Source organism: Mya arenaria, chromosome 9, assembly GCF_026914265.1.
Source record: "Mya arenaria isolate MELC-2E11 chromosome 9, ASM2691426v1".
NCBI lineage: Eukaryota > Metazoa > Mollusca > Bivalvia > Myida > Myidae > Mya > Mya arenaria.
Window position 1 is genome coordinate 37,975,949 of NC_069130.1, and position 60,948 is coordinate 38,036,896.

General features: G+C 35.6%; 2 protein-coding genes across 2 annotated transcripts; one reads left to right on the top strand and one right to left on the bottom strand.

Annotated features, from left to right (window-relative positions):
- Positions 1-966: 966 nt before the first annotated feature.
- On the top strand, positions 967-30,794 carry LOC128203627 (fibroblast growth factor receptor-like). Its single transcript, XM_052905123.1, has 14 exons — positions 967-1,689; positions 3,399-3,519; positions 4,477-4,613; positions 8,252-8,375; positions 9,468-9,555; positions 21,173-21,337; positions 23,098-23,317; positions 24,211-24,357; positions 24,882-25,035; positions 25,381-25,491; positions 26,396-26,465; positions 28,049-28,236; positions 28,536-28,661; positions 28,986-30,794. Exons 1-14 carry the CDS (start codon positions 1,544-1,546, stop codon positions 29,112-29,114), a joined length of 1,926 nt encoding a protein of 641 aa, XP_052761083.1. The 5' UTR covers positions 967-1,543; the 3' UTR covers positions 29,115-30,794.
- A 126-nt stretch (positions 30,795-30,920) lies between these two features.
- On the bottom strand, positions 30,921-47,990 carry LOC128203628 (uncharacterized). Its single transcript, XM_052905124.1, has 4 exons — positions 47,867-47,990; positions 45,341-45,426; positions 33,709-33,815; positions 30,921-31,225 (listed from the first exon to the last, which is right to left on the bottom strand). The coding sequence occupies exons 1-4, from the start codon at positions 47,953-47,955 to the stop codon at positions 31,124-31,126; spliced, it is 384 nt and encodes a 127-aa protein (XP_052761084.1). The 5' UTR covers positions 47,956-47,990; the 3' UTR covers positions 30,921-31,123.
- Positions 47,991-60,948: the final 12,958 nt, after the last annotated feature.

Sequence of the window (60,948 nt, forward strand, 5' to 3'; positions counted from 1 at the left end):
AGTATTAATACTCACCGAATCGAGGACGTTTTTCAGCCAAAACAATGAACCTGGAAACATGGACTCACCTGACATTACTGCCCTTGAAAATTAAATAAACATTGTTTGCATTGTATCTTCGGCACCATCTTGGATTTTCCTGATGTACGAGACGTTTCGATTTGTTTTGATGTCTTAAGTACACACACCGGGTACTTTTTTGGTAAAAAAGGCCATGGCTCTCTGTCCTTATCGTAAAGCAAACTAAAAAAAGAAAAAAAAGAGATTGTCTATTAATATAAAAAAAAATCCTTAAAGCTGCACTCTCACAGATTTACTTTTTGACAACTTTTTGTCTTGGAACTAGCCAATTTATGCGAAAATGCATGTAAACCAGTAATATAAGACTTCTGACAAAAATTAGATCGCAGATTTTTATAATTAAGTTCAAAAATTGATGTTTTATGCATTTTTCTTAAACTGTTAGTAACGCTATCTGCGGTCTGATCTTTTGTCAGCAGTCTTTTATCACTGGTTTGCAGATATTTACGCAAGGATTTGCTCATTCCAACACCATTTTTGATGAACCATTATTAATGAAGTGAACCTGTGTAATTTCTATGTTTTTAGAATGCTACCAAATGATAACAAACGGACTAGGATTATATTAGTTTCGTATATTTTAAAGCTTAGTTCCGCCCTGATCCCCTCCCCCCCCCCCCCCCCCCCCCCCCACACACACACAACCCACTCCTCCCGGCCTTAAGTTTTTATATCAGAAAGGCAGAAACAAATATGCATATGATACACCAAAATTCAACATTTTAGACTAGGTTAGCCTTTGTTTACCAAACCTCCAATATCAATTGTAACGAATACCAATCTTCCTTCTACCTATCTTAGTTGAGCCGGTGTGTTTAAGTGATCCACGTACTCAAAGGTGACCTAAATTGTTTACTTGCACAGTCAGTTAATACATTATAATGTTTATCAGCTGTCAGTCTACGTATAAATCTTCATACTGCAAACACAATCTAGGACATATTTTATACCCATGAATCACTTGAGATTTATAAAATGTGCATTTGTCTGTAAACACGATCAATATGTTTCGTATAGCTGTTTTTGCAATCGGCAGTGGATATTAAAGTATTTTCACTCTATTTATTGAACTTATTACGCGGAAGGATTATTGTGACATAGGTTTGTAAGCTAGTCATGGACAATCACGCAGTGTGTGCACGGAATCGTTGGTATATCGGGAGTCACGCAATACAATGGTGATATAATATATATTATTGTCATAATAGTTTGCAATGATTTAAAGTTTTAAATCATTATATAACTTCAACGCATGATCTGAAGATGTAGATCTCTGTATATATGAAACAAGCTAATAATAATCAAATACAAAAGATGTGCCACATGACATTACCTGAAAATCACGGTGCTGATGGAACTGAGTATCACTATTTTGAGAGCATCTGATAGCATGCCAAGCGGGATTACCAACAGTGTAAGAAATTCTCACAAGTAAAACAAAGGGCACGGACTGACGTTTAAGATGTTCGCAAAACTGAGCCTCGTGTATTTATCAGTGTGCATGCACTCATTAGTGCTCGTGATTTCTGCGAACAATGTTGAACAAATGAGCGAGTGCTCCGTTAAGATTAAGGAAGGCACTATCGACTTGTCAGTGTTAGATATAAAGTGAGTATAACTTATACACTTTGAATAATATTTATTGAAGGGATTCGTACACAGATTTATAGGGCTAGACATCGTATGTTTTAATATCGTCCAAAATGTGAATCAATGATAAAACTCGAGTCATCAAAAGTTCAAAATAGAGCTCAAATTAATGTTATTCATGTGAGTTTTTTTAAAAACCTGACAGAAAATGCTGTATTTAGCCGAAAAGCGTTATTAACGTTATTGAAATTTAAATAACTTTTGAATACTGATAGAATATTGTATGGCTCTACATGTAAAGTAAATCCTTAAAACCCCTCTTTATGAAAAAAGGTATGGCAGAAATTTATCTTGCAGTTTTTATGTTTTATGGAAATAGTTAACATATAAAGAACCTACATGCGTTCTAGTTACAGAATAAAATCAATTAGCATCGTTATCTTTAAAATGTTTCACTTTTTTCTTCAAAAAGGAATATGACATTTTATATTACAGATATGGTGATAATTTTACAATGATAGTTTTATTAACCCTTACTGAATTTCCAATTCGAAAGTAGGTGTAGAAGGCTAAGGATTTTTAAGCACATTTGTGTTTTTAATGCAAATGTGTTTTTTTAACTCTTCTCTCGTTAAATTTGCTCAGCGCTAAAACATAGTCAAAGTTATGTGAACTAGTATATGTTTTTGCTTGTAAATTAAGGATTGAAGATAAATAATAAACTTAATGCTTCCATTAGAACATATCACCTATGTGACGCACATCGCAACCAACCACAATAGTCCCAACATTCTCCGAAAACCGCTGTGGATCCTTAACCTAGATCTAATTGGCACACGTGGTACAATTGCTCTCCATGTGTTATTGTTTACAGAGAATTTCTGTGCCAAGTCACTATTTCACTACTTTTTAACCCTCACCTTGAAATGTTCTACCACTTGCATTTTTCCTTCAAAAATCAGAATATGAATTTCGCAAGATGAAATAAAGCTTAAAACTACTGTTGGCAGTTTTTCCTAATGAAAAGTGCACATCAATCGGTTAAATAAAGAACGGCTACACTGCCACCAGTCAATATATACTGCCTCAACGGCGGTTTTCCATCAGTCAGTTTTAACAATTCAAAGAGTTTCGTTTGTCACTGTGCGGTAATTTGAAATCGGATGAAGTGAAACCAATGCAAACGGTACATGCAAGGATACGTTGTGGGTACAAACCCGCCTTCGCCGTACTGAGTACCACGTGATACCAAATGTCCACAACTAGACGAGTTGCACTTAAATTGAAATCCACTTCAGTAAAGTCACGATCAAACAGTGCCTCAAAACCTTGCAAGTTCATTTGCAAACAGAAGAAAATTGCTCCAACTATGATGAAAACACAAACAAAAACTTTAAACGTTGCCATGGCACTTTCTGAAAACTATCATATATTTACAGGTGTCGTTAACGGCCTTGAAACCGATTTCAAGGGCAATCGATGCATGTAGAATTATTTGGCTTGTCGTTAAGCATAAACCATAACATTGGCCCAAACTCAAAAACTGCTAATTATATTAAATTGTAACTTCGTATAAATGTTGCCAGAGACAAAAAGTCCATGTATGGTGTGGCGCATAACACTGACTTTAATCATATTTAAGTTCGGCTTGGGGGCTGGGCAATGAACATTGAATTTTGCTCCGGGGGGCTCTTGTTTCATCATTTATTTTACTCGTATATTATCAGTTTGGAGGCCCAGTTAGGGGACGGAAGGGACGTTTGGAACTACACGTTCAACCCGTGCTTCCCCTTTACCCGACCAGAGAATATCGACGAGGGCTTTGGCGATAAATGTATTGGAGTTGCGGTGAGTAATGAATCATTTTACTTCAGAAACATTAAATTTGACCTTTATAATTCCTGGCAACAGACTAATGTAAGTTATCAGTGCTGCACTTACTGCTGTTCTTTCAATGATACAATGATAATTACAGGGACAAGCCCATAAATCAAAACATACTGTGTTGAGAGCAAAAATCGTGTTGAGAGCAAACCTAAAAGGTTATTTTGGCTATATGTAATGCTTCCGAAGAATCTTTCTTTAATAATGTGGCCATGCCGTTTATAAGTAAGGGATTTTAAATGCATTATTATAGGGTTTATACACATTTTTAGGTCGTTGCCATCTGCAAAGGTCCGTAAAATGGTTTACAGCCCGAGTAGATTGACTTTATAAAATATTTGGGGACGGGCCATTCTTGAACAATATCAAGAACCTGACCTGATACATTATTCCGTCATTTTTGTTCAAAAGTTTGCATCGTTGATCGCTAAAATATCAGGTCGCTCAGCGTCCATTGTTATGATATGGGCCCTAATAGCGCGTATGTAAAACAAAAAACCGGTCGGTAATGGCACGTGATTTTACTGAAAAAGGCACTTTTTCTTCCGATAACGGCTGGTTTTTGCTCGTTAACACACCTCCATATCGGACCGAAAATACAGATTGTATGCATTATTAATCATGACTTAAGTAAATACGTAAGAACTTGTTTTCTTGAATTCATTGAAACTCAAACTTATGTTATATATCATTGGGAAGTAAGATGCCGACATTTTGTAAAGAGCACAAAAATAACATCCGTTGCATCCACTTTCTTAGTGATGATGTCATGTTAAAATTAAGAGGTACTGGCAATAATTTCAGATAATAATTTTAATGCACCTCCTACTTTTAAAAATATACCATTCAAGTCCCAGTATATCAGAATGCTTGTATTTGTTTATCAGTTGAAAAAAGAGGCTGCAAATATTTCTATTACAGTTGTGTAAGCACAAGATAGACAAGAAGTCAGACCGCGGGTATTATTACAACCTCGGCTACAAGGACCAGGCTTCATTCGATATCAAAACACCGTCCCCAAACACCACATACGTAAACATAATCTACAAAGGCTTCTGGTAAGTTGACCCTTAGATCAAAGACTGAAGCCTTGATTCTTTTACAAAATATGCAAATTAACTGATATCAGAAAACCATTATTAAAGTCAGATATGATTACTGCGAGGGTCATCAAAACTACGTAAATACTGTATATAAAACTTTAAATGTAGGTATTTATTATATTTCTTCATATCACAGAAATCGTCGAAATATTTTCCCTTTTTGAGAACCGTTTCAGCTTTTTGCCAATTATGCAGTTCTTTTAGTTGCATGTTTCCAAATTAAGCACAACCGATTTCGATTATCTAATGACTGTCCCCAAACCTCACATACGTAACCATAATCTACAAAGGGTACTTGTAAGCTGACCCTCAGATTTAAGACTTAAGCGTTCATTTTGGTCACAAAATATGCAAATTAAATGATATAAGAAAAACAATATTAAAGTTAGGAATTATTCATTTTGAACTTATTAAGTTTTTACCATTGGAGTTTAGCTAGATTGTGTAGAAAGTAAACATCATATTTTAAAAACTTTCGAGTCGCTTCCTGTGTCAAACTCATCAATACTGAATGTCAATGTGAGATGCCACAAAAACGTTTCGCAACCGGGGATCGAGTCCGGGACTCATTGGTCTAAAGTCTGACTCGCCACCTCTGAGCCGTCCAGAGCTTATTAGTTAAACATGTAAAATAGTATGCCCCTATCACGTTGGTAATAATCTTTTGCTGATTTGTAAACTTCAGAAAGAAGAAAATTCAATGAAATATATTCAAATAGCGTTTATTAAACATAAAGATTATACGTTTACTTCGTGTTTAAATTAATGTCTTGATATAAAATAATCAAGCATGATAAATGGGAAAATGAAATACACTACTTGTTTTCAATGACTGCCGTGAGAATATGGTTGCTGAGGCGGCTTACCTTGTTATGCTTAATTTAAAATAAGAATCTTGTCGACCCGTATGATTCTTTTTGCGTCGTTCTTTATGTGGTATTTTAAAACTGAGCCTCAGTAGTTTTGGTACCACAAAAGGCGGTTATCATATCTTTAGCTGCATCTGTTATGTGATACTTTATTGCAACCAAATAAGTTTTGATGTTAAAATTGTGTATACTCTGATATGTTTTGTTATGGCTTAAAAAGCGTTGCTCAGGGTAAAATTAAGCAAACCTGTTTTAATAAAAAAAATATTGAATGTCATTTAAAACATTTGCACTTTAAAGGGACTCGCTCATGTTTTTGTAAAATGCACTTTTTGTGTGACGAAAATAAGTGTGGCAAATCATTGTGAGTGTTAAAACTAAAAAACTGACGGCTGGAACTCTTCAACAAATCGGCTGGAACTCTTCAACAAGTCGGCTGGAACTCTTCAACAAGTCGGCTGGAACTCTTTAACAAGTCGGCTGGAACTCTTCAACAAGACGGCTGGAACTCTTCAACAAGTCGGCTGGAACTCTTCAACAAGACGGCTGGAACTCTTCAACAAGACGGCTGGAACTCTTCAACAAGACGGCTGGAACTCTTCAACACATCGGCTGGAACTCTTCAACAAGACGGCTGGAACTCTTCAACAAGTCGGCTGGAACTCTTCAACACGTCGGCTGGAACTCTTCAACAAGTCGGCTGGAACTCTTCAACAAGTCGGCTGGAACTCTTCAACAAGTCGGCTGGAACTCTTCAACAAGTCGACTGGAACTCTTCAACAAGTCGGCTGGAACTCTTCAACACGAACCCCGTTGGCTCGAACTCCCAGCGACCGGCGAAAATACCTCGAGCCTCGGACAATTCGAGCCAAGCGGTAATGCTTACATTCAATTTAAATAAATTGGTCCTTTACATCAAGTTCGAGCAATCGAGGAGTTCGAGCCAAGCAATTTCGAGCCAACGGGGTTTGATTGTAGTTATTATGTAAGTTTCTTCAAATGCATAACCGGGAAAAAACAAATTTGGTGCCATATCATGAGCGAGTCCCTTTCAACACGCCTTAGCCTGAGCCTTCTTTCGGAAGAATCTGTGCAATATGCAGGCTGACCAAAGAAACGTGCACGGAGGTCGGCCTTTTCTTCCGACTGTGCAGCGTTGTAGGTGTCAGTCATTACAAATGTCCTCTAAGGCTTCATACCTCACCCACTCGAATGCTCATATTTTGACATCATTTGTTCTTTAGCACAGCAGATGCGGTGTGGTCAAGTCTTAAAGTGATCTAGACACCAGGTGGTCCAACAAATCGTAAAATACATTATTTCCTCAAACTAAGCCTAGAACTGTCAATACGAGCTAGTATGAGTATGATAATACATCTCTTTACATGATTAAAATAATATTTTGAAGCTGTCTCAGCTGAGTTGACCCGTTTAAAATCATCGCATAATGGTTTCCCGGTTCATAGTGTGTATATTAAAGCTGCACTCTCACAGATTGAACGTATTGACAACTTTTTTATTTTTTGTCTTGGAACGAGCCAATTTTTGCGAACATGCATGGACTCCAGTGATATACGACTGCTGACAAAAAATTAGATCGCAGATTTTTAAGTTAAGTTCAAAAATTGATGTTTTATGCAGTTTTCCTAAACCGTTAGCAACGGTTTAAGCCATTAAACATTAATTTTCGAACGGAAATATGAATTTTGTCAGCAATCTTTTATCGTTGGTTTGCAGATATCTACGAAAAAAATTGCTCTTTCCAAGACAAAAAATAAAAAAAATGTAAAAACGGAACATCTGTGAGAGTGCAGCTTTAAGCATGTGAAAGTCATGTGGCTAGTACAGGTAAATATACCGACGCTTAATTCAAATTTACTGGAAAATACGTGGTAGAAAACCCTGCTAAATTTCAAATGTGAAAAAAAACACATAAAAGCTGCGAAAGATACATGTATTGTAAGCGATGTGATACATCAGTAAAGTAAGATACATGTGTTGTAAGCGATGTGATACATCAGTAAAGTAAGATACATGTATTGTAAGCGATGTGATACATCAGTAAAGTAAGATACATGTGTTGTAAGCGATGTGATACATCAGTAAAGTAAGATACATGTGTTGTAAGCGATGTGATACATCAGTAAAGTAAGATATATGTGTTGTAAGCGATGTGATACATCAGTAAAGTAAGATCCAATGCATTGTAAGCGATGTGATACATCAGTAAAGTAAGATACATGTGTTGTAAGCGATGTGATATATCAGTAAAGAAAGATCCAATGCGTTGTAAGCGATGTGATACATCAGTTAAGTAAGATACATGCGTTGTAAGCGATGTGACACATCAGTAAAGTAAGATACATGCGTTGTAAGCGATGTGATACATCAGTAAAGTAAGATACATGTGTCGTAAGCGATGTGATACATCAGTAAAATAAGATACATGTGTCGTAAGCGATGTGATACATCAGTAAAGTAAGATACATGTGTCGTAAGCGATGTGATACATCAGTAAAGTAAGATCCAATGTGTTGTACCCAACGATATTAATTTAATGTAAATGTTTGACAATGTTCTTGGTTTTTTTATTGCAATGGAATCGTCTTGTATCTAGTCCTGTTAATGCTTTCAGTGGTTGCGGATAGATCCAGAAGACCTTCACCAACATTTTTAAACCTTTATATATAAAAACTGATCACTATACATTATTACAATGCGTAGGTCCCGGAAGGGGAAGGTGTCTACTATTAGGCTGGTGTGCGACGAGGAGCGGACGGACATACAGGATGCCTTGTTTGTCGTGCTCAAGGACCGGAAGTACAATGATCGAACCCTGGGGCTTTTGGTGAGTGAATCCATTTAGACCTTTTGTTTACAATGACCTGACCGACAAAAATGGGGAGGAAGGTTTGAATATTTTTTTATCTTAAAACGGTATTCACACATTTTATAGGGCTGCGTGCTAGTTTTATTAACGCAAAGATATGTATTCTACTTTTTTCTAAAACGTAAAAAAAGAAGAAAAAAATCAACTGTCTGTTTCGTAATTTTCGTTCTCGATCATCAACTATTAATTGATGAATATGTATGTACAGTGAATGAAAAGACCAACAAAACAAGAGCTACGGCAATGGCTTTTGGCTTAATGCATCATTCCCATGGCAATGCTTAGTAAATGTCATGTCTTCTTTCACATTTTACAATTTTCTTATTGGATATACAAGCCGAGATACACCGATCAAGGTTAAATAGCAAACGCGCATAAGGCCGAAAAAATATGTCTGTTTCGGGTAACCCGACCCTACCTATAAAAATGCACCGACCCTAACTTTTTTTCCGTGTCTGAGCAAAAAAATATTCGTTAGCGAATAGAGAGTTACGAAGGGCGGATAAATGCAGATTTTAATCAGAATGATTGTTTATATGATAAAACGAAGTCAGGCAATGACAGTAATGTAGGAAAGACTGCCATGTGCAAGGAAACACTCTGAACTTACGACAGATTTTGAAGAAAAATAAAATAAAATAAAAAAAAATCCCTACCTACCCTACCTAGAAATTTTGGGAAGGTTACCCTAAACAAACAATTTTTTTTTTTGGGGGGGGGGGGGGCCTAAGAATAGTAATGTTTTATTTAAGGCGCAAAAACTGTTCGTTCCCACTTACCAGACTGACCCTAATTTTTTATTCCTGACCCGATAAGTTTTCGTTTGTTCCTAATAAAATATGCATTTTTTAGAGAACATTGTAAAAATGTCACCATTTTATGTTTAACATATTGTACAATAGTGGTATACCCTGGTATAGGTCGGTTTGGTACAGAATCCCGGTTCTCAGAAAAAAGTCATGCCATCCTATGTGTCCCTTTTTATTTGGAAATGTTTGTGGAAACAAAGAACTTTTCGTTTGGCCTTAATGATCTTTTTTTCTTTTATAGTATGCAGAGCTACACCACGTGGCTTGTTGTCCGGACGGATACCGCCTGACTGACGGTGTTAGCCAAGGGAACAATACTGGACACCTAGGTTAGTTCATAGCCGATAGAAAGTGGGGGGGGGGGGGCTTAAAACATAAATTGGACTGAGCCTTACGAAACTTGGTCTATGTCCGGGTTAGATAATTAATACTTTCGGTTTGCTTTATGGATGCGTTAAACTGATTTATTAAGATGTATTGGCATCATATGAATTGAATAATAATGCACCTGAGTCAATTCTAACCACGCCCCCCCAGGTCCGGTGAATAGCGGGGACTTTGACTTTCGGTCCAGCCAACACCCCGTAAAATCTCCGCCCTGCGGGGACATACTGCTGGTTAAATCCCTGCCAAAAGCCCCCGCACTCCAGGGGCATCCTAGGTTAGGCCCATTCCCCGTTATTTTTGGTGCGAAAATAAAACCACCTCAGTCACTCGGCACTGCGGGGCCATCTGGAAGGTAAAAACATCCGCTTTCCACGGTATACCTGGACCGGGGGGACCGTGGTTACAATTGACTGGTGCATAAGTTCGACTATTTTGTAATAAGGTCGTATTATTTTAAAAATCTGGACCATCAATCTTTAAACACACGAGTATAAGGTATAAATACATGATATATCAGGATAAAACGACGAAGGGCGATAACTAGAAACTCCAACATCCTAATTTAGGCAAACTTCAAAATTAATTCTACCAAAAACAAAGGTCCTTCTACCTAGATGATTATCTGGTATTACCTGACTCAGAAAAAGCAAGACTAGCTTTATTGTAGAATTTCTGGATTTGATTCCGTACAAACACGCTTTATATGTGTATTTCATTGCGAAAATAATCAACCGTTTGTAGGATGCAGAGTTAGACTAATTTTTTGACAAAGTCTGAAGTTGTATCTAATAAATTTAAGTGCAATATAATGTGCCGAACATTCAAATGCTTTGGTGAATATTTGTCATATAAAACCCAAAGGTAGTTATTTTCACTTTCCATTTTACTTTAGTGTAGCGTTCATTTAAACTTTTCAATCATGAATGATGTTAATGGGAAATGCAACAATTCAGCCCTCATATTCAGTGTGATCACCTTTAAAAGCGGTATTGTATTTAAATGAAACAATTCAAGGAAACATCGTCATTAAATGATCGCTCAGAAACCAATTATGTGCACCGTGATTGAAGCGGCAGTGTATTTATTTTATTATTATATTTGTATTTATTACAGTACGTGCAACTCTCTTTAAAACGACCAGAACAAATTTAACTGGGATTTATTATTTTATTCTCCCGATATTGACAAAGAATGTAAACTTGGATGATTTTAGAGGATACAAAATATCTTGACTGATTTTTAGGTAATGCTTAAGTTACTTTATACGATAAAGTGCATTACTCAATTATTATCTAAGAAATAGTTATCAGACAACTTTTCTTGACATGTACGTATTGTCTTTGGTAACATCTCTACCAAGTTTCAGTTTAATATCCTGAATTTTTGTTTTGAGTTATGACCAAGGTTGAATTATCTGCACTATGACGCCTCCACCATGTGCCGACAACGACACCATGTCTACCACAGTACCTCCACTCATGTATTCGAAAAAAAAACGAGCTAAGAAATATATTATCAAATTTGCAAATTTATATTTGAAGAGTATAATTATTATATAAAATATTTGCTTGTTGTTAATGCATTTTTAAGTAATAGCTAGATGACATGAATAAAAATCTTAATGGTTAAGACGGGCCGGAGTGAGCGTAGCGGATTTTGTATCGGATTAGTGGCAGTGGGCGGACCTTTGATAAAGCTAAGTACTTTATGATTGCCTATCTGCAATTACATTGGCTGTCAATTGGCGGTAAATTGTATTTTAGTAAAGCATATTGTACGTCCCATGTTTATACATAACAGATGGTTTTAATATTAATGCATTGAATATTCAAACGCGCAAGGCGTTCATGAATGGAAACTTAAATAACATTATAATTGTAAAGCTAGGCTTGTTCGTTACGATTTTTTCAAATATTCAATTTCCAAGGCCATCATGCGCATGTTATCTGATACAATAAGCGGACAAACGAATATCGTGCGTTTACTAAAAGACATACTTGAATGTCTTTAAAGCTGCACTCACACAGATATACCATGTTTTATGGCTTAAACCATTTTAAGAAAAATGCATAAATATCATTGTTTTAACTCTAATATAAAAATCTGCGATCCAATGTTTTTGGCAGCAGTCTTATATAACTGGTTTCCATGGATTTTCGCAAAAATCGGCTCGTTCCAAGACTAAAAATAAAAAAAATTGTCAAAACGTTCAATCTGTAAGAGTGAAGCTTTAAATAACATTGTGATTGTAAAGCTTGGCCTGTCCGTTTGGATTTCAAACATTCAATTCCCATGCCAAAATGGGCACGTTATTTGATACAATAAGCGTACAAACGAGTTCCACGCGTTTTCTGAAGGACATGCTCATTGAAATAAAAACTTGAACATCTTTAAACAATGGAATGTTTCTTCACCGTAGAAATATCAAGTGAAAATGTGATTCAAACTTGACATTTAGTGCCAATTGTTCAGAACTTTGTTTAAGTTAACAACGTTGTTAACGTCGTGTTTGTTAACTTTCAAATCGATACTACTTTATGGCCCGATCGTTCAGAACTTTGTTTAAGTTAACAACGTTGTTAACGTCGTGATTGTTAACTTACAAGTCGATACTACTTTATGGCCCGATTGTTGAGAACTTTGTTAAAGTTAACAACGTGATTATTGTCGTCGTTGAAAACTTTCAAATTGTTACTGCTCTGAAATTTTAATGTATACACTTATGATCTACAGTGTTTCTAACAAGATTTAAAATGAATCTATCAGTAGTACATGTTTTACTTGATTATATTAACACATCATCAAATATTTCATATTTCAAAGTTAACAACAGTGAAGTTAATTATGTTGTTAACATTAACATTGTTCTTAACAATCGGCCATATACGTTTAATGAATACACTTGTTAAAAACTTATCTGCTGTATTTCTAACATCATTTGAGACAACTGTTTCAGCTGTGTGTAAATAAATTTAAAAATGTGAGTACATCGTCTAATATTTTAAGTTTAAAAGTAGATTATAAGTATCTTCCATGGCCGAGAGTGTAAGATAGGTTCATTCCGACCCGAGCGTAGGGTGTTTTGCGGAAACGAGGTTTACCGAGTTTCTGCAAAACACCCTGCGCGAGGGTCGGGATGAACCTATATTATACGAGCGTCTATGGTAGATGCTTTTTCTCCCACCTCAGTTAAACAAAATTTAGTTAAAATGTATTTTTTTGCTGGAACTCCTTTGTGCTTAGTGAAAATAATTGCGTACGGATAAGCGATAATTCGTGGTTGTCATGAATATTGGCGCAGTGATTCAGAGTGTGTTAATGGTCTGATCGGTCTCTAAATAGTTCTAGAGTGAAGCATTATTTTTTGAAAGGTGCGTGAAAACTGTTTTCTGGTGATATTTAAAGCGAGAAATAATAAACTAGCGTTCTAAATATTGCCACAAGACAAGGTTTCTATGATGCGCTACAGACGACAGTCTTCAACAAGGGAGGTAATTGCAATGTGGTGACCACTACAAGAAGTTCCATACGGGCATTTTATCTTCGTCCGTGGGCAAGATAAGAATTTCTAGCATGATTAAATTAATGGATCTACTTATCTGAGGTGGGAGAAAAAGTTGTCGTTAATTACGTTGTTTAACAACTTGAACAAAGGTCTGAACAATCGGCCCAATATCGAAACTAGAACCTGGTATCTCACTGAACAATCGGCCCAATATCGAAACTAGAACCTGGTATCTCACTAAACAATCGGCCCAATATCGAAACTAGAACCTGGTATCTCACTGAACAATCGGCTCAATATCGAAACTAGAACCTGGTATCTCACTGAACAATCGGCCCAATATCGAAACTAGAACCTGGTATCTCAATGAACAATCGGCCCAATATCAAAACTAGAACCTGGTATCTCACTGAACAATCGGCCCAATATCGAAACTAGAACCTGGTATCTCACTAAACAATCGGCCCAATATCGAAACTAGAACCTGGTATCTCACTGAACAATCGGCCAAAGGGAGGTAATTACAATGTGGTGACCACTACAAGAAGTTCCATACGGGCATTTTATCTTCGTCCGTGGGCAAGATAAGAATTTCTAGCATGATTAAATTAATGGATCTACTTATCTGAGGTGGGAGAAAAAGTTGTCGTTAATTACGTTGTTTAACAACTTGAACAAAGGTCTGAACAATCGGCCCAATATCGAAACTAGAACCTGGTATCTCACTGAACAATCGGCCCAATATCGAAACTAGAACCTGGTATCTCACTGAACAATCGGCCCAATATCGAAACTAGAACCTGGTATCTCACTGAACAATCGGCCCAATATCGAAACTAGAACCTGGTATCTCACTGAACAATCGGCCCAATATCGAAACTAGAACCTGGTATCTCACTGAACAATCGGCCCAATATCGAAACTAGAACCTGGTATCTCACTGAACAATCGGCCCAATATCAAAACTAGAACCTGGTATCTCACTGAACAATCGGCCCAATATCAAAACTAGAACCTGGTATCCCACTGAACAATCGGCCCAATATCAAAACTAGAACCTGGTATCTCACTGGACAATCGGCCCAATATCGAAACTAGAACCTGATATCTCACTGAACAATCGGCCCAATATCGAAACTAGAACCTGATATCTCACTGAACAATCGGCCCAATATCAAAACTAGAACCTGGTATCTCAATCGGCCCAATATCAAAACTAGAATCTGGTATCTCAGTATGGACCAAAATAAGCTTTCTAAAGAGATTGATTCATCAAATTTATTCTTAACTACATACAGACAAATGACATGACATGATTTGCATGCAGAAATGACAAAGAGATAGCGTTGACAGTTGGACAACGTGCATCTGCATTCTCTATCAATTGTTATTTTTTTTGGTTAAGATATTAGTCCCGAATTGAAAACAGAACACAACGCTCTGGCTCGCATTAACTTAATTCTAGTAGTCACGTATTACAAAAATGACTATCTGTAGCAAAATGGGAAAAATACGTTTATTCCTGTTTCCCTATTTACGCTATTGTTTGAACACCACTATTTCATTATCAGTATTTCCTGTTTTCCTTCTTACCCTATTGTTTGCACACCTCTGTTTTATTGCCAGTGTTTCCTGTTTCCCTATTTACCCTATTGTTTGCACACCTTTGTTATATTGCCAGTGTTTCTTGTTTCCCTATTTACCCTATTGTTTGCACACCTCTGTTTTATTGCCAGTGTTTCCTGTTTCCCTATTTACCATATCGTTTGCACATCTCTGTTTTATTGCCAGTGTTTCCTGTTTCCCTATTTACCATATTGCTCGCACATCTCTGTTTTATTGCCAGTGTTCCTTGTTTCCCTATTTACCCTATTGTCTGCACACCTCTGTTTTATTGCCAGTGTTTCCTGTTTCCCTATTTACCATATCGTTTGCACACCTTTGTTTTATTGCCAAAGTTTCCTGTTTCCCTATTTACCATATCGTTTACACATCTCTGTTTTATTGCCAGTGTTTCATGTTTCCCTATTTACCCTATTATTTGCACACCTCTGTTTTATTGCCAAAATTTCCTGTTTCCCTATTTACCATATCGTTTGCACACCTCTGTTTTATTGCCAATGTTTCCTGTTTCCCTATTTACCATATCGTTTGCACATCTCTGTTTTATTGCCAGTGTTTCCTGTTTCCCTATTTACCCTATTATTTGCACACCTCTGTTTTATTGCCAGTGTTACCTTTTCCCTATTTACCATATCGTTTACACATCTCTGTTTTATTGCCAGTGTTTCCTGTTTCCCTATTTACCCTATTGTCTGCACACCTCTGTTTTATTGCCAGTGTTTCCTGTTTCCCTATTTACCCTATTGTTTGCACACCTCTGTTTTATTGCCAGTGTTCCTTGTTTCACTATTTACCCTATTGTCTGCACACCTCTGTTTTATTGCCAGTGTTTCTTGTTTCCCTATTTACCATATTGTTTGCACACCTCTGTTGTATTGCCAGTGATTCCTGTTTCCCTATTTACCATATTGTTTGCACACCTCTGTTTTATTGCCAGTGTTTCCTGTTTCCCTATTTACCCTATTGTTTGCACACCTCTGTTTTATTGCCAGTGTTTCCTGTTTCCCTATTTACCCTATTGTTTGCACACCTCTGTTTTATTGCCAGTGTTCCTTGTTTCCCTATTTACCCTATTGTTTGCACACCTCTGTTTTATTGCCAGTGTTTCTTGTTTCCCTATTTACCCTATTGTTTGCACACCTCTGTTTTATTGCCAGTGTTCCTTGTTTCCCTATTTACCCTATTGTTTGCACACCTCTGTTTTATTGCCAGTGTTCCTTGTTTCCCTATTTACCCTATTGTCTGCACACCTCTGTTTTATTGCCAGTGTTTCCTGTTTCCCTATTTACCCTATTGTCTGCACACCACTATTCTTTTGCCAGTTGACACTTTTTTCTTATTTACTTTTTTCTCCGAAGGGATACATTTTTTTTATCAGAAAGACGCCCAATTGTATGCTTCTATCCAGCCAAAATGTTTGTTTGACAATGATAATCAAACAAAACTTGACCCATTTAACGAAAATACAGGTTTATTTTATTTATTTATTTTTTTCGGGGGGTGGGGAGGGCGGAGGGGAGGGAAGTTGATCGGAAACAAACATTAATTTTCGGGGGGCTTATGTTGTTGTTAGACTGACTCAGCTTAAAACTTTTAAATAATTTTTTTCCGATAGTGTTCAGTATGTGACGGACAGACTGTCCGTATAGACGGTCATGATTTATTGTTAAAGATAACATAGTTTTCAAGGCCCAAGTTAAATTGTTTACATTGTCAGGTACATGAATATAATCGTCCTAGATATGAGCCAAGTATCTCCTTACCCAACATGTGAACTCGCCTTTTTTCAAAACTCGGTCTGCAAACATTTAGTAGTGTAGAAGGTAAACTATTCAAGAACAGACGCCGAAATGCAAGAATGAGGTCTTTTTTTATTTTGCAGCCATCTAATCTTTATCCAATACATAAATTAAAGGTGCAAGATCTTGTTTCAGATTAATTGGAAATCGCATTAGCAGATCCATAGGGGTTGCATTCGGCAGGCACCCCCCCCCCCAAAAAAAAAAAAGAAGAAGATAATTTAAATTCTCCAAGTTTACTTTTTATTTCAATATAGACAACATGAGTAATACAAAACGCACAGAATGCATCATTTTGTAGTAGAAATTAATACAATTGTCTTGGGGGAGAACTCCAACCCCTTTATACCATTTCTTTCAGTTCTATATGATAGGCGCAGGTCAAAAGATTACGCCCTTAAGTTGCGCCCCCTCTACCGTGAAATCCTGGTCCGCCTCTGAATTGTGTCAAACTTTCACGTTAATGAAAATTGACATCCGAGTAGCAAACTCGGTCAGGTTTAAACCTCTGTTATGATTAACAGTTTGGCAATGTTTGGTGTCTTACACCAGGTCCAGGCAAACTAAGGTGCGTGCCTTTGACACAGGTGGATCCATCAATTGACGTTAGAGGGGAGTGTTACTTAGGGGCGCAACAATTGACCTCCTACTCTCTATCAGAACCGAAAATTATATAGTTTAAAACGTTTGCATGGGATTTGCGGCTACTCCCCCGACAAACATAATAGCAATTCAAGTCGGAAATGGTGCATTTTGGGCATATTGTATTATATTATATTTGCTCAGATATTGACATAAAAAGCAAACTTGAACGGTTTTAGGGGAGGGGGGAATCCGCTTGTGCGTGTCATATCAGGAAATTTCACATTTAAACATTGGCATTTTCACTTCTCAATGAATCCAAACTTTATCAAGAAAGAGTGTAAATGACATGAAGATGTCGGTGAAATACAATTATAGACCGATATAGGTAGAATTATTTCTCACTTGAACGAGTTCGTGCTAGTCAACAATGCTCAAATGCTACCCTTAAATCATACTTATTGGTAACAGTTTTTATCAGACTTTGAGACATTTATTTCGCCTATGTTTGAATAACATAAATTTTGAACTTTCAAGATTTCTGTGTTAAAGTGAAGATCACTTCATCACATCTTAAACAAAGAATACGATTTTTTGCACAATAGGCAATATTTTCTATCCTGTCTGACCCAATATAGCTCTCAGGCCAATTAAATAAAACATTGTTTCGTTATCCATTATTAGGTTTCAAGTTTAAGTGATATGATTGGTTAATATTAGTTATAGTATAACTATTAACCAATCAATTAACATTTTGCCAAACTTTAACCAAACCAAATGTTTTACCATTTTTTTAATAAATGGCTGCTGTAGCTGATTGAATAACACTTGGATTAGTTACTGACAGGCTATCTTTAGCCAGTTTGCACATTTCAGTGATTTAATTGGATGATAGTAATTATTGGATAAACATTGACCAATCAATTAACATTTTGCCAAACTTTCACCAAAGCAAACATTTTACCATTTTTTTACAAATGACTGCTTAACTGTTTGAATAAAACTTGGATAAGTTATCCTCCGGCTATATTTAGCTAGTTTGCACATTGCAGTGATTTGATTGGATGAGATGATAGAAATTATTGGATAAATATTGGCAAATCAATATATATTTGATTGAATAACATTTTATTGCATGAATGTTAATACAATGACACACACAATACAGCATAATCAGATTTACATAGAATTTGAGACAAATAATTTATTATAAAACATGAAAAGGGATTTGGCCACGAGTTATTCCAACATCAGTTACGACCCTTTCCAAAAAGATAAGTTACCTGAATACACATCCTGCCTGACTTTAAGCAAACTAAATATTTAACCAGTTTTGAATATTTAGCGCATGCGAGTTTGGTTAGTGGTGACCAAGCCGGACAAGTGGGTTTTTTCCGGGTACTCCGGTTCCCTCCACAACACAAGACCACACTCTCGCGCAACATCGTGCCAACGAGAGTGATTCAGTATAAGTTATCATAACTTTCTGCACAATCGTTGTAAAATATGTCATGTTTAAACTAAACATTAAGCTATACTGGTCTTTATGATAGCAATTGATAGCCTGCATTTCTCCATGATTTATTATTCAAATCTCTAATAGGTCAACCCCTAGAACGATATGTAGCATAAATCCACCACCAAAGCCTCATATTTCATTGATCAAATGAATAGCTCGTATGATGATTTGGCCAACTACCAGGTGCGTAGCTTCCTATATGCCATGTAGGCCGCGGCAAACACATTTAAAAAACAACAACAAAAAACCGTCAAAACATTAAATGAAATATTATAACGTTGTCAACTTTAGTTACAACTTATAAGCCATAAACATCTCAGGATAATTGATGTCCATGTAAACATATTTGCGTAATCGAAACAAAGATCGAAAATCACCTCTTCAGAACTCGGTCGACAAATCATTTTCGGTTAAGCTTCACCCCTGTGGTTCGTCACTATTAGTCTCTTTAGGCCTAGAAAAAAAATATTTGGTTAGGGTTACATCCTTTTCAAAAATAGGTAGGGTAGGTAGGTTTTTTTTATTTTTATCATTATTATTATTATTATTAGGTTTATATAAGAATGTCATTTTTGATCCTAGCGGAATGGTGTTAAAGTTATTTTCTGTACACGCATTTAAGGTTTTAAACTACATATTGAAAAATATTTTTTTTTTTTTTTTTTTTTTTTAGTTTTTCAAAATTTGTTCAAACTGACTATAAAAACGGTAGAGTTGGCGCCTATTCCGTAGGTAGGGTCGGGTTACCTGAACCAAATGTATTTTTATTAGGCCTTATCTATCTCATAATGCTACTTATGTTACAACTCGCACAATGCCGACACTTGTAAAGCTATATTGTGGGTCATTTGTGTTAACAAATTTGTGTAAACCTCACCATGTAAACAAAGTTGAATAAAAAACAATGTTTATATATAGTTTTAAAAAAACAATACGCTTGGCTTGTATGTATTTTATTTAAGAAATGTCGATGTAAACTTTCTGAAGTGCAAACATGTCACAAAGTATTCATAGTTGGAATGTCTGCACGTGTTTAAGATATTATCATGCTGTATTATATGATTAACTAAAACAGGTTGCGATTCACGCAATGAGAAAGTTTTGGCAATTTGAACGAGGGGTGGATAGGCATACAGCTCTATCATGTCTATATTCGCTATATGTGTTTGAGCTTTGTCCACGAACTGTCACCAATGTCAAGCCGATCGCTGAATGTAAATAAATAAAACAGTTGTGTAAAAGGTTGTCGAATTCAATATCAAAGTTTTTACGAACATGAAACCCACTTGAAATGCATTACTGACATGGGTTGTGCATTGGACGCCGTCTTATGTAGATATAGAGTTTCAAATCGTCCTAAGCATGGCCAAGTTACAGGCTCGACATTCCGTATGCTCGGAATTATGACCAATGACCCTTAACTGTAAACTGACCTTTGATCTCCAGACATGGGTCGTGCACGCGACACACTGCACGCGACACACTGTATTATCACAGAGAACATTTGCGCTAAGCTGTTTGAAAATTGCCTTATGCAGGACCAGGTTACAATCAGGATACGAATTAGTGATGACCGCAAACATCGGCCCACCTCAATGAAATAGCCTAGGTTTTCATTGTAAAACAGGTTAAAAAACTTTCTAGAGTCAACTTTATCTATGATTGCTTAATATAATCTATTGAAATATAAAAATCAGAAGGCCTTATACATTCTGAATTAAGTTAAACAATGACAATTTGCAGTGTTGTCGGCTAGTAAGCCTACATGAACTATCACTGTAAAGCCAAACGTTATTTGAAGTATAACAAGTCACCATATTTGTGATATATGTTACGGGGTTGGTAGGTTATAAGGTTTCCTTTGTCCTGTAAATCCCATATTGGGTCACCTACTTACTCCGTAGCGTATATATCACATCGACAACCTGTTTAAATTGATAGATGTTTCATTTTTTTTTTATCGGAATCGGAAATGACGCCATTTTGGTACGATATAAAAATCATTGACCCAATATGGGGTCACCACGTGACCAGCCCCGAATATCACGAAAATACTTAAATCAAATCTGAAACTCAGTCTCAACACGTTTTATCACATAGCATTAAAATTTATAAAAAATCATATATGTTTTTTTACAGTTTTATAAGCGCATTCTATCATAGAATATGCTGATAAAGGCCTTTGGTCGAATTCCAAGGTAGATATATTCTACAGCCAAAAATATATTTGAGTACAATTCTGTATTCTTTATAAAATACTCAAGTATATTTTTTTGCTCTAGAATTAGTTTTCTTTGAAATATTGACAAAATCTTTTTATCAACACATTCTATGAGAAAATATGTTTTCAAAAAGTATAAAACATGCAAGATTTTGAAGAATATTATATGCTTTTATATGGTTAAATGAGTTGAGACTGAGTTTGAGATTTGACTTAAGTATTTTCGTGATATTGGGGCGATTCTTGACCAAAGCCGTTGCGTCATTCATGTTGGAGGCGTGCTATAAATGCATAATTGTATCTGTTATAGATGGAGTCATATCTTCAGAGGAGAAAGACAATCGTATTGAAGTTGACAGGACAAAGGTCCTGATGATCGTCGGCATCAATGTCGGGATAATTTTAATGGCGGGATGCGTGGGACTGATGTGTTATAACAAGAGGACCCACATTGAAATATACCACAAGCTACCGGGTAAGTGTATGTAGAAATGAGGATACAATAGAAACTAGAGGGAAACGCCCCTTGTGCTATAACAAGAGGACCCACATTGAAATATACCACAAGCTACCGGGTAAGTGTGGGTAGAAAAACGCCCCTTGTTTAAAGACATAAGACATACGTCTAAATTTGGTTTAAACGTGAGGTTTAGTACTTCAAACCCGGTTTCAAAAGCCCAAGTGAACTCATGCGATAGCCCCGACATATATTAAAGCTGCACTCTAAGTAACAGATAGACCGTTGTGACCATTTTTATTGCTTGTCTTGGAATGAACCAATGTTTGCGTAAATATGTGGAAACTTGGATAATTTATATATATATAAAAGACTGGTGCCAAAATATCAGATCGCAGTTTTAATATCTACGTGCGAAAAACAGTTTTTTGGCTAAAAGCGTTGCGAACGAGTTTTTCGGCGGAAAAGCATCAATTTCGGAAGTAAGTATGAACAACTACGTTCTGATTCTTTGTCACCAGTCTTATATCACTGGTTCTCAAATATTCATGCAAAATTGGCTCATTCTAAGACAAAGCAGTTGTCAAAATAGTCCTTCTGTGAGAGTGCAGCTTTAATAAAGACATACATGTATGTATGTAACTGAAGAGTGTTTAGTTATTTTGTGACGCTGTGTTTCGCTCGTTTAATGTGTGCACCTTATGCCTATGAAGAGTTCAGTGTGTGTGTACCACGTGATATACATGTATTACGTCATATATGCTACGTCGGAAGGCAACATTTTGCTTAAAATAAAGACTTAAATCAGAGATAACTTTTCTTATACTACACCATTTTAAATCAAACAAAGGGCAGTCTATGCCGTTTAAAGAGCACCGTCTTCGTTTTATTACAGAAGTTTCATAAGGTGATTAGTTTCATCAAACCTTTCGACAAACCTGTTACCAAAATAATGTTTTGACAGTGCTCCGTCAGACGGCCGTATTATGAAAAGGTTTTTCGAAGTGTTTTAAGAAACTAAACTCGCAATCAAACTCTGGTAAAAGACCGAAGGCGGGGCTCCGTAAGCGGCGTAGACTGCGCTATTTTTCATATAAAATGGTGAAAAAATAGTGAAGTTATCTTTGTTTAAAGTCTTCTTTCGAAACAAAAAAATGCCTTCCGATGAAGCATTTATGACGCAATTTATCACGTGGTATACACACACTGGAGTTGCTTCGCTAAAAGTTTGGATTTGTGCTTGTCCCTGTAGTTTATACCATATTATTAATACAGCATCCTTAAAGCTGCACTCTTACAGATATACCATGTTTACAACTTTTTTATTGTTTGTCTTGGAAAGAGCAAATTTTTGCGTAAACATCTGCAAACCAATAAAAAAGATTACTGAAAAAAGATCAGATCGCATATTTGCATATTTCCGTTCAAAAATTAATGTTTTACGGTTTAAAGCGTTACTAACGGTTTAAGAAAAATGCAGAAAACAATTATTTTTTAACCTTAATATCAAACTCTGCGACATAATTTTTGTATTATTATATAACTGGTTTCCATGTATATTCGCAAAAATTTGCTCGTTCCAAGACAAAAATAAATAAAAAAAGTTGTCAAAACGTCCAATCTGTGAGAGTGCAGCTTTAATTGTGGTCGTGTAATAATTACTTTCAAAACCTTAAACCAATCATCATAATAACTATTGCGATGGTAAGTATTATACAAGGATTTTCTGTCCGAACGCATTTGACTTAGCGTATTCTTTTCCTTGGCCCCGGTTTCAGGCGTACGAACAACAGCCGAACCAACCCTGTGGCAGTTAGCAACCAGTCAGGACATTGAACAGGGGCCACCAGGGCCGATTATCCTCTCTGGCAACAAATCGATTCAAGTGTCGTCAAAACTGGCTTACAGGGACGGGGCACCCCAACGACGTAAATCTCTGTGTTTTCCTGTCCTCGAACACACACTTATACCTGAAGAGTGCATAGAATTGGGGCAGAGGTTTGTAACGTGAACTGTTGATGTAAAGTCTCTCTCAACGGTATACTTTAAAGCTGCACTCTCACAGATTGAACGTGTTCACAACTTTTGTATTTTTTGTCTTGGTACGAGCCAATTTTTGCGAGAATGCATGAAAACCAGTTAAATAAGAATGCCGACAAAAATAGATCGCCGATTCTATATTTAAGTTCAAAAATTGATATTTTATTAAACTTTTCTTAAACCGTTAGTAACGGTTTAAGCCAGAAAACAATAATTTTCGAACGGAAATACAAGAATCTGTGATCTGATCTTTTGTCAGCAATCATCTTCATTGGTTTGCATATATTTACGCAACAATTTGTAAAAGATGTAAAAACGGTTTATCTGCGAGCGTGCAGCTTTAAACTCCAGCAGACATTGGTATCATTGTTTTATCAATGTCTGTCAATGCTACATTTGGTAATAATAATAATAATGCTAATAATAAATATATTAATAATAATAATAATAATAATAATAATAATAATAATAATTATTATTATAATAGAAGAAGAAGAAAAAGAAGAACAATTAGTATTAAAATAATTAGAGGTTAATAAACGGCGCCGGTGTGCCGTCTGTCCATAATGGCACACCTAGTCCGTAATGACCCTTAATATAAGTAATGACACACAAGTCACACATGTTTCGTTACTTCCAACATGCATTGCATAATTGTGTACTCTCTACGTATATCTTATAAAGTAAGAACACAATGTGTTGTCCTTTGTCAGTGAATAACACTTCGCCATTGGTACGTATGCCAAGTTGGTAACACTGGACAGTACTGCTAGTAGTTCGATTTTATTCGGTTACAATTTTCCCGAGCTTTCGGTTCATACCAAAAACAAATTATTCATTCTGTTCCTCAGACTTGGTGGGACTATTTTTGGGGACACGTACGTGGGCGACTGGACGGGCATTAAGATCGCTGTTAAGCGTATAACTCTCAGTGTTCACAAGTACCAGACGGACCCGCAAAGCCTGAAACCCATGCAGGATCTCGTGGCGTTTCTAAGGTAAATGAATATCTAATCTGAAGCCGTTAGCTATCAAATAAACAAATTCGAAGCAATTTGTGGCTTTGAGATTGTAATATGGCATTCTATGTCAATCATGTAATTATTTTGAATAATTGCTGAGATTGGTTTATATATTATTGCAAATGTAAGTTGTTTTTGTTGGTTTTAAAATACTGGCGACATGTTTATAAGCGCAAAATCTACTAAAATACTACAACTGTTACAACATAATGAAAAAGTTATTTTGATACCAGAAATGTACTCGGCTATTCAGGGCATACTTCAATACTAATCTATATTCAAACAATTACTGTGACTGAGTGTGAATCTGATATTTTGCTACTGATATACAGTCGAAACTCGCTATGTCGAACTCTGATATCTCCATATTTTGTTTATGTCACACTTTTTTCAACTTCTTTTAAACATTTTTAATATTTCGGTTATGTCGAATATGTGTTATCTCGCGAGATCCCAACGACTTCGACATTGCGAGCTTTGACGGAATTTCTGTATTTTAGTCAACAGCGCCACCGCAACATTGTGTCAATGTTGGGGATGTGCAGTGAAGCGAGGCACCCGTACATCATATCCGAGTTCATACAGGGACAAGTCATGAAGGACTTCATAAAACAGGCGGGGAACCAGCTTACCTGGCCTCACAGAATTAAAATGGTATGGGGAAAAACGATGGCATCACTGAATTAAACGTTATGCGGAGAAGTACTTTATGGCATTACATAATTACAATTGCAAGAGATGTTTAATTGTCTCCTTTGAGAAGTTTGTATGGCCTTTCACAATTCAACTTGTATGTAGAGAAATGTGTATGGCCTCACACAATTAAGCATTGTGCGGAGAAGTACTTTATGGCATTACATAATTACAATTGCAAGAGATGTTTTAATAGCAGCACAGAATTACAATGGTATGTTAATAAGTTTATATAGCCTTAGAAAATTGAAATTGTATCTAAAATTTGAATAACGAGTACTGGCGACATTTCTGTTACCGTTGCAGTTGTCCCAAATAGCGGACGGTATGGCGTTTTTACATTCCACCAGTCCACCAATCTTACACCGTGATCTGCGATGTGGTAATCTCTTCATAACCAGCACGGACGTTGTCAAAGTACGGGAAATTGTGTTTCTTTGGATTTGATAAAAGTTTAATCATTGATTAAGATTGTCCCATATAATAGCATGATCAAGAGGATTTATTGGTACATTCTGATACCCTATGTAGAAATGAATCGTTTTAAACAACATCTTTATCTGTTATTCCCCACAAACGTAAAAATTGGCTATATAACTATACTATACATTAAAATGGGTTATTTCCCCTACATATGTCCGGCTTCCGAGTACAATGAAACCTCGCGATGAAATGTTGCTATACTAAACTAAGACTAAACATGTCCCACATACTAACATGGAAACCCATGTGTGGACATAGTTGTACAAAAAAACGCTGAACTATTATTTGGCTTACATTCATACGCATACACAAAAGGAACCCAAATTTACATAGTACCGTTGACAAATGATCGAACATTACTATGTGTCAGTATGTCATTTATACACATACAAAATAAACCCAGATAAACATGGTACGAATGACATAGGATGAACATCGCTATGCGATAGCATGCCATTCATACACACAAAATAATCCCAGATTTACATGGTACAGATGACATAGGATCAAACATTACTATGTGACAGCATGCTATTCATACGCATACAAAATAAACCCAGATTTACATTGTACAGATGACATGTAATCGAACTATGTGCCAGCATGCCATTCATACACAAATAAATCAAGATTTACATAGCACGAATGACACAGGATATACATTGCTATGTGACAGCAAGATATCCATACACATTCAACAGAAACTACGATCTCGTATATAGGCGGAATGACATAGGAGCAGACATAACTATGCGCCAGCATGATAAAATATGTACAAATATGAGATATTTGCTTTTAAACTATGCAGACAGATAACTCAGTTCTTTGGGTACTGCAGATTTGTGATTACGGAGTTATACAACTTATGCAGCCATTGAGATCGATATGTAAAGAAGAAGACTGCTGTTGTAAGTATCAGTTCCGTTTTAATGACAGTCAAACCCCGTTGGCTCGAACTACCAGGGCCAGCGCAAATACCTCGAGCCTATAAAAATTCGAGCTAAGCGGGATTGTTTACCTGCAGTATAAAGATTCTGTCCATTGCATCTAGTTCGAGCCAACGAGGAATTCGAGCCAAGCGAGTTCGAACCAACGGGGTTCGACTGGAGTTTCACTTAAATATGAACTCTAACTCCAATGTAAGATTTCTTATGAAGGATGCCGAGTTGGGTTTGTGGTCACCAAGCCAGACAAGTGAGTTTCCTTCGGGTACTCCGTTTTCCCCCACAACACAAGACCACACTCTCGCGTAGCATCGTGCCAACGAGAGTGATTAATATAATGTTGTAATAATTTGTTACACAATCGTTGTAAAATAAATAAGTTTAAACTAAATATAGATTTAAATTTGAAAGAAATGTGCAGAAAACACGGTATTTCTACCTTATGAGACGGTAGTAGATTACAGTAAATCTTTCAGCGCTCACCAATCATTTATTATATTTGCGTTTTCAGCTATTTAATACACAATTACTATCTTGTTATCAATTATTAATGTATTCCATAAATGGACTATTTAGTGAGTAATTAGATTTATCTATCAACATATATGTTTGTTATACATGTGTATGTATTGATTTTAAATGTGAGTGTCACTTTAAGATAAATAATAGATAAGCCGATAAGGTATCCAAAATGAAGTCTGAGCATGTCGTGGAAACAACGCTGGTCAAGAGATACCACTAAACAAATGGCTGTCCATAATTAAGAGATATTTATATCAATCTGTGTATAGTTTCAGTTAGACGTCTTCCACACAGTGTGGTAGTCGATGTGGAACGATAACTTAAGATCATTATTAACGAGATACACCCTAAGAACTTAAGCAAGCCCAGCGGGCCCTATTCAATATAATTCTTATCCTTATCGTTAGACACGCCTCACTGATCCTATTCACTCCATTGGCCAGTTATTTTTACAGTCAAATCACAACACTTGGATTCTAATCTTAAAACTAAATTCGATCTAAGGTGGATATTGAATACAGCCCCTGGTTCATGAAGCTAAGACATCATGATTATCAATTGAATGACACATAAATAATAAAACAAGAGGCCATAATCTTATTGATTCGGGGTTATAACCATGACCTATGGAATTGAATACATCGGCGGTTCTAGTACTAGTACAATTCATACTTCTTATAATGATTTATAAATGATTCCTTAAATCTTGATTTTGTTTAATTAAACAAAGGGATGTATTAATCATTTCAATCAGACCAAAACACGTAAAATAAGCCTATAAGAACATACTACTTTACAGCCATGAATTATGTTTAAAAATAACATACTACTTATAACCCATGAACTGTGTTTGAAAAGAACATACTAAACCCGCATGAGTTGTTTTTGAAAAGAACATACTGCTTTTTACCCATGAATTGTGTTTGAAACTTAGTTTTTCGCATAAATTTCGAGTCCGAAAAAGCGTCATTGTGCTCTAATTCTTGTACTTAATGTCGTTTTTTCGTTCAATACCTTTAATGTAGGCCAAGGGCTATACAGTGCGTGTCCCCCGTCAATATCCTGGACAGCTCCAGAAGTTCTTGAACATCCGAACTCCAACGAGGCGGATGGATACATCAGCACAGCGGCCGACGTGTATTCCTACGCAATCACTATGTGGGAACTAGTTATGGGTGACGATCCCTACGAGGAAATGCATGTAGTTCAAGAGGTGAGTGACCTTGTATGACACTGACAATAATGTCACTAAATCCAACCAGATGATAGTCAAGGTAAATAGTTTCATATGTAAAAATAGTCCCATAACACGTAGTTTTGCTTGACTGTTTGTTTTTGCTTTGTATTCATTTATCATTTGAATATCTAGTGGCTATATGAATTACTTAAATCTTTATCAATTATCAATACAACATTTTGTTTAATATTCTATTCAATGAATTGGACAAACTACACCCTTACTTATTTTTTGAACGGAGGCGTTTTGTAAAATAGGTCATTCTTTACTGTAAGGTAATTGATCACGTGGTATCTGGAGGAAGACCAGAGATACCGAAAGACAAGATGTTGAAACCGTACACAGGACTGATGAAAACGTGTTGGGATGCAAATCCAAATGAAAGACTCAGTTTCAAACAGGTTCGAATGAAAATGCTGTGTGCTTTGGGACAGGCAAGATTAAAAATAAATATAAATAATAAATATAAATTTGAACATATGCCGTGCAACACGTACTCGCATTTTGCACACAACCTTCTCATAGCTATGATATTTACACCTTGTATGTATACATATATGAATATGTTTTCTTACCGAATTATATACAAAATTAATTGGTTAGTTTCAGAAAATACACAATGCATATCCCTTTGTCGTAGCCCTGTCAAAATGTAATCGATTACTACTTTAGATATTTGTTCTTATTATTGAATAATCCTTAATAATATTTTTCATGGTTTTCAGATTACCGTTCAACTGAAGGAATTGAATTATCAAGCAAAAGCGTTCCAGAAGGCTCTAAATCACCATAGTAACAAACCACGATCAAGACAATCATCAAAGACAATCAGCTTTACAGACACTGTCACTTAACTATACATGTTGGTATACTACCACAAGCAATACGAGCATTATCTCTGTTGATGTTAAATTATCTGGTCTTCGTTGAGCTCTTTTTTAAATAACGATCCTATCATCTACAGATGACATTAAATTGTTTTAGTTCATGTGTTTTTGATCTGATGTTTGTGTTTAATGTTTGCAAAGTCAAACTAAATTTGTGTTTACATATTACAATGAACACTACAGGGACAAGCCCAGAAGTCGGACATAAGGCACATGAGCCACTGAACGAGAGTAACAAAACATACAAGCAAATCCATTATTTACATACAAAACCAAATTTTCGACAACATACTAATTTTAAGTGTTGTACTTATGATAATGCAAAAAGTATAAGCAGAACATGCGCAGTCCCAGTAGAAAGACATCCAACGCAAAAGCATATCCGAAAAAAAATTGTATTAATAAATGTCGGGAGTTGCCGCCCTCGAAAAATAATTTATTAGTTTTAAGCTTGTGTTATCCTTCGAATAATTAAACATGAGGTATTGTGTGAAAGTCTTGGTGTCGTTATCTTCGTCTGGCAAAAACTTGGTCATAACTCAATACGATCTTTTGTATTCAAATGAACCTTAGTACACACATTGCCAGCAGCAATAAGCACTTTTGTAGGAAGGCCCTTAACTCTGGCTTTGATATTTTTTACGTTTTTTTGACAATGAAAAAAGACAGATGGATTACACTTGTGGTGCTCTTGTTTTGTTTCATCTTTATTTATTTGACAACGTTTATGATGAAACTTATATTAACTCATACCAAGTCACTGTCGTTGGTACGATGATGCGCGAGCGTGTGACCTTCTGTCAAGGGGGAGGCCGGTGTGCCCGAAGAATAAACATGTATCCGGTTTGAACCAAGAGTTTCAATTTGTTTTAATCCAAAATTGTTAATTGTTTAGTAGCTCTTTCCTGATCCTTACAATTACAAATTTTGATTAAAACAATAAAACTAGGGATTTAAAGCTTAAAAAAAGCATTAATCAAACGAAACAATTTCGTCTCCTAAAGATATTTTATATTGATAGCAATATATTTAAACACGACGTAGCAGTGTATATAGAATGTAAAGTATCTTATTTAATTACGTAAACTTCTTTTAAATGGTTTTGTTATTAATTCAAGCCTGACTTATTCTATAATCACGCAGTCGTATACAGTAATTGCAATGTTAGATAACTTTCTATTTTAGTTTCTTCATAGTATTGTTTAAACAATTTTGTAAGCCTTCTCTTTATCATGTAGGTGTATGCACCATTGAAAATATTTGTAAATATTGTTTGTCCTCAAGGGCCGTATATAAAATATTCTTCTATATATTTGACATTTCAGCCACTTCCTTAACACTTTTTGAAAGTGTGATTTGTGCTGAATCTATAATCTATATAAATATATTGTGCAATAAAAGAAGTATATGCATTGGGAAGTTGTATTGTGTGATTCCAGCGTTATCACTGTATTAACATGTTTAATATTGGTGGTACCATTTCCATACTCTTGGTGTCGTTGTTGTTGATGAGTTTATTAAGGCCTGTCTTGTTATATAAAAACAATCTGTAACAATGATTATCTATTTTTCACATTTCTTTAAAAAAAAATATCTTCGGTATGTATTTTGCACTCTCGGATTTACTAGTTATTGCTATGCTTAGTGTGTATAATATTGTTACAACGATGAACTGTATGTGATCAAGTTAAAAATGAATAGCCTGTTAAAATAAAAAAAAAATAGATAATAGTAATAAATTCAACGGATACGTAAGTATACAAACGACGCATATACATTTAATTATTTATTTCAAAACCCTTTTTAAAGCAGAAAAATATAATTAAATCACTAAAAAAAACACCAACTATATCATAATTACACAAAAACTGTAGCATCTGGTGGATGCTTCAGAAAGCAAATCTTATGAACTTGTGATGAAAATAATTTTCAAAATACAATACAAATATTTATCTGCGAGTCACTGCGACACACTCCTAGCCACCAATATGACCATTGAAGGGTGTATTTGGACAGTTTGGATTATCTTGGTAAATGTCTGTCTCCGGAGGGACGTTGCACCATGCCACTCTAGAACACTGGAAGGGTACAAATAGAACTTAAACGGATATTTAGTTGATAATGCTTTTACATATAATGTGAGTATATGTTAAATACTTATCGAAAGATAAAGACATTTATAATCATTTTGTTTCCGGTCCGAGAAATGTGCATATAAAGTTTAAAGGGTACATGTGTGCTCTTGACTGAGCGTTTGAACGTGTCCGTCTAGTAACAAGAAGAAGAGCCAGAGATTAAACGCGGCACAAAGTATGTTTGAACGCTCTTGAACATAACGTTTTGTCACCATCGATGCACAAATTATGTTTGAACGCTCTTGAAAATAAAGTGTTTGTCACCATAGATGCACAAAGTATGTTTGAACGCTCTTGAACAGAAAGTCTTTGTCGCCATCGATGCACAAATTATGTTTGAACGCTCTTGATCATAAAGTCTTTGTCGCCATCGATGCACAAAGTATGTTTGAACGCTCTTGGACATAAAGTGTTTGTCACCATCGATGCACAAAGTATGTTTGAACGCTCTTGGACATAAAGTGTTTGTCACCATCGATGCACAAAGTATGTTTGAACGCTCTTGAACATAAAGTGTTTGTCACCATCGATGCACAAAGTATGTTTGAACGCTCTTGAACATAAAGTGTTTGTCACCATCGATGCACAAATTATGTTTGAACGCTCTTGGACATAAAGTGTTTGTCACCATCGATGCACAAATTATGTTTAAACACTCTTGATCATAAAGTCTTTGTCGCCATCGATGCACAAATTATGTTTGAACGCTCTTGGAAATAAAGTGTTTGTCACCATCGATGCACAAAGAGTTGAAATTTTTATTTTAGCACCGTTGGAAGAATAGGGATAGAGAGTTTTGATTGTTCTGTTATACCTTTTATTCTCATGTTCTTTAGAGGTCAATATGGAGATTTACAGAAAAAGAGCGAGCGCAGGCCGAGAAAGCTTGCACTTTTTCTGTTGAATGCCACACTGAACTCTAACTTTCTGGTGTTCACACTTATTGGACTCACTAGCTCCATCCTATATAAATTATAGTCATGTAGCATTTTGACATGAAATTTAAATCGCACAGGCGTTATATCTTAAATAAATTAGAAAACGAGCGTCGTGTGATGGTACATTGTTGGGGCTTTGTGAATGTTGTAAAAAAAACGTAAAGCAAAGCAAAAATTGTGAAATTGTAGGGTATTTTTCGTTAAAAATCAACAAATGGTGAAATTTGGATAATTATAATTATCTCGGTACGTTTGCAACTACATCGGCACGTTTGCGTAGCACAGTTGCCGGGATGACATCGCTATTTCTTATTCATGATAACGTTATGCTCTTTTCAATGACTAGTACGCTTTTCCGATCTCTATTCGAATACAGATGAATATCAATGAAAAGGCACATTTTGATGCTGAATTGTTCTTGTTTGGCTGATGATTAGGACGAAAATATTAAACCTAACGTAAATACTAAATATTTATTTAAATATTGTCACATAAATACTTTAAAAGTGTACTGAAAAGTTGTCCATACGATTCGATAGCTGATAACACAATCACATCTATTTTAAACACGGTGGTGGTGTTAGTAGTTTATACTCCGGGTCCCGGCGTGAGCACATTGAAGGGTCCCAGAGTGACAGTTTAACCACCGCACACCTATCCTGGGCAGACTGTCAGGCGGTTAACCAGTACTAGGTGCCTTCACCTCTGCAAGGAACTGACAACTTTTGTACATGTCTGGGGCAGTGGTACAGTGCGAATAGTCGTAGAAAGGATTTCATAACTAATCACAACAGAAGTAACCTGGTCCGCCCGGGAATCGAACCAGGTTGTCCGATTCACAGTCCAACGCTCTGCCGATTGAGCTAACCGGGCGGACTTTAAACACGGGTTCATGACGTAAGCTTTAACTGCCTCAAGACAAGGAAACTTATCTTGTCATAATTGCTTCGCGCATGCGCAAAATAAACAGAAAAGCATGGAAAATAGAGATAGTACCAAATCGTGCAGATCGAGGAAATACTCCCTACGAAAATAAAAGTTTGTATTTACTGTCAAATCTGCTCTTCATGATATGAGCCTTTTTTAAATGCGGTAAATCATCGATTGTGATTGGCCCATAAATATGTGCGAACACCAAGATATATCAACAATTTGCTGGCTAAAATATGAGCATAACCGAATCGGTGAAAAACATATTTAAGACTATCTCTAATGATTTATAAATTTACGAAACCCCGTATAGTTTAATTTCTTATACTCGTCACATGTGAACTTAAGATATTAACTACAATTGTCCACGTATTGTGAATGCACATGCGCATGTGTCTGTGAGTGAGTGTGTCTTTGAGTGAGTGTTTGTGAGGGTATGAGTTGTGTGTGCTTTGTATGTAATTCGTGTATGTGTGCTTTGTCTGAGTGTACAAAGACTTACAGCCTTATAACTAATATTTTTTTTATAAAAGTATCTTCAAATGAACAAAGACTTACAGTAGGTTTTCCGTTGCTATGTGCGGAATTTGTAGGACAAGAACAACGGTTACAGTGAACTGTCTTTTCTTGTCCAGCTGGTATAAACGTATGTACAACGACGCAGCCTGTAAAAAAATAGAGAAACAAAAGAGAATAAAATTTATAAGACACAAGATCAATGAACAAAATAAAGGCAAACTCTTATAGATTTGCAAAAAAAGAATGTTCTGCTCGACCGAATGTAAGTTTTGCAGATTGTTAGTAATAGTATAGCTAAGTTAGTGAAAGCTTGCACCATGCAGGAAATATTTATAAGTGATTCAATCGTGTCTTTACGTCTTCGAGTGTAAGCAGTGTTTTGGCACAAAAAAGATGACAGCGCATATACTACTACAGTATTGTTAAGGTAAAATATAACTCAACATGATTGATGTTCATATGCTGCTTTATGAAAAAGCCATTCAATTCTGCATATATAACAGTGAAAATGATTTTTCACTGTATTGCAAACACAGTTGTATCCTTCCATGCATGGGGTTTCTTGCTATTACGTCACACCTGTCATTTAAACAGGGTGTATACTTCCATGGATTGTTTCTCTCGCTTTTATTGGCACATCCCGTCTTAAAATCACAGTTATATCCTCACATGCAGTGTTCATGCTGCAACAAGCCTTACCTATGTTGCAAACACAGTTTTATCATGTTAAGTATGAGTTCTCTTGTTGTTATGAGCCATATCTGTCTCCAAAACATAGTTGTATTCTTCAATACAGTGGTGTATGCTGTTACGCGCGATTCCTGTCATGTAAACACAGATGTACCTTCTCACGTTTTCCATTGTTTCATAATCTAACGAACCTTACCTTTATTGTCTTGCAAACCCAGTTGTATTCTTCAATACAGTGTGTCATGCTGTCACGACCCTTACCTGCCTTGCAAACACAGATTTGTTATCCCATACCGTGAAATCTTGGCCAACTCCTGCAAGCTTCCATATAGACCTCGTACATAGCCTTCAATATATACACAACTGTGACCAGGCCACTGGCGTTTATCTCAATTATCATAACTCTAAGTAGACCTATTCGATAACCTTATCACTGAAATGAATGATTTTGATTCAAGTCTTAATTACGATTTGGAGAAACTTGAAATACAATTCAAATTAAGAGAACAATAGCTTCGCCATGTGACTACACATAAAGCACATTTTCAGTATGTTTGCCGCCATAATGGGCTAAAATCCTTATTATTTCCGAGGTCATAGCTGTTCCAAGGTGTTCATATTGGCGGTATCTTATGTTGTTACGAACAATTTCTTGTATTCTGGCGTGTTGTGTCTCATGCAATAAAAACCTTTCCTGTCTTTAATAACTGTTGTTGCCTTACTTGTTGTGTCTACCCAACACAGTTGTATCATTCATCGTTGTGTTTCATTCTATGACGAACCTGACCTGTCTAGCAAACTCAGTTGTATCTTTTCTAGTTGTGTTTCATACTGTCACGAACCTTACCTGTCTAGCAAACACAGTTGTATCTTTTCTAGTTGCGTTTTATACTGTAACGAACCTTACATGTCTAGCAAATACAGCTGTAATCTTACTAGTTGTGTTTCATACTGTAACGAACCTTACTTGTCTAGCAAACACAGCTGTATCCTTTCTAGTTGTGCTTCATACTGTAACGAACCTTACCTGTCTTGCAAACACAGCTGTATCCTTTCTAGTTGTGTTTCATACTGTAAATAACCTTACATGTCTAGCAAACACAGCTGTATCCTTTCTAGTTGTGTTTCATACTTTAACGAACCTTACATGTCTAGCAAACACAGATGTATCCTAACTAGTTGTGTTTCATACTGTAACGAACCTTACATGTCTAGCAAACACAGTTGTATCCTTTCTAGTTGTGCTTCATATTGCAACGAACCTTACCTGTCTTGCAAACACAGCTGTATCTTTACTAGTTGTGTTTCATACTGTTACGAACCTTACATGTCTAGCAAACACAGCTGTATCCTTTCTAGTTGTGTTTCATACTGTAACGAACCTTACATGTCTTGCAAACACAGATGTATCCTTTCTAGTTGTGTTTCATACTGTAACGAACCTTACCTGTCTAGCAAACACAGTTGTATCCTTTCTAGTTGTGTTTCATACTGTAACGAACCATACCTGTCTTGCAAACACAGCTGTATCCTTTCTAGTTGTGTTTCATACTGTAACGAACCTTACATGTCTTGCAAACACAGTTTTATCCTTTCTAGTTGTGTTTCATACTGTAACGAACCTTACCTGTCTTTGATACACAGCTGTATCCTTACTAGTTGTGTTTCATACTGGAGCGAACCTTACATGTCTTGCAAACACAGCTGTATCTTTACTAGTTGTGTTTCATACTGTAACGAACCTTACATGTCTACCAAACACAGTTGTATCCTTTCTAGTTGTGCTTCATATTGCAACGAACCTTACCTGTCTTGCAAACACAGTTGTAGCCTTTCTAGTTGTGTTTCATACTGTAACGAACCATACCTGTCTTGCAAACACAGATGTATCCTTTCTAGTTGTGTTTCATACTGTAACGAACCATACATGTCTAGCAAACACAGCTGTATCCTTACTAGGTTTGTTTCATACTGTAACGAACCTTACCTGTCTTTCAAACACAGTTGTATCCTTTCTAGTTGTGTTTCATACTGTTACGAACCTTACCTGTCTTGCAAACACAGTTGTATCCTTTCTAGTTGTGTTTCATACTGTAACGAACCTTACCTGTCTTGGATATACAGCTGTATCCCTACTAGTTGTGTTTCATACTGTAACGAACCATACCTGTCTTGCAAACACAGTTGTATCCTTTCTAGTTGTGTTTCATACTGTAACGAACCTTACATGTCTTGCAAACACAGTTGTATCCTTTCTAGTTGTGTTTCATAATGAAACGAACCTTACATGTCTAGCAAATACAGCTGTATCCTTTCTAGTTGTGTTTCATACTGTAACGAACCATACATGTCTAGCAAACACAGCTGTATCCTTTCTAGTTGTGTTTCATACTGTAGCGAACCTTACCTGTCTTGCAAACACAGCTGTATCCTTTCTAGTTGTGCTTCATACTGTAACGAACATTACATGTCTAGCAAACACAGCTGTATCCTTACTAGTTGTGTTTCATACTGTAACGAACCTGACCTGTCTAGCAAACACAGTTGTATCTTTTCTAGTTGTGTTTCATACTGTAACGAACCTTACATGTCTAGCAAACACAGTTGTATCCTTTCTAGTTGTGTTTCATACTGTAACGAACCTTACATGTCTAGCAAATACAGTTGTAGTCTTTCTAGTTGTGTTTCATACTGTTACGAACCATACCTGCCTTGGATACACAGCTGTATCCTTACTAGTTGTGTTTCATACTGTAACGAACCTTACATGTCTTGCAAACACAGTTGTATCCTTTCTAGTTGTGTTTCATACTGTTACGAACCTTACCTGTCTAGCAAATACAGTTGTAGTCTTTCTAGTTGTGTTTCATACTGTAACGAACCTTACATGTCTAGCAAACACAGCTGTATCCTTTCTAGTTGTGTTTCATACTGTAACGAACCTTACATGTCTTGCAAACACAGATGTATCCTTTCTAGTTGTGTTTCATACTGTAACGAACCTTACCTGTCTAGCAAACACAGTTGTATCCTTTCTAGTTGTGTTTCATACTGTAACGAACCATACCTGTCTTGCAAACACAGCTGTATCCTTTCTAGTTGTGTTTCATACTGTAACGAACCTTACATGTCTTGCAAACACAGTTTTATCCTTTCTAGTTGTGTTTCATACTGTAACGAACCTTACCTGTCTTTGATACACAGCTGTATCCTTACTAGTTGTGTTTCATACTGGAGCGAACCTTACATGTCTTGCAAACACAGCTGTATCTTTACTAGTTGTGTTTCATACTGTAACGAACCTTACATGTCTACCAAACACAGTTGTATCCTTTCTAGTTGTGCTTCATATTGCAACGAACCTTACCTGTCTTGCAAACACAGTTGTAGCCTTTCTAGTTGTGTTTCATACTGTAACGAACCATACCTGTCTTGCAAACACAGATGTATCCTTTCTAGTTGTGTTTCATACTGTAACGAACCATACATGTCTAGCAAACACAGCTGTATCCTTACTAGGTTTGTTTCATACTGTAACGAACCTTACCTGTCTTTCAAACACAGTTGTATCCTTTCTAGTTGTGTTTCATACTGTTACGAACCTTACCTGTCTTGCAAACACAGTTGTATCCTTTCTAGTTGTGTTTCATACTGTAACGAACCTTACCTGTCTTGGATATACAGCTGTATCCCTACTAGTTGTGTTTCATACTGTAACGAACCATACCTGTCTTGCAAACACAGTTGTATCCTTTCTAGTTGTGTTTCATACTGTAACGAACCTTACATGTCTTGCAAACACAGTTGTATCCTTTCTAGTTGTGTTTCATAATGAAACGAACCTTACATGTCTAGCAAATACAGCTGTATCCTTTCTAGTTGTGTTTCATACTGTAACGAACCATACATGTCTAGCAAACACAGCTGTATCCTTTCTAGTTGTGTTTCATACTGTAGCGAACCTTACCTGTCTTGCAAACACAGCTGTATCCTTTCTAGTTGTGCTTCATACTGTAACGAACATTACATGTCTAGCAAACACAGCTGTATCCTTACTAGTTGTGTTTCATACTGTAACGAACCTGACCTGTCTAGCAAACACAGTTGTATCTTTTCTAGTTGTGTTTCATACTGTAACGAACCTTACATGTCTAGCAAACACAGTTGTATCCTTTCTAGTTGTGTTTCATACTGTAACGAACCTTACATGTCTAGCAAATACAGTTGTAGTCTTTCTAGTTGTGTTTCATACTGTTACGAACCATACCTGCCTTGGATACACAGCTGTATCCTTACTAGTTGTGTTTCATACTGTAACGAACCTTACATGTCTTGCAAACACAGTTGTATCCTTTCTAGTTGTGTTTCATACTGTTACGAACCTTACCTGTCTAGCAAATACAGTTGTAGTCTTTCTAGTTGTGTTTCATACTGTAACGAACCTTACCTGTCTTGCAAACACAGCTGTATCCTTTCTAGTTGTGTTTCATACTGTAACGAACCTTACATGTCTTGCAAACACAGTTGTATCCTTTCTAGTTGTGTTTCATACTGTAACGAACCTTACCTGTCTAGCAAATACAGTTGTAGTCTTTCTAGTTATGTTTCATACTGTTACGAACCTTACCTGTCTAGCAAATACAGTTGTAGTCTTTCTAGTTGTGTTTCATACAGTTACGAACCTTACCTGTCTAGCAAATACAGTTGTATTCTTTCTAGTTGTGTTTCATACTGTTACGAACCTTACCTGTCTAGCAAATACAGTTGTATTCTTTCTAGTTGTGTTTCATACTGTTACGAACCATACCTGTCTTGGATACAAAGCTGTATCCTTACTAGTTGTGTTTCATACTGTAACGAACCTTACCTGTCTTGCAAACACAGTTGTATCCTTTCTAGTTGTGTTTCATACTGTTACGAACCTTACCTGTCTAGCAAATACAGTTGTAGTCTTTCTAGTTGTGTTTCATACTGTAACGAACCTTACCTGTCTTGCAAACACAGCTGTATCCTTTCTAGTTGTGTTTCATACTGTAACGAACCTTACCTGTCTTGCAAACACAGTTGTATCCTTTCTAGTTGTGTTTCATACTGTAACGAACCTTACATGTCTAGCAAATACAGTTGTAGTCTTTCTAGTTATGTTTCATACTGTTACGAACCTTACCTGTCTAGCAAATACAGTTGTAGTCTTTCTAGTTGTGTTTCATACAGTTACGAACCTTACCTGTCTAGCAAATACAGTTGTATTCTTTCTAGTTGTGTTTCATACTGTTACGAACCTTACCTGTCTAGCAAATACAGTTGTTTTCTTTCTAGTTGTGTTTCATACTGTTACGAACCATACCTGTCTAGTAAACACAATTGTATAATTCCTTGTTGTATTTCATGCCAATACTTAAGTTACCTGTCTAGCCAACATAATTGATTCTTACTTGTTGTGTTTCATACGAGACCAACGTGTCTTGCAAATACAGTTGTATCCTTTCTTGTTATGTTTCATACTACAAGTATGACGAACCTTACCTGTCTAGCAAACACATTTGTATCGTCTCTTGTTGTGTTTCATGTTATTATGAACCTTGCCTGTCTTGCAAACACAGTTGTTTCCTTTATTGATGTGTTTTATGCTATTACGTACCTAACCTGTCTCGCAAACATATTTGTATATTTGCTTGTTAGGTTTCATACTTTTATGTACATTCGTGTAGTGATGAAGCGATTATCGAATACAATCGATAAATCGTCGCTGACAATGCTATGTCGGCAACAATCGATAGTGGTTGTCCACAATAGATGTCGCTATTGTTACTTCCGGTAACTACATATTTTTTATTTTGTGACAAAAGTCGAGTAAATGTCAATATTTCTTTCAGGTAAATTCTCGTTGAGTTCATTTTAACAAAGGAGATCAATCTCTTGCACAAATGCGGTGAATGTAAAAATTACAAATTGTTTAAAAATGTTTATATAGTTCATTAAACTACTTCAATAACCTGTCTCTATGGTGTGGTGGGTCTGGTCTTACCTGCAAATACCGGGAATCCCGGCTCGTTGCATTCTGTTTTTGAAACCTTTTTGGTATCGTTTGTAATAACAAGGGTAGTTGAACGTCAAGATTTCCTGGTTCATTGTGTTCGGGTTAAAAACGACCTTGATTCGGTGAGTATAACCATTGTTTTCTTTATGTAAAAACGATAAATTTTAGAAAAGACCTTGTGCACCGAATAAAGAGCAATTGCTAATTTACGATGAGGCTTATTTTAGATGAAATTCATGGCTGTATTAAAATATCTCGTCAAAACAACGTACGTTCTTAATAGGCTTACCGATTCACTAAATGCACTTTAATCTTCAAAACAACGATTTTATACCGTTCTCTTTCGTGTAGTTCTCATCTGATACCTTGATTATGTCAGTCAAAGATATTGTTATTGTTTTCCGAGTGCAGATCGGCACATTTAAATAACGATGAAAAGGTGTCGATTGTTTTTCTATATCCATGTATGTGTTCTATAACACGCTGAAGAAGGGTCCTTCTTTAGCGAGAAAGCCATGATTCACCTATAACGTCGCAATTCACCTACGGTAACGCGGAAGCCGTGATTTACCTACGATTACGCAGAAGCCGTGCTTCACCGGCGATAACGAGGAAGCCGTTTTTCTCCGGGGTTGCCACCGACTTCTTTCACGGCTAGATCATCGCGCAAAGCGCGATCGTGGTAACCTTTTGCATGGTAGGATTGTATACAGGAATGGCCGGAGTTTTACACAGCTAGTTTAAGCCTGCTACGTAGTGAAATTAAGCTTCCAATTTCACATTATAATGAACTTAGGACATTTCTTTCCAAATATCATTTCCGATTTCCTGTAATGATGCATTTGCTGCATAAGGCTAAGCAAATTTATTGTTTAGTATATCGGCCACTTTATTTCATGTATCAATTACTTTTCCAAAACAGTCAGTAATTAATAAACGAACATCTTCAAAGGAGTTTAAGTATTTCAAATGGTGCTTTATGTGGGGCACATTTACATGATTTAAATGCAGTGATATATCTGCCGCATACTGTATGCGTTGGCGTGGTGCCTCCATGTCGCACTGTATGCGGCGGCTTGGTGCCTCTATGTCGCACTGTATAGGGTGGCGTGTTGTCTCCATGTCGCACTGTATGCGGCGGCGTGGTGCCTCCATGTCGCAATGTATACGGCGGCGTGGTGCCTCCATGTCACACTGTATGCGGCGGCGTGGTGCTTCCATGTCGCACTGCATACGGCGGCGTGGTGCCTCCATGTCGCACTGTATGCGGCGGCGTGGTGCCTCCATGTCGCACTGTATGCGGCGGCTTGGTGCCTCCATGTCGCACTTTATACGGCGGCGTGGTGCCTCCATGTCGCACTGTATGCGGCGGTGTGGTGCCTCCATGTCGCACTGCATACGGCGGTGTGGTGCTTCATATTTCAAAAGTTGACCATTTTCTGCCGGTATACAACTTATAGTCATATTTTCATTCATGGCCATATTTTCGCACCTTTTATTGTGATGGCCAAAGGCGTTACTGTATATCATTGTTATTATAATAATACACTTATTTATAGACTATTTAATAATAACATAAATAGACTGAATAAGCAATACACGGAAGGCATAAAAATAATACTAAATAGCTAAAATAAGGCAATTAACTCATTTTTGAAGAATTGTCATTTCAGTATAAAGCTGTTAAAATATAACATTATAACATGTAGTTTTTATTCGTACCTCTGCATGAATTTATACAAATAATATTTCCATGGAAATGTAATATAAATCTGCCATTTAATCTTCAAGTTTTGTATTATGATAAAATCCCAGGGTTTCAAATCTTGGGTGAATTTGTACGGGAACTAGCGGTGCTGGTTCTCGAGTCTGGCTCTCAGAGCCACCGCACTTCTGTCTTTCCTTCTGGCTCTTTGAGCCACCTTCGTACATGTGTATGTGGTCGCACATGTTTCGAGAACTATCAAATCATGATTACTTTCTTTTATTTTCCTCCCTTCCCAACACGTTATCTTCCCATTACACTCCCTCCCCTCTTTCTCAATTCCCATCCAACTCATATATTTCTCCCCTACCTTAATTCCCTTATCTCACCTCTCTTTATTCCCCCCTATACCCCAAATCTTTCTCCCTTCCCCTTTTCTTTCCTCTCTTTATTCCAATTCTCTTTACCTCTCCTCTAAATCTCCCCCCTTTTCCCCTCTTCCCTTTCTTTCATCTCTATCTTCCCCTCCTCTTTTCCCCTCTTTCTCTCCACCTCTTTCTCTCCACCTTTTACTTCCCCATTTTCTGTCCGCCCTCTTTTTTCTCCTCTTTCTTCCCTCCTCTTTCCCCCCTTTTTCTTCCCACTCTTTCTTATCTCCTCTCTTTCTTCCACTTCTCTTTCTCTCCTCTTTTTCTTCCCCTTTTCCTTTCCATCCTCTTTCTTCCCCCTCTTTCTTCCCTCCCCTTTTTCTTCCACTTCTCTTTTCCGTCATTTTTTCTTTCCCTTCTCTTTTCCATCCTCTTTCTCTCCTCTTCTTCTTCCCTTCCTCTTTCTCTTCTCCCCATTCTCTCCTCTTTTACTCCCCTCTTTAGCCATATCTTCTCTCCCTCCCCTTCATCTCCAAGACTTATTACCCTACTCTCTCACTTTTTTTCTCACCTCTCTTTCTTTATATTTTTTATATTTATTGAATATAGAAAATATTGTTAGCAGTGAACGCCGTTTTGTTAAATTGATGGCTAACGACAGTATCACTTCTATTTTTGCATTATCTAAGTTCTTAAAATCATCATTTGAATTACGAGAGGTCTACATAAATAGTATTAATTAGATATATGTGTTATAAAATATGCTGTTTAAAACTCACATAATATATATATATATATATCATTTCCATTGATTTGTTTAATTTATACAACTGTAAATTGTGCATACCATTTATATTATATGAAATCATGTACATCACTTTTTGAACACTGTATATTTGTATTTTGGGCCGGTGGCCTTATGCATTACAAATAAATCACTATTGTATTGTATTGTATTGTATTTCCCTATATAATATATATATTACAATATATCTTTAATCACATAATTTCAATAAAATAGTAGAGGCGCGGGAAAGCATATTGTAAAGGGTACTTAATACATGCATAACTAATGAACTCCAGACGAATAGTAAAAGACACTTCGAAAATGGACCGAATCAAGCATTTCAGATTAAGAGTTTAGACAGTCAACAATTTAACGTCTTAAATTTAGTTCGACACAGCTTAAGTAAACACTTTTTCAATTTAAGGTAAATCGTGTCACCCTCACTATTTAACCGCCACCATGTATTAATGACAATTCTTCAATTAGCAGGGAGTTTTGAGGTTCTTATCAAAATGACTCTTCTTATACGTTATAGTACAATTACAACAATTCGGATAAACAATCGACGCATTTTAATTGTTATTTTTGTGTGATAGATACACAAGATTTGGGATGAACATGGGTTCTAGAACTGTACAGAATGAACCAGTAAGATTTTTTTAAATGTGCAGATATATCTCCAAAACTGGCGATCTGCACTCGAAAAACGATAATAATACCATTCGCTGACCAAAACAAGGTTTCGGGTGAGATTAACACTAAGAGAAGGGTATAAAATCGTAGTTTTGAAAAATAAAGTGTATTGAGTGAGTCGGTTAGCCCAGTAAGAACGTGAATTGTTTTCACGAGATATTTAATACAGACATGATTTTCTTCTAAAACAAGCGTCATCGTAAAAAAGCAATTGCTCTTCATTCGACGCACAAGGTCATTTCAAATATAACGTTCTAACATATTGAAAACAATGATTATATTCATCGAATCGAGGATGTTTTATACTGCAAACAATGAACCAGGGAACCTGGACGCACCTGACATTACTGCTCTTGATTAAATATTTTACTTTTTTGTGAAAGTTTTATAAAATTAAGATATTCTTATGAAATGTTCAATATAACAGGTTATTGAATGTTAAGCTGGTTCACATATATTTAATATATTCAACATGCTTATATGGATATAATGTTAAGATGCGGTTTGCTTTATTTTGCAATTGATGTGAAATTATCAAGTACATGTATGTGTGTATTGTTTTCGTTAAGTTATTAAAGACCGAAAAAGGTTATGGAAATTTACTAACTGTTTCAAAAAGCATGACTATAGCATCACACGTATTGATTCCAGGTAACCATTTAAATGGTCATGGTGATACTATGTATAAAGAATGTATTAATTACTGAGATTATGAACTTTCGATTATTGTCCGACCGATAGTAAATCGAAATGTTTGGTCTGAGTCGAATCGATTATCAATAGCAAATATAGTCCGATTTTCAAACACTAGTTTCATGCTATTACGATGCTTACCTTTCGAGCAAACACGGTTGCATCTTTCATCGTTGTATTTCAGGCTGTTACTAGTGTTACCTGTTTTGCAAACACTAGTTTCATGCTATTACGATGCTTACCTTTCGAGCAAACACAGTTGCATCTTTCATCGTTGTGTTTCAGGCTGTTACTAGTGTTACCTGTTTTGCAAACACTAGTTTCATGCTATTACGTACTTTCCTGGTCTTGCACACATATTTGTATCATTCCTTGCTGTGTTTCATGCTATTACGAGCCCTACCTGTCGAGCAAACACAGTTGTATCTTTCATTGTTGTGTTTCAGGCTGTTACTAGTGTTACCTGTTTTGCAAACACATTTGAACTATCCTTGCTGAATTCCATGCTATTATGAACATTACCTGTCCTGCAAACACAGCTGTATCCTTTTTTTGTTTGTCATGCTATTTTACGAACCTTATCTGTCCTTCAAACACAGTTATATACCTCCTTATTGTGTTTTATGTTATTGGAGCCACACCTGTTCAGTTAAAACAAGTGCATCTCATTACGTTGAAACTGTAACAGGCCTTACCTGTCTTGCAAACACAATCGCTTCCTCCCATGCAGTGTTCCATGTTGCTACTATCCACACATTGGTCACCGCAATCGCAGTTCGATCTGTAATGAACTGGGTCGTAATGCACTACTGGATAAGTACTGAGACTTACGGAATCAGTGGGATACATGTAAATTGTCTTTGAAGGTTAAAGAGAGATTTTTAGTGAGCAGCCAAAGTGGGTGGCATAGTTGTAAACAACAAAGTGTTTTGGGGCTTTAATAGATGCCAATCGGGCTCTCTGACGACAGACAGACAGACAGAAAGGTTATTGATTGTCGTAAATATGTTATCATACAGTTTCCAGACGAAATATAATAAGTATTAGCATATAAAGTATATAAAAAGTCAGTAAGGTCACAACGATGCATGATATAATACAAGGAAAGAGAAGGGAATAAGATCGTTAAATTAAAGAACAGACAATAAGATATCAAAATAAGAATAAAAAAAGAAATACGTATCGAAATCAAATTGTGAGATAGAGATATGATTTAAAGAGTAATGGAATATTACAGAAATGTTTGCATCAGTCGGAAAATACGCCTATTAAGTAACCAGTCGGTGACTCTTTTGTTTAATATTTAATTCTTTGCAAACAGCTTACTTATGTAATTCTACGGTAATTGCTTGGGTTGCTAAAGTCGTTCGATTTGTATACAGGAACAATAATGCATTTCGATGTCTACAATGGAAAGTGTCACGAGTTAAGAATAGTATTAACTAAATCAACATAATAACTAATGTAAATACTCATTTAACAATTGGTCATTACCAAATGCTTTACCCCTCAGGAGTGATTTAGCTACCTTTTTTATTTCTTCATGAGAAAAAGTATTGCCTAGTTCCTCGAACCTACAATGAATATTTTCAAAATCTTAATAATTGCTAGAAAAGCCTTCTTTTTGGTTTTCAGCTGAAGGTTTACAATTTTGCAATGATGGAACAATTATTGTAGAATTATCGATAAATTAATTGTTATTTGAATTAGGTTTAATTGATTTTAGTTACCAAAAATCACGTGACTTAGAATGTCCCAACTTTCACTTTCCTTTATGTAACCATTTTCGTTGACTCTTTGTTTCCGCTCAACTAAACGCTTGAAGGCGATTAAACGATATTAATCAAATGTTGTAATTATAATAATTAAGCTTTATATTTCTGCGGTTTGTTGATTAATGAGGGAAAACGCATATTGTATGCAAAGTCACATTCAAAATTAAAGCAAAAATAGTTTCATGCGTCTGGTATTTTGTAAAATTAAAATAACGCGCAAGGGGTTATGACGTCATTGCTTATTTCTATACGGTCCTTTGATTGTATACGCGCGATTTGGCTTAATCCCTATCCTACGACGTGACCATTACTAGCTATAAATTTATACAAACATACTTTGTCCATTACTTGTCTTTAACCATAAATACACGGCTTCGAATTATTTTGTTCGATGAATACTGATATAAATTATAAATATAAGGAGTGGTCGCATATTTGTGAGTATTCATGCTGTATGAACGCAGAAGGGCATGTGAGCACTTTCCCGGAAGCGCGCTAGGGTACCTTTGGAAATTGTCTATCAAACATTCCTGCGTGAAGTCTAAACTTTATTTATTTTACAACGATTGTGAAGAAAGGAAAAACAACAGTGTGTGTATACCACGTGATAAATTGCGTCATAAATGCTACGTCGGAAGGCAATAGGTTGCTTCAAATGCAGACTTTAAACAAAGATAACTTTACTATGTCTTCACCATTTTAAATGAAACATAACCCAGTCTATGACGCTTACGGAACCCCGCCTTCGGTATTTTACCAGAGTTTGATTAATTCGACAAACCTTTTCACAATAATGCCGTCTGACGGAGCATTTCAAAACATTATTTCGGAAACAGGTTTGTCGAAGTGTTTGATTAAATTAATCACGTTATCGAACTTCGGTTATTAAACGAAAGCGGGGCTCTTTAAGCGGCAGACTGCCCTTTGTTTAATGTAAAAAGGTTTAGTAAAATAAGTCTTCATTTTAAGCAAAATGTACCTTCCGACGTAGCATATATGGCGTAATGTATCACGTGATATACACACACTGGAGAAAAGAACCTGAGAAGCGAGTGCGCAAACCGGACAACCGTGTGTATAGAACATTATAACACGGAAATGTTATCAATCCCTCATGGGCGTATTTTTCGTCGGTTCTTTCATCAATGAAACACACACAAAATATTTGTTTTTAATTGGTTGATATGATTGTTGCTATATTTATTTCATTATAACGATAATACATAAAACGTATTTATGCAAATAGGTATAATAGGTTTACATATTTTAGAATTAAGCAAAAATGCGTTTTATTAGTTTCTTTTCTTAAATTAAGATACGAATGGCATTAAAGTCTAGCTAGAATAAACGGCGCGAGAGTGTTTACTCATCTACAATTACTCGACCTCACAAAACTTTTAAAAATAAAAACAAAATTGAAATAAAATTGAAATGCGTAATAGTTACGTTTGTGTGCAAGTCCGTCCGAGAACACAGCAGATACATGTGGCAAGAAGCACCGGCACGAACCACATACTTAGTCGATGCTTTCTCATCTACGGACCTTCACTAACTGTTGGAGTGAATAATGAACATATTTATAAGCTCGTTTGTTTTTGCTTTGAATAGACGCTGCATTTAATTAATCATTTCACGTCAGCTTGAACAAACAAACAAAAATCAAAACAATGCACGATAGTTTAACTTGTGTCTGAGTTTAGACAGCAAACTTTGCAAACTCGAACTGCACTGTTTATTTCATTAAGGTTAAAAACTGTTTGCAGAAATTTTAACCTTTGCATGTTTATTGTATATACACATACCATGGGTAAAAGTTATATTTTGTAGGAAAGTAGCTACGCATCACCAAATATAGACAGTGTGCACGCTGTTGCGACTATTCACGGTAACTTGACGATGACGTTGTTTTCTATCCAATGTATTGTTCCACACCCTACTAGTAATACGTTATTTCTGCTTTGCCAAAACATAAAAAAGACATAAAAACATGCTCATTACCATTTATTATAAGGCTAATTACAAATGCACTTCTTTAACATTGTCGTATATTGAATAACAAAATGCATATAAAAACAAAATAGTTTGAAAATTAATGTAAGTTGTTCTATGTTTTTTTTCTCCATATTTGGAACATTTTTAAATTGCATTTGAGGAGGAAAAAAGTGTAAGATCCGTCATGAGCTGCCATGTAATAGACAATAATATTAATCAAGTTAAGGAAATATAAGTAACCGAGCCTTTGGCGAGAAATATTTTCATAAAATCAAGAGGAAATATCAAGTCCTTCTCTTATGATTGAGATAGGAATGAAAATGAACTTCTTCATTCAAATTACAAAATGAGAAATACATGTTTGACCTGCTAAAATATTACAAAGTTTTTCCAATTAAACTGTTTACAATCATTTGGATTGGTATAGTTTTCTGATTAATAAAATTTGATCAATGTTTTATTATACATGTGTACAACAAATATAAATACTATAAATATATATATAAATTCCCGTTCTTGCAAATATTTAGCTCAATGTATAGTAAACTGAAAGCAAGTGTTAAACTCAAACACGGACTGACAGATATCTTCCAGTGTGAATTAGGAACAAAGCAGGGCTGTTTGAGTTCACCAATAATTTTTGCCATCTTCATAAACGATCTTATTGGTTACTTAAGACTAAAAATGAACAATAGTGTGGTAATAGCAAATGATATTGATCAAGTATATGCCTTTTTGTACGCAGATGATGTGTCTGGGTTTTCAGAAACCGCCATAGGCCTACAGATACTTATAAACAATATATCCCAATTTTGTGACGAAGTAGGTATGCAAGTTAATACAGATAGATCAAAGGTGGTGGTTTTTAGAAACGGTGAGCCACTAAGAGCTTATGAACAATGGTATTATAAGGGGAAATTACTTGAAGTTGTGTCCTTTTATAAGTATTTGGGTGCATACTTCACTCCAAAACTAGGTTGGTCAATGACAAAAGATATGCTGTGTAAACAAGCTTCAAAAGCACTCATTACTATTTATAAATATGAAACATATTTTGGACATTTCAAACCCTTGCAATCTTTTAAATTATTTGATGCAATGGTTGCGCCGATTCTTTGTTATTCATCCGAAGTATGAGGCTATGAACTTCCATAAACACAGAAAGAGTGCAAATAAACTTTTGTAAGAGAATATGTGCAGTGCATACGAATACAGCAAACTTCTTCGCACATAGCGAATGTGGACGATTACCGTTATTTGTCAATTATATGACAAGATGTATTAAGAACTGGACGAGACTTCTACAGATGTCACCACAACGATACCCACGGCAATGTTACCTGATGTTGCGTAGACAGTTAGAGGCAGGAAGAACCAACTGGACTTCCCATGTTAAACAGCTACAGTTTCAACATGGTTTCGGTTACGCGTGGATTGGAGACGAAATCGGTAATGTTAAGACATTTATGGCTACATTCACTCGAAGACTGAAAGACAATGCTTTACAGAAACTTAATGCTGACATAAACTCATCGGCAAAAGCAATCTATTATTGCCAATTTAAATCATTACTTGACATTGAAAAATATCTAACACTTAATATGCCATATTCACATAGAAAGGCCCTTTCGAACTTTCGATGCTCGTGCCATAAATTGATGGAAGAAAAGGGGAGACATGTGAATATAGAACGACAGTATAGATTTGCCCATTTTGCTTAAGTCGAAATGTGTACACTTTCGAAGATGAATTACATATGCTGTTAATTTGTCCACTTTATAACGACTTGATTGTATGCCACAATGGCTAAATACATTTGTGAGTGTTGCTCTATTTAATGCTATCATGTCGAGTGATCAGGAAGAACATATACGTTGTTTGGCAAACTTTTTACTAAAAGCATTTTCTTTAAGAAATGCAACTATTTAAAGTTTAAACAACATTCAATTACGAACATAAGTATATGTTACAAACATGTTTAAATATTGCCTATATACTTATTTATGCACCAATGTTATCGTTTCATTACCATTCTATGTGTTTCTGTACACACCTGTGCATGTCTATTTATTATTTAAATTATGAATATGTCATCTATATAACAAATGTGAAACTGTGTATTTTGGGCTGGAGGCCTTGTCGTACATAATAATAAATTATTCGTATTCGCTAGACTTATCAAAAAACAAAAGCAAAATTCATACACGAGGCGTCTAGACCTGTTTTTACTGTAAATTTGTGTCATATTATTATCAATCAAAATGCGCCTGTTTAACAAAATGCGTTTTTTAATCGTATTTTATTGCATATGCACAAGCTTTGGTTAATATTGCAACAATTTTTTACATAAAACTGAATTTGGCCGCAGGTTGTAAACAGCATTATAAAAACAGACCTCCCCGCATTGTGACATAATAACGTCTAGAAAGAAACGTTATGTCATGATCAGTTTTGCATGCGCATAAATATAATAATTGTCAGATAATTTTCAAATTATAATACAGATAAATATCTATTTTTATTTACTGAAAATCATAACCTGGACGGAAGAAGGCAGATAGACTTAAGAGAGTTTAAAATAAGAATAACAAAATGTTTTCACCAATAACATGTATGCTAGTATTTAGGTATGCTTTACAATATATTTGTGTTTTATTATTATTTGTAAGTTATATTTGATAGGAACTTAGACCATATATTTTACCATTTATATCGATTAAGTAGTTTACGTAGTGTAACCCCTTATTAAATAAGGCAGGTATAAACATATAGTTTCTATTTCTAAAGTTATGGTTATGAAATAAAGGCATTATAGTTTATTATGCAAAAACTGTTTTTCTTTGTCTATCAATATTTAATCTATATATAGCATATATGCTTTTATAACATCTTTTCAATTTCCGATTCCAAATTTTTGGCAAATATTTTCACAAATCATTTTACCACAATTAAACATCTTAAGCACACCAAATAAACAAGCCATCACTATAAAACTTTTTTTTTCATTGTGTACTATATAGTTTTAAGGCATTTTACCTTTATAGATACTATACATAAAACTCGCAACATCTGTCATATTTATACAACATTCTGTAAAATATTTCAAAGATACTGTACTTTTTATTTTAGCTATTTTGGGTTTAACTAAATTTAACTTCAAATGATGGAAAAATATCTTAACTTAAAAAAAGCATTCCTGAATATAAATTTATTTAAAGATTTTATCTAACACATAATTGAGTTTGGGGACAGAGTATAACTAAAAGTTTATAATCGTATTTTTATTGCACGTGTGCCAGTGAAATTTGCTTTAGTGTCCTTTTCTGTGGTGGTGAAGAAATAGTGCCCACCAATGAGGAGCCAGTTGTTGGTCTGACACATGCATATTTCATTGTAAGGCCGATATGTCGCAAAAGTGTTGCACATGGGAAAATGTCTGCAGTCATGAATGCTCTTAAAATAAAAAAAAATAAAAAAGTGACACTAAAACTGTAATTTCATAAATATTGATTTTATGTTATATTAATTGAATGTTAGGTGAAAGTAATGCTTAAATCATGATTACATTAATTTGAACTTGAAATTGGTTGGAAGGATTTTCGGACTGTCAGGCCAAACCCATGTTATGACAAAGTAAGCATTTGAACATATTAATATTCAGTTATTGCAAACATGCTGTTACATAATTAATAAAACATATTTAAGCATCTATTCATCTGCATATGTCATTCAGATATGTTTTGAACATATTTTATTAGTTTGTTGACATTTTGGGTTTTGTCACCAACACTATGATAAATACATGTCTTGTAAAAAGCTAAATAACGAGCCTTGATTCCTTTTTCCCTACCACCCATTCGGCATTTATTTTTAAATAGTGGCCTAGCGGTAAGTAATTAAGAAGTATAGACTGAGATCCTATTTAAAAAGGACAGAATAAAAAGAAACACAGAGTGACTAAAGGTCGTTCGGAAGACAGCTGTGAAAACCAGGGCTGATGTTAGCTTTTTAAATAGATATTACACAGTTCTCTTATTATGCCAGGTAAATATGGCTTTGTAAGATTCTCCAGAGTGAAGAAGCAGAAGATGTTTCTGAACGAATTTTGCACAACCTCCACCTAAAATACGTTTCGGAGTCGGATTACAAGATATCACAGGCTCACTCCTGTGGACATAGACATCATTAGTAAACATTGCATCAAGACGCATGGATCTTTGTGCTAAACATCAGAATATGAGCTTCAAGCTTAGGTCGTTGAAAAAACATGTTTGTATGCTCATGTACCAGCCCATATTCGTTCGTTGAAATGTACAAGAGTGTACCAGTAGAGTTTAAGAATATGGTAGCCAGAGTCATATACGAGATAATAAAGTTTCAACAATGGAAAAGAGTTAAATAACCGAATGGCAAAGAGAATATGCAAACTGAATATGTTGAGTTACAGCTAAGAAATTCGTTCAAGTAAGAAAGAAAGAATTCGAAAAATTTATTGAACTTGTTGGGAGAGTTACCCAGCAGTATCATTTCATGAAGGCAATGAAAGACAATCTACTCAAGAATCATGTTTTGGTTCAGATGGATTTCAGTGAAAACATTACTGTTAGACTATTGCAGAAATGCATAGTGCGTATTGGAATGCTGCAATGGTATCCCTCCAGCCAATAATCATCTGTTTAAGAGAGATAATGAAAGTCTCAAACACAAAAGATTTGTATCTGAAGTTTTCAGATGGAATTAGCGATCATCACTTAAACTGTATAAACAATAAACAATTAATACACTCGATCCAGACCACAAGACAATTTTTGGATAGACTCGCCTTATTCCGAATACAGGAATAGTCCATCTTTGACACTCAAATTTGGCCATAGATGTCAAGATATATGGCATTACTTCAAAGCTGGTCATAGCAAAAATGCATGCGATGATGAAGATGGAAAAATAAATGCTGATATGGCTTTAAAGCTGCACTCTCACTGATATACCAGTTTTTTGTCTTTGAAATAGTAAGTTTTTGCGTAAATATATACAAACCAATGATATAAAATTCCTGACAAAAAATCAGATCGTAGATTTTCATATTTCCATTCGAAAATTAATGTTTTATGGCTTAAACCGTTACAAACGGTTTATGAAAAGTTTTTAAACTTAAAGATAAAAATCAGACATCTGTTTGATCTTCGTTGGCTAGTTCCAAGACAAAAAAATAGATAAGTTATCAAAACGTTCATTCTTTGAGAGCGCAGCTTTAAACTATCAAAAGCCGCCATATAAGATTCCAATGACGTTCTTGCATGGACAGTATGTTATCAGAGTGAAATACATTACCAGATGATAACTCCAGAGGAGTAACAACGGAGCAATGGAAAATAGAGAGAATAAAAAACGATTTAAAAACATTTAAAGGCACCATTTCTGTGCATGCCGTTACGACTGGACAGAACGGTATAATGTTCGGCAGAAATACAACGTGCGCTTGCTGGAATTGCTTAAGTGATAATGTTTTCATGCCCAGTTAAGAAGTAAATGGGAAAAAGTAAACATGCAGACAGTAGAGCATAAGTATGTCAACAACGATGACAGAATAACCTTACGACAGAGAAAACGACAAAACAATTGTTTATGTCATTGTTTATGGAGAGGAATCTGGCTTAATGGTTGCAGAATTTGTTGCAGGTGCTAAAGATTGATAAAACAGATACCTCAAATCATGTAAACTTAATGGTCGAAAGTGGAAAATGTTTAAAACGGTTAAATGTCCGCCAATAGTCGGTAAAATATGGACACAAGAGGAGAAGGTTTTTCGTAAGACTGAGCCACCAGAAGGAGAAGTCGTTAAGATATTTGCTGAACCTGATGTTATAATCCGTTTTATGTTACTGGAATGCCAGCAATGATTTTAATTAACGCATTACAAATTGATATATCCAATGGCAGTGTACTCACCGAATTTAAAGTTTCATAAATGACATGGCATTTCTGCATTATATCGAGCAAATATCATTAAATTGCATTTAAAAATGCGTATCAGATCGCGCTTATGTTTTTGTTCATTATAAGACATTTTCTGTTTTTGTTTTAATAATAATCGTTCTTTGATCCGGTAAGGATGTTATTACCGGACAAATAGTTCCAATTAATGAGGCAGAAATAAAAAAAAAATGGGTTTTATTTAGATTGTCTCCACGTTACTTTTCTTTTAATATGTGATACAATTAATTTCTTTGAACATCAAACTAGTGTTCAATAACGTTGGCCATGTATTGTTTATTATTTTAAAAAATAATAAATGTTAAGAGAATGTAAATATTGCGATAAAAAAAGTTTCGGATATATGATTGTTGCTCACTTACTGATTTTCGGAGCTTCTTTGCGATTATATCTTTAAAACTGATTTAGTCTTGAATTTTAATGTCTTATCAAGCAAGACTTCGTTTTGCAATGAAAGATAACTACAGGTTTTTGTTTTTAAATACAGCGTTGATCCCGTTAAATGACAATTAAAACTTCATTCGTAAAGTTCAATCCCAGTGAGAAAAGTGTGATGCTGATACGCAGAAACCACGGGAAATGAACGTATGGCACTGACGGGACAGTATTGCTACCATTGGAGTTAACATCTCAAATTGACCAGTACTTGCTTGATTTAATAGGAAAAAAATGTTAATTTTGCTGTGGAGTTTGAGGGCGTTGGTTTTGTTTTCAATGGAAGCGTTCAGTACACATATGCCAGAGTAGAATTTTATATAATGGGAGTGTCGGTAGTCTTGTGTATATTTCACTAGTTCCACTGTCAATAATAATAATATTATCATTGTTTCTTATTTTATTTAACTCCATTATGAAATTCATTATTTTTGAAGAAGCAAGGGCTTGCCGGCAGGACAAGATTTTGTGCTGTTCTTTCATGTTTCTTGTTTGTGATTTTTAATTTTTGTGTTCTACGGCTTTGGCGTTTACCCAGTGCCATTAAACCGGGTTTATGTTTAAACGTTTTGCTACTGAGTTTGTTTCTGTAGTTTTTCACATAAGTTTTGCAGTGGTAAAGTTATGTATTGTCTTCGATATACATTTTCATAAATGTCCTGATGCCTTTTACCTGATAATGCAAGTATAAATGGCATTGAACCCGAAACATTCCACTGCATCCAACGATTTTGAGTATACAAATCGGAACCTGAATCAAGTCACATAATTATTATAACATTCACTGTAAAACAAGTACTGTTCATTGTTTTGCATTGCGAAGAACTTGTCAAGTACATGTATAGCATTCTGGCCCTACATCTGTTAGTCCTGCCAAATCAGTTACATCACCATTTTTACGAATTTACAAGTCATTTTTGATGGCTAATTCGTCGAGGGTTAATGTTTTGTTTCCCTTTGTTTTTGTATAAAAATACTGTATTTGAATTGAAATTATTCATACGACTGCGGATTGCTTACATTTTAGGCATATGTTTATCATGTTTTTGGACCGTCGTAATGTTGTGGGATTTTCATGCATTTATTAGTTGATGCTGCAGCGATTGAGTCATTTCCCTGGTAGGACCCGGAATAAACTTTAAATAGTAACATTTTCATCAGTTTTGTTTTCTTTTAGATTGTTATTTGTCCTTTTCATATAATGTTTCATCCATTACTACTTTTATTCTTTGACACTATATGTACTCACCAGAGCTTGACAAACGGGAACAACTATGTGACACAGCACATGCCTTAAAACCGTTAGAGATTTTTCCCTTGTCCAATAAAATATTCCCTATATAGATAACTGACTTTGTCACAGTGACGACTTAACACATTGATATTACGGAATGCCGTAAGGGCCATCGCCTATGAATATGTTGACCTGAAACGCGATACTCGATAGTACGATGGTGAAAACACGAAATCACGAAACTACGATGGTGAAAACGCGACAGTACGATGATGAAAACGCGATAGAACGATGATGAAAACGCGACAGTACGATACTACGATGATGATATGGCAAACACAAGCCTTAGAAAACCTTTCGCATTTTCAGTTTTAATTAAGTATTTTTATATGTCTTGAAACTAGTGATATAAGACTGCTGACAAAAGATCAGATCGTAGTTGTTATATTTACGTTCGGATATAAATGTTTTATGGCTAAAAGCATTACTAACGCTTTAAGAAGACATAGTTTTCTGGCATAAATGATCAATTTTAAACGTAAATATGAAACCTGCTATCTGATCTTTTGTCAGAAGTCTTATACCTCTGATTTCCAGACATTTGCGATTTACTGACTTTAAGACAAAAATAAGCTAAAATTAAAGTTATCAAAACAGTCAATCTGTGAGAGTGCAGCTTTAACATTTTGTTATATCACATCACTTTTATAGAACAGAACAGAACAGAATGTTTATTCAACTTAAGCATACATAGCTCATCGTTATAAACACAAAAATAAATACAAATATTAAATTTTGCATCCATGAAAGAACAAAAGGAAAAAAAATGCATTCTACTATTTACAATCGAGTTAACCGTCTCCGTGGCCTAGTGGTTAAGGCATCCGCCTACGAAGCGGGAGGTCGAAGGTTCGAGTCTCACACGGGGCTTGCCGACCCAGCAGCTAGTTAAATCGAGGGGTACCGATTGCCTTCCTGCCAGACGCCTAGCATTTTGGATAGGAATCGGGGTAAAGGTGTTCACGAATGTAGTTGTCTCATTAGCCCAAAACTTATAAATACTAAATAAATTTAGCAGTAGTGAATGAGAGGAGGTCTTTAGGGAAGATTTATACATTCAAGTCTCTTATTTTAAAAGCTTTGGTACAAAAAAATAGCTAATCTTACTAACAGAGATTTATTGTCAGAATTGAGTAATGATATACATTTTACCATACTAGGACGTCTGACATAATATCTAGGGATATAATTCTGCCTTATATCATTATACATTGGACAAACTAATACAAAATGAAATTCATCTTCAATATCGTTTAAATTACACAGTGTACATTTCCTATCATGTCTATTAATAGTGTTATGTCTCCCAAGTTAAATGTTATAAGAGGATAATCGAAGCTTAGCTAAAATATTTCTCTATTTGAAATTTTCAAGTAAAACAATATATGTTGATACTATCTTAAACGTTTCTTTAATTTCCTTAAACAAATACAAGGATGAATGTGTTTCCATGGTAGCACGCCAACCGGTTATATACATATCTCGTAATCTGTCTCTGAGCATGGGGACAAATGTACATACATTTACAGACTCTGGAAATTGCCATACGTCCGCAAACCCAGAAACCCGGATGACTGAAGGATAGTTTTTACTCTGTCGGCCCAGTTTAGACTCTGCGGGTTAACATGAAGTTCCCGGTATTTCTCTGTAATAATTGTCCCGAGAATACAGTTATCTTGTTTCTCATTGTATAACTTAAGAAAATACTTAATGATACGAATATGTCGCTCAATATATAATGGAAATCTGCCTAGCTCTCCATATAGTGACAAGGTATTTGTAGAGCGTTTGACGTTAAGAACCCACTTGCAAAATTTTCTATGTACCCTTTCAATCACCTCCGTCTGGATATAGCCCCATACTTCGCAATTATAGTTCAAAATAGACAAAACAAAAGCATCAAATAGATTAAACGTAATATCAATAGGGACCCGGTTATGCTTGAGCAGAGCCTTAAGTGCATTCATAGAGCGCAATGCCTTGCCCGCCAGTGTGCTAGCTGCCTGCATAAAATATCAACCACTGGGAAATACAATACCGAGGTAGTTAAATAAATTGACAATATCAACAGCCTATAATCATTATAAGTCCACTTATCATTTTTTCCTATACGCCCCCCCCCTTTTCTAAACACCATTATCTTAGTTGTTTCCTCATTGACCGTCAAATTCCATTTGCTACAGTTACTTAAATTATTCAAAGATTCATGTAACCCCTCCCTCGTCTCTGACAGAATAGCTGCGTCATCTGCAAACAGCAATAAATATATTGAGATCTCATTAATTGTGAGGCCTGCATCTAAGCTTTGTTGTAAATAACGTTAGATATCATTGAGGAAGAGAGAGAAGCAAAGCGGGGAGGTCATTTATATGTCATATCACAATAGAAATGTCATTATGGTGTTATTTAAAAATGTAATCCATGCCAAATTTATAAACAATTGTAATTGATTATTAGAGGGTTTGAAATCATGTTTCGAAAGATTTATTTTCATGCACAGTTTTCGAGTTTGATATACAGGTTCTTTGAACTTTAAACTCGAATCAGTACAGTTACTTTAGAAACGAGAACAATAATTAAAGTTTGTGTGTAGGCTCGGATCAAGACGAAAAATCTGCTAACACGAAGAAAAGATCGATACAGAGCCTATTTCAAATAGCGTTAACCAGTCGAAATAGCGTTAACCAGTCGAAATAGCGTTAACCAGTCGAAATAGCGTTAACCAGTCGAAATCGAAATTGGAGGTATGCATCTGCGTCAAAACTAAACAAAATCATATAATAAGACCTGGGATTAAACAAAATGAACCTTTAACAATAACCTATAAAAAGGCGTACTTGATTTTAAAACATATTTCGCTCAATAGTTGGTAACGAAGTCTGAAGTAGAATCACAATGTAGTACAGTTCACTGGCATCCAGACCAAAACGAGTACATTTTGTATTTGATTCTGTACAATAGATTCGTTTTGTGAAATTCAATTAAGGAAGTAACGTAGTTTTGGATGGTATAAGAGTGTGGAGTCCGAACAGTGCCTTACAGTGAAATTTATCACTCGAGCAGTAAATAGAATGACCCGAACTGTTTACACATTTTATTGCTAAAGAAAAAATAGTCCCCAAAAATCCTTTTTAACGTAAATTTGAAACGCTTATGACAACAATACATTTGACAAATCATTAATTAATTTTTTTCAACATTTTGATGAAAAACTTGTGTTGTCTGCTGACAAAATACAAACTTCAGTACGCTATTTATATTAATAAATGTCGCGATCCGAACATATCCGAAGATGTTCCGTTCATCGGAAAATATTCGCAATTTCCAAAAGGCCTTTCATTGGAAAATGAAGTTGAGGTGTAAATATTATTTGCTCAGATCATACACTGTTAAAGTGTCACAAATGACATGTTTTAAACATGTTCACTGTACTTTCGTAAAACCTCAATCTGATAAACATTAGTCGAGTGAAAACGGAAACAGTACCAAACAATGGTTCTGAGGGTGCCAAGGGAACTAACCTACACATTTTTGAAACGCTTTTACTGGACATAAAGAAGAAGAGTCATTTTTACACAACGGAATAACTACGTTGTTGTCCCCGAATTGATTAGTTTTAGCATACTTAAGTACAACAACAATGCCAAAATCTGTCACTGACACATCGTTTCTACACAGGTATTTAGACTTATCAAACTTAACACTAGAATCAGGAACTATGCTTGATTTCCTGCACATCATTTAAATTCAAACAAAAATAAGCACCATATCGTAGCATGAAATGGAATAGCAAAATCTAGAACATCATAAATTTGCTTCAAAATATCTGGCTTTATAGGCGGAGCCTGCTTTGGGGAATGAAATAGTAACTTTCCTAGCCCTCTGTAAGTGAGTTGCAAAGAAATGTTGGAAATATCAGGGAAAACTTCTCCTCTCAAGACATGGTAAATACGAGCCCCGTTAATATAGTTTTTAATACTTTGGAGAGATTTCATGCTACGGCTTAAAAATTGGGCATATAAACAAAGTGTTTCAATATTTACAGGACAGTCTTGCAATGAATAAAATTCACAAAATAACAGAAATGAGCGAATTTGAGTCTTTAAGTTCTTGTAGGTCCCGTGCGAATAAGCAGATCGTTGGGTATGAACTAACTGTTGACGAAGAAGATTAAGTCCCATACTATTGTTCGATCCTTCATCTGTTAAAAGAAAAAACACATCTTAAAAGCACGGCTTATTTATACAAATTTTAACAAACTAAGAGGTACCAAGGACATTTAAACCATTATAAGTCCGTGGAGGTATTAAGAAAAAAAAACAACATTAATGTCGAAATGATCAAAAGTTCATGAAATAAACACTATTGCGAACACTTAGACACATTAAATGTAGAATTACCAATACATGCAATGAAATGATCAAATGGGTTACACACAGGTTAACACAATTTACTCAAAAACAAAACCCATCTAGAAATATATGTTAATAATAGTATATCGACCAATCAATGAATATCACGAAAGTATAACAATATGTTCACCAAACGTTTTCTAAGATAAACATTGAATCATCCACATTTATCTCCGTATATCCAGAAGCGCCTCGTGCGCAAATAGTTCTGCGTAAGAACAATCTAAATGCCAGCGACTGAGGAAGTCTGCAAGTCTGTTGCTGGCCGAGGACAGATGCACTGCTCGAAGCTCGAACTCGCGAGAGCACACCAAGTATGCTACCTCGCGAAGGCACTTCTGTAAGATTGGATCCTTGGTTTTCCCCGAATTCAAAACAGAGCAAACTGCTTGATTGTCACA

Coding starts and splice junctions, on each gene's coding strand:
- LOC128203627 (XM_052905123.1), top strand. CDS start 1,544: ATGTTCGCAAAACTGAGCCTCGTGTATTTATCAGTGTGCATGCACTCA. Junction 1,690..3,398: donor TTGTCAGTGTTAGATATAAA/GTGAGTATAACT, acceptor GTATATTATCAG/TTTGGAGGCCCAGTTAGGGG. Junction 24,358..24,881: donor GATCTCGTGGCGTTTCTAAG/GTAAATGAATAT, acceptor TCTGTATTTTAG/TCAACAGCGCCACCGCAACA.
- LOC128203628 (XM_052905124.1), bottom strand. CDS start 47,955: ATGAGAAAGCATCGACTAAGTATGTGGTTCGTGCCGGTGCTTCTTGCC. Junction 33,816..45,340: donor CGATTGTGTTTGCAAGACAG/GTAAGGCCTGTT, acceptor ATTTTTTTACAG/GCTGCGTCGTTGTACATACG. Junction 31,226..33,708: donor ATAGCAACGGAAAACCTACT/GTAAGTCTTTGT, acceptor GTACCCTTCCAG/TGTTCTAGAGTGGCATGGTG.